Source organism: Dermacentor variabilis, chromosome 5, assembly GCF_050947875.1.
Source record: "Dermacentor variabilis isolate Ectoservices chromosome 5, ASM5094787v1, whole genome shotgun sequence".
Taxonomy (NCBI): Eukaryota; Metazoa; Arthropoda; class Arachnida; order Ixodida; family Ixodidae; genus Dermacentor; species Dermacentor variabilis.
Genome location: NC_134572.1, coordinates 175,475,846 through 175,546,721, shown reverse-complemented (window position 1 = coordinate 175,546,721; position 70,876 = coordinate 175,475,846). Strand labels below are relative to the sequence as shown.

The 70,876-nt window shown below is 48.6% G+C and overlaps 3 protein-coding genes across 4 annotated transcripts; 2 read left to right on the top strand and 1 right to left on the bottom strand.

The window, feature by feature from the left end:
• Nucleotides 1-15,469: 15,469 nt before the first annotated feature.
• LOC142583350 (uncharacterized) lies at nt 15,470-21,174 on the bottom strand. Its single transcript, XM_075693775.1, has 3 exons — nt 21,028-21,174; nt 20,106-20,581; nt 15,470-16,594 (listed from the first exon to the last, which is right to left on the bottom strand). The coding sequence occupies exons 1-3, from the start codon at nt 21,172-21,174 to the stop codon at nt 16,171-16,173; spliced, it is 1,047 nt and encodes a 348-aa protein (XP_075549890.1). The 3' UTR covers nt 15,470-16,170.
• An 83-nt stretch (nt 21,175-21,257) lies between these two features.
• LOC142583351 (protein NCBP2AS2 homolog) lies at nt 21,258-23,699 on the top strand. Of its 2 annotated transcripts, none has more exons than XM_075693776.1 (5): nt 21,258-21,387; nt 21,934-21,967; nt 22,071-22,143; nt 23,295-23,413; nt 23,562-23,699. In XM_075693776.1, exons 1-5 carry the CDS (start codon nt 21,302-21,304, stop codon nt 23,598-23,600), a joined length of 351 nt encoding a protein of 116 aa, XP_075549891.1. In that variant the 5' UTR covers nt 21,258-21,301; the 3' UTR covers nt 23,601-23,699. The 2 variants fall into 2 exon arrangements, with proteins under 2 accessions (XP_075549891.1, XP_075549892.1); XM_075693777.1 differs by lacking the exon at nt 21,258-21,387 and adding an exon at nt 21,637-21,771.
• Nucleotides 23,700-24,287: 588 nt separating this feature from the next.
• LOC142583353 (centaurin-gamma-1A-like) lies at nt 24,288-52,746 on the top strand. Its single transcript, XM_075693778.1, has 2 exons — nt 24,288-24,696; nt 52,494-52,746. Exons 1-2 carry the CDS (start codon nt 24,528-24,530, stop codon nt 52,514-52,516), a joined length of 192 nt encoding a protein of 63 aa, XP_075549893.1. The 5' UTR covers nt 24,288-24,527; the 3' UTR covers nt 52,517-52,746.
• Nucleotides 52,747-70,876: the final 18,130 nt, after the last annotated feature.

Here is a 70,876-nt window from a genome sequence, read left to right as displayed (position 1 = left end):
ATTTCTTAGTCACGCATACTTCTTCCTCATTCACGGTCATCCTGCTGAATGACCGTGGACCGTCACATGTACGTAAAGTTAGTGCATATGCAGCATTGTTCATCGATACTTTAATCATTATAATGCTGGCAGAGGTGAGTTGCTATATAAAAATTATGCAGACCCCATACAGTGTAAGAGTCGGTCAAGCAAAGCTTTTGCATCCACTCCCATATTGAGACCACACTGAAGCTTGTGTCCACTCAGAAAACCATTCCCCACACAGTTAAGTCATGCACTGCAAACGTTAATGCAGTGTTAAACCCGCAAGACGCTTCAAAGATTCGCTTGAATGAATGCATTCATGGAGCATTTCTTATGTGTCAATATGGCTTTCGGAATATTTGGTGCATAGCAGCAGAAACAGTAGCAATCGCAACGAGTCATCATGCTGTGTGTGTTTTGGAGCAGCACGGTGCATTTCTCCAAGACGGGGCACATGGCCTGCGCTCCCTGTCTTGGAGGTAATCTGTGGCGGCTGCAAAAGTTGAGCAAGCTGAGATGGCCGTGGCTTCATGGGCATTGCAGGTCATGTAATCTCGATTTTCAGAGATGCAGTGAAGCAAGGCAGACGAAGCATTTGCTCTGCTTTTTAACTCTTTGATAGCATCATCCCACTGCTGGCGACCTATCAGTCGCCGGGGCGGAGTGGACGCAAAAGCTTCACAGGCTTCGCTTCACACTGCTGATGTGAAAACATCGTCGATACAACACAAAACTGTATCTTTGTTCACTCACTGTCAACTTCAGCAAAATCAACTTTTCTCATTGAAATTTATTTTCTCTGATTGCCAGATAATTCAGAAAATTTTACTACCTTTATTGCATGAAAAAAAAAATCCGCGGGCGACCGCACTTATTTGCATAAAAGTTCGAATTTCAATAGTTAAACCTAGACATAACAGAGGTAGAAAAGTCGGCACTTTACTTCGTTATATCGAAATTTCATTATATTTAAATTTGACCGTTTATGAAAATGAGTACTGTTGCCGATGGATTTTATCATGCAGAAAGGGCCTTAAAATGTTTCGAAATATCGGGCAATCAGAAAAAGAAAATTCGAATTTTGATAACGAATTTAGATAGGGTCGCCAGTTACTTCCGCGACTGATGCTTTCGCGTGACGTAGTACAAGGCGCATTGGATTGTTCTAGCGGCTTTGCTCAACCAGCTAATCAATGTGTACTGAAAGCAACATCTTTGAAAGTGACCGCCCGAGAAAAGTTTGAAGAGCGCAGGCAGAGGACAGCGAACACTTTGTCTGCCTCTCTCTCCAACGTATCTCTGAAACTCAATATTGCGTGGCCTCCAGTGCTGAACGAGGGGAGAGACACTGCACATGAAGGCACGGCCATCTCGGATCGCCCATATACTATGTACCCAATGCGATAGAGCATCCTACAGTAGCTACTTTGCTTTTAAGAGTGGAACGTAATAGCATTCAAAAATCCCCGATTGCTTCTCGCACCTCCCGGCAACTGCATCGTATGTAACCTTAATATTTACCGGGAAATGTTTGCGGCGAACGCTATGCACAAAAGGTGGGCTTTCTGGTAGAAACGCGGCCTCTGGCGTGGACCGCGATGCAGCGGAGGCAAGCACCATCTGGAAGTGTTTCAAGGAAACGGGCACGCACCTCCGTAGCCTCCGAGATATTCACGCGCCGGCATGCGCAAATGGCGGACGCCGTACGTGGCTGGTCTATGGATGGTAGAAACGCTGGATAAGGGGTCTGTGTGAGTTTTTGCGTAACAGAATTATGTTTTTTTCGTATATTCAAATTACAGTCCGACGCTATCATATCTGTAGGTTGTGTGTAAGTTATACTTTTCTATTTTTCTCCGTATTTTAGCTCGAGAAATTCAATTAGTTCAGTAACTTCCCTACACCACATGGACGGCTTGGGTATGGTTGGTTCGAAAATCTTTTTGCCGAAAGAACATCTGACACTGGATGCCAAAGCGAGATTTTCTGCAACACAGGGCCGTTAACTCTATCGCGTTAATACGTGACATGAAGAGCGCATGCAGAAGGCAGCGAACACTTCGTCTGCCTCTCTCTTGAACGCCTCTCTGAAACTCAATATTGCGCGGCCTCCAGCACTAAATGAGGAGAGAGACAATGCACATGATGGCACAGCCATCTCGGATCACCCGAACTTTGCACCCAATGCCATAGAGCCTCCTACAATAGCTGCACATTACCTACGTAATGTGCATGTACCGCTTTGACAGACATGCAAACTGTCCAACAATAAGCTGGCAGCACAGCCAAGGCTACGAGCCTGAGGACTCCTTTCGCGTCGGTGCGCTAAAACGTATAGTTCCGTTCAGTGGCGTAGCAACAGGGGGGGCCGGGGGGCCGGATGCCCCGGGTGCAAGGGGCCAGTGGGGGGGGGGGGGAGGTGTCATATACGCCTGAAGACACCCCTCTTTCCGCCGGCTTGACTGGGCGCAAATGGCAAAGAATGCTCCGGTATCCAGTAGCCCGAGCTCATGCACACGATGCGTTGCGCCGCAGAATTGTCGGCTGCAGCTCTATCAACACCCCGCGAAATAATTGCACGAATGTGCGGGCTAAATAAATTTAATTCGCGAAATGGTCGCTATAAAACTACTCGCCATAGCGGCACGTTTCATGTGGGGTGCGCTCGTACAGTGCGTTCATGCTGGGGGCAGGCGTCGCTAAACGTACAGTCAGGTGTTATAAGGCGTTGAGGCTCTTGGGTCCCTCTTCCGTTTAGAACGCGCAGCGAACAAAGAGAGCAGCATGAGGGCGTTCAACCAGCGCGCCCGGCGCTCGCGTTTACGGCGAAGCGTTCGCTGAGAGCGACGTTGCATAAATGCAGCCGTCAAAAGTCGCGAATGGGATCCTCTGGACCGTCTTCAGACTTGGTTCGGCCGAAGAGTTTGGCGGCGTATGACTCGACAGGCTGTAGTCGCGGGCCCGCCGCGATGTTCGGCTCGCTTTTACTTCCCCTCTCCCGCTCGCTCCGAGAAGCCGCTGCGAAACCTGCCGTTATGTTTCACGCTTTCCTTCTTACAACTGTTTTTGTTGCGTGACTTCATGTTACAAGTACAGTGTCTGTATCAGCTGCACAGAATTTTATAAAGAAAAAGATAAATTTTGTAAGGATATTTCCCGATCGAGATTCTATGAAGTTCTGTGTTTTTGTGATTACTAGGAACTATAGGTAGCGCGAAAAATATGGCAGATAAGTAATAACCATATCCTTAATAATCCCTTCATTAGTGCTTATAGAGGAAGCACTTCAATTCGAGAATTGAGGACTCAAAGTCATATTATTAACTCAACAAAAACTTCTTAAACGAAATCGTTTCGGGTGCAACAACCAACAGTACTGTGGCACTGCGGGCGGCGCCCAGTATATGGCAGCAGCGAAAGAAATATGAAATAGTGGACCAGTTACGTTGAATCCTTAATCCTCTCCATTGCGAGTGCAGACCAACAGTAGCGCAAGCTTTCGCTGGCACGGGCTCCATCGCGGTCTTTTTTTTTCTTTTTTTTTTTTAATGGCGACGCCAAGAATCACCGCGAAGCGTCACGGGCGAAGCGTGCTCTATTCTGTTCCCAATCTTTTGGTGGTGCCGCAGCTCGGATAATCACGTTTGTCCGTACAGCAACGAATAAAAACAAGGCTTTATTGACCACAATGAAGAGAACTCGTAATTGTCATAGCATTGGCGCCCGCGCAGTAGGGAGGCAGGTGGCGTTTTCCGTTTTTCTAATATGGTGGGGACATCAGCGTCACTGACACTCAATTTAATTTTCGTTTTCGTTCAGGGCTGCCCACAGCCAAAATACTGTTCGCCATGTAGTGCCTAAGAGGATTTTTGTGAAGCTGTTGTTGGGCAAGATATGAAGGTCGGCCTTCAATTTTGCAGATGCAATGTTGCCGCTAAAATTAGTAATTAAAACGTTAAAAATATATTTTTGTTACTTGTGACGTCAGCCGTATTTGCCACGATGCTGCATTTGTATTGGCTGCCAAGCCTGACAGTCTGACAGAAGATGTGCACATGCGCTTATCACAAGTTATCAGTGCAGCACCCAAACCCTTCTGAGTCACCCTGCGTTATTTGGCGCAGAAAAAAAAAAAAGAAAAACACCGTGTATACCTGCTGCATTCGCCATCTCTGGGAAAGAAAGCGAAGGAGAGGGGGACCCGGGGGACGTGCGCGGTATCCAAGGCGGTGAAACCCGGAAATTGTCGATATCCTCGCCTTCCTCGACTACACCCGGCGGGGTGGGGGGGTGACAGAAGATCTATGGGCCCCGGGTGCCAGACGACCTAGCTACGCCACTGGTTCCGTTGCCGTTGCGCATTGTGTGGCTGACTACTTCCCAACTGATGCTTGTATTTGCTCTAGCTTTGTGGCGTAATGCTTTAACAGCAAAGTATTCGTCACCATTTAGCGCTGTTTTAAAGATCAGTTCTCGACTCTTCAGCGCTTATAGGCTTAATGAAAACTGATGTACTAGATGTGCCCCGAGATGATGTGATGTGGGCAGCGACAGGCCATGGGCATTGCCGATCTCGGAGGCTACGGATTATAAATGTTTGCTTGTACTTTTTATGGAGTCTTGATTGCGCCATGTCACTGACTTTACCCACGAAAAGCACGCGGCACATAACGTATGCGCTTTGGATACAGCTGGATACAGCGTGTTGGACCGCTGGATACAGCAGCCGTGACAGTACTTTCGCACGATCGCTCTCCTGATTAGCTTATACCCACTGTAGCCACTACTACACTGGCAACATATTGCGAGACGTACCCCCCTCCCTGCTATAGGGGGTTGGGGGGAGAGGTTGAGGTGAAGAAGAGTTTACATTGGCAGCCCTACTGGGAGCATAACTCAGTTAATTGCATTATAAGGATTTCCAGCGAAAAAAAACACTAAGAAAGGAAGCAAGTGGACAGAAAGTGTCTGTGGGGAGAGGGAAGTAGGAAGATAGAGGAGGGAAGGGTTAGAGGGGGAAGATAGCGTCCCATGACGGGAGTGCCAGCAGACCCCTTGAGTCTGCTGAGCAGCGAGGTGTCCTCTAGGAAGTAGAGGACTGCCTTGAAGACATGGCTTTGGCGGCGGGTGAGAAAAATCAGGTCCGCGAAGGTGGAGAGTCAGCAGGGCCTCCCTGCCTCCAGCACCGTGGACCTGATAAGAAGACAGTGCGCATCAAGCCACCATTCTTTTCGGCTCACCCTTGCATCCACAGCATACGGCAATCTAATAGGATCGTATTGCGCAGTGCACGATTTGAGAGAAGCGTTCGCAAGCAGCCGCATGTAATTCAAACATTTGGCAATCTGAGTCCGCACCAGTTTCTATTTATTGCTTCAATATACCTTCGCGGGGGCAGTGAAATTTCGTTATATTAATATTGTGCATAATCACGCTTCATTATGTTAAAGTTCAAAAGACATGGTGTTTTCTGGACAAGATGTTATAAAATTTTATCGTTTGTTATATCGAGATTTTCATATTATTGAGGTTTAAATTACAACGAAATTTGGTTATACCGAAGTGCAGATTTTACTGACTTCTTTATACCGAGGTTTAACTGTTCGTACATGTGACTGGCAATCGGCAATATTTGTATGGGACTATATTGATGACTAGTACCCCCCTGACGTTATTTTTCTGCATGGAAGGCACACATTACAGCAGCTATATATTTAGGACATTAGAAAATATATAATATCGCATATGATCATACTAAACACCTATGTGCCTGTAATAGAATTGATGGCAAGGCAGAGAACTACATTTAAAAAAGAGTATACTATGCATTGCACGCAGATCAGGTGGTGGTGCCTAAACACACCTTGTAGTTTTCCCTGAACTGCAAGTTTCGAGACTGGTGTACAGGCTGGCTTTATACCGCTCTGAGAAAATTCAGCAAGGCGTTTCTGCGGACCAGTGTTAGTTTCAGTACCTAGGAAGGCGTATGAATTTGATGCAATGGCTCGCTCCGTTTCTCCAATTGCTATGACTGCCAGTCACATATGTTATTGCAGCCGTAAGAAATACGCACATCACTCTCTCTTTTTTTTTATCAGCGGCATCATTATAACAAGCCTTCAAGCTAACACATCAACAAATTTTGTTCTGCTCGGCATCATGAAGTGAAAAAAATGCCGATACAAGGCCGATGATTTTGAGAATCAAATATCTTAGTGTTTCCCAACCTTAGTACTTGGAAAGCGTCATTTCATGTGCAAGAAACAATTCTAAAATAATTGTCAGTACTCATTTAATGCAGTACAGGCGGAACAGAAAGTAACCATGCCTCGACGATGCGCAAGGGGCAAATGATAGTCTGGTCCTTCTCTAATGAAATGGACATGGAAATTCCACAGCACTACGCTGTGCTGGGGCTGCATCTTGCAATTCCTAACTCAAATAGCGTCCAACTTCTTTTAGTTGCTAGTACTACTTTATGTAAATATGCTAGAAAGAAATCTGTTCCGTCTGCTTTTAGAGCGCCGCGCTCGTTTCTGCGTCGGCGTCCCTTGTAACCTAGCGAACGAGAACAGCGACGGATGAAAGAGCGAACGCGGAGCGCAGCGGGTGATGAAAGACGGCGATAGCGAAGAGGGAGAGGAGGAAAGCGCAGGAGGAAGGTACAGCGGAACCGTGAGGTGGAAAGTGGAGGAGGGTATGGCGAAGACTTAAGAAAATTGTAGTTCCGCGCAAGACAGGCTCTACGGCGACGATGGCTACTAGATGGCGCCAGAGTAGCGCACGTCAGACATATGGAAACAAAGCGCTGCATGGGCAGAGGTCTGTCTAGGGCAGCTGCTGCGAATAACACCCACGCGCTGCCTCTTGTGATCTACCGATTAGTGAGGCAGTCACGCCACACTTCGTTCTATTTACAACGTTCTGCACGAGACAGCGTGTCCGTACCTGCCAACATATCGTGAAACGAAAACATGTGTAGAGCTGCGCTCAAATTTCGCATTAGGGAGTATCGTAATCGCTGTTGAAATTTTTCATGTCATTTCACTGCACCAAGGGGCCGATCACAGTAAAAATAGCACATGATTGCATGCCCATGTAAATGGCAATCACACCAAGTGGACAATTCTGGCAAAAACGGCAAGAAGCAATGCACTAGTAATGGAAGCTAAAAATAATGTATTGAACAAAAAATTACTACGAAGCCAGGAGCCACTTGCACTAACAATTTTACTCACAGGTAAGTTCTCCCACAATTAAATGACACTGCTCAAGCGACAGCAAGTTGCCAAGTGACACTCCAGCAAAACTGTTTATTTATTTTTTTTTATTTATTGATACTGTTGACCCTCGCTTGAGGGTCGTTACAGGGAGGGAATACAATGTACAACAATGTACAATTTTGTACAACATACAAAATTCATATATCATAATCATCAAGTTGGGTGCTCCTGACAAAAGATGTCGATAGAACGTTCGAACTTGTGCACGTCCGATTGCTCGACAACTTCAGCAGGCAAACCATTCCAAATTTCGATCACCTCAGGAAAAAAAGAAAAACGAAAAGCATCAACACGTGACTCGTAAGGCTTGATGGATCGTGTGTGGTTTGTTCTCGCGCTCCGTTTTCCCGGAGGCTGAATATATCTATTTGATTTAATCTTAAAGTGCCCTTGAATTATTTGAAATAAAAGCTTTAGTCTTGATTTTTTCCTTCGATTTTCAAGTGACTCGAGCCCACATGAGTTCAGCATTTCCGTCACTGAATCCCTTCTTCTGTATCTTGACGAAATAAAACGAGCGGCCATTCTTTGAATTCGTTCCAGTTTATCTTTTAGGACTTTTTGGTGCGGGCTCCAGACAACACAAGCGTACTCCAAGGATGGGCGGATGAATGTTTTGTAAGCTATCAGCTTGACTTCTTTTGTTGCATGTTCCAATTTCTTCCGCAGAAAGTAAAGTTTTTGGGAAGCTGTCGAGCACACATTATTAATATGTTTATGCCACTGCAGATTATGTGCAATTGTAACACCTAGATACTTGAAGGTATCAACTTTTTTTAGATTATTTTTTCCAATATTATAAGAAAATAGCTGCACAGTCTTCTTATTAGTTATATGCGTAAAAGTTGATTTTGTGTAATTAATTTCCATGTCCCATTTTTCGCACCAAAGATGCAAGGAATGAAGGACACGGTTTATTCTAATTTGGTCGGTAGCTTGTGTTATTCGAGAATAAATTAAACAGTCGTCTGCAAAAAGCTTCAATTCTACGGGAGATTCGGTAACCTCGTTAATATCATTAATATAAATTAGGAACAGTAATGGAGCTAAAACCGATCCTTGAGGAACGCCAGAAAGTACTTCTAGTGTAGAAGAAAAACAATCATCCACATGCACAACCTGCCTGCGATTGTTCAAATAGGCTTTAATCCACTTAAGAATGGTTTCGCTAATTCCTGCTCTGTATAACTTGAAAAGTAATTTACTGTGTGGAACCTTGTCAAATGCTTTTGCAAAATCTATGCAAATGACATCTATTTGTTCTTGGGCATCTATGGCTGAACTAAAATCATGTATCGTTTCTATGAGCTGTGTTATGGTAGATAGCCCTCTTCGGAATCCGTGCTGATACTGATAAAAGAACGCGTTATCCTCGAGGAAAGTTAGTATATGTTTACTTATGATATGTTCTAATAGTTTACAGCTGATACTTGTCAGGGAAATTGGGCGATAATTATTTGCGAGTAGTCGGTCGCCGTTTTTAAAAACAGGTGTTACGACTGCGCACCGCCAATCTTGTGGCAACGAGTTAGTGTGTAGGGACTTTGTAAAGATTATTGTCAAGAAAAATGATATCCACTCAGCGTATCGCTTTAAAAACTGGGTTGGAATCCCATCCGGCCCGCTAGCCTTTTTAGAATCCAAAAGTAACAATTGATTAAACACGCCGGCCTGAGTCACGACCAGGTCTTCCATCGAACATGAGAGGGAGGAAGGCGGGTACGCGTCAAGGTCGTCATTGCTTGGTTTAGAAAAAACAGACTGGAAAAAGTTATTGAAATGATCTGCTATTTTTGTTTTTTTCTGTTACTATGTTGTCACTAATTTGAATTCTATTTATTTCCTCTTTGTTGCCACTAAGGTAAAGCCAAAACTTCCGAGGTGCCGTTTTAACGAAGCTACATAGTTTTTTATTAAAAAATTGCTCTTTTGATTCCATCAGAGCCGTTTTTAAACTCTTTCGTAATTTCGATACCTCAGCTGAGCTGTCTTTTCTCCTGCGCAGCCTCTTTATCTTGCGCTTGATGTGTATAATAGGTCGATTAATCCAAGGGTTACGTGGTTTTATTTTCTTTTGTCGAGTTGGAATGAATCTGTCAACGCAATGTTTTATGATATTCTTGAAACGTAGCCATAGATCTTCAACTGGTTCACAATCGCAGGCAAGTTCGAATTCACTATATGACATTTCTAGAAAATCTTGAATGGATGTGTCGTCTGCCTGCCTATAATCCTTAAATTGTACAGGTACAAAGGGTTGGCCACGAGTGTTTGTTCTGACCGGAATGTGCACAGAAACCATTTTATGGTCAGATATCCCGTTTTTAACAGACACAGTATAGTCACCCACTCTGCCCGAGAGAAACACCAAGTCCAAAAGTGACCGGGATTCGAGTGTTACCCTCGTGTCTTCTTCCACGATTTGTTTAAGATTGTGCGAAAACATTATTTGCAGCAGTGCTTCGGAACTAGAAATTTCAACGTTCCCAGGTATCAGTCTGTCCCAGTTGATGCTTGGCAAATTAAAATCTCCGGTCATTATTAGTCTGGTGGTACGGTTCAAGTGAGTGCATAAGAACATATTAAGGTCATCCAAAAACTCTGGTGAAGTGGCAGGCGGCCTATACACTGCACCAACAAGGTAAGTAACACTCGCATAAGTAATTTTGCACCAAACTGTTTCAGGCAAAGTGCACTCGACCGTTACTGCATCTATAGATCTTTTGACAATGATTGCAACACCCCCACCACGAGTATCCCTGTCCCATCTGAACATCTGGTAATTTGGGGGTACCATACAGTGACTAGGCACACCGTTGTTTAGCCATGTTTCGCTTACGACGAGTACGTGTGGACTTTCTGTCAGTAATACATATTCTAATTCGGTTACTTTGTTAAAAAGGCTACGAGCATTCAAAGATAAGATTCGTAGCTATGACGGGGTGAGTTCAGGCATTGATTCGCTGGAATTATCCGAGATGTCAGAGCCATCATGAGAGTTGCCTGCTTTTCTAGTGCGTTGCTTGAACTTATCTCGGGAGTTCAGGAGCGAGCGTGCGTTCTTCTCGTTGTCCCATGTGTATAACTTGTCATTTATTTTGAGCTTGTCGTCGATCAAAAAGACTTTCTTGCCCTGCGCCCTTTCAGCAGAGGCACTTTCCCACAACTTCCTTCGCACCGCTACCGTTTCCTTTGCATAATCATTGCTTACACTAACCGATTGTCCTTTCAGTTTATTGCAGTTCTTTAGCACTTGTTGCTTTTCTCTGCTGTTATAAAATTTCATAATAATTGGCCTAGGTCGTTCTTTGTTCTTTTTCCCTATACGATGAATTTTTTCGACGGTTTTTACTTCAACTCCCAGCGTGTCGTGAAAAATTTTATCTATGACAGCTGCCTTTAACTCCGTCTCTGAATCGCCGATTTTTTCAGAAACACCAAAAACCAGCAGATTGTTACGACGACTATAGTTTTCATATTCAGTCAATTTCCTGGCCTGTTGCTGAACTGTTACCTCAAGATATTCAATTCTTTTGTTCAATTCTTGTATCACTGCCAAGGAATCAGTCAGTCTATCAGTCTTTTCATTAAGTTGACCAATATCCTTGCTGATATTAGTCAACCGGCAGTCAGACGCGGCTTGATTATCAATAATCGTCTGTAACAGTTCAGCTGTCTTAGGCCCGGGGTTTTCTTCTATGTCTCCCGACATCAACAGCATCAGCACGGACCAACAGTCAATAGCAATGCAATGAAGCCTACCAGGGCACGGCAGGACAACTAAAAATCTATTGTCACTATGGTAACAGCAGTCTGTGGATGGGGAACCAACCTGCACAAACAGCAGCAGCGGGTGAGCCATGCTGTCCGCAGGCCAGATGCCGTGCCCTCTGATCTGGTCGGTGTCGCGTCGTTCCTTAAGTAGATCGGCTGCTGGTGACGTCACACCTCGTGGTCGATATCCCTTGAATGTGCTGTTGCTTGTAACGTGGCCCGCGCAAAGCATCAATGGTTGTATCACGGTGATGTTGGTCGTTGATACCGGGGTGGGCGTTGCATGCAAAATCCACGGCAGAACCTGCACAAACAGCAGCAGCGGGTGAGCCATGCTGTCCGCAGGCCAGATGCCGTGCCCTCTGATCTGGTCGGTGTCGCGTCGTTCCTTAAGTAGATCGGCTGCTGGTGACGTCACACCTCGTGGTCGATATCCCTTGAATGTGCTGTTGCTTGTAACGTGGCCCGCGCAAAGCATCAATGGTTGTATCACGGTGATGTTGGTCGTTGATACCGGGGTGGGCGTTGCATGCAAAATCCACGGCAGAACCTGCACAAACAGCAGCAGCGGGTGAGCCATGCTGTCCGCAGGCCAGATGCCGTGCCCTCTGATCTGGTCGGTGTCGCGTCGTTCCTTAAGTAGATCGGCTGCTGGTGACGTCACACCTCGTGGTCGATATCCCTTGAATGTGCTGTTGCTTGTAACGTGGCCCGCGCAAAGCATCAATGGTTGTATCACGGTGATGTTGGTCGTTGATACCGGGGTGGGCGTTGCATGCAAAATCCACGGCAGAACCTGCACAAACAGCAGCAGCGGGTGAGCCATGCTGTCCGCAGGCCAGATGCCGTGCCCTCTGATGATGGGTATGTTTGTCACTTGGCGACCTTCTGTGCTGCAATTTATTGTCCTTTGTGTGAAGCTTTTGAACCATGGGTAAAAATCTAGTAAAAGAAACAATTCCTGTTAGGCACCTGCATCTGCCTTAAGGAGCTGTCATATGCAAAAGTGAAGTATGAAGTGCAAACACTTTGGCCTAATATATGCCTTGTGCTAAAACAGCAACTTCTAAGCAGGCATTTACACCCAATGCAACTGCTTCTAAGATGGTAGACTAAATTTTTGGTTGGCCCTTTCAGTGTAAAAAAAGCCACAGTGCTCAACCATGGTCCTAGAAGAGAATAAGGCACCATTGCAAATTTCTTAAAGGCATTGCGACGACATAGGAATGTCCCAAACACTGCTTGGTCTAAAACATGGTTGTGGCTACAGACATAAAGCTTTTCGAAAGCTTTCTCACACTACATTTTGCATTTCCGTTTACTCACTTGCTGTCAAACCTTGCTTTAATGAAATCGCAACCAACATGAACATACCTTTGCTCAATTGAAGTGCATATTCTTCCCGATTGTTAGCAAGAAACATTCCCAGGTTTACTTCATTATATCTGAAAATTTGTCTGTTAGCTATATCGAAGTTCAACTGCAACACAACACTTAAGGCAAGAAAATAAATTATGGCTAAAGCTGCCACACAATGAGAGTAAAACTTATTCACCAAATTTAAGGTGTTTTATAATTTGCTTGCACCAGCTGAACCAGGTCACGAGGTACTGCACCCTGACATTCGTGACAGCGGTGCAACAATGACACCCTCTGAACCATGCTAGTGATTGTTTTTCTGCACCCTGCCTGCTGACATTGCAGACTTCGTGCATGTGTGCAGCTGCAAAGCAGAAGTGCAGCAGACGACACAGCACGCGGGCGTAAGCGCTGCTGAAACCCTGCTTAGTGCGTTCGCTGTGTCCGTACGGTAATGTGACGTGTTTATGCCTCAGAAACTAACCATACTTGCAGTTCAGGACCTCAAACTGACATGGATGGTGCCACTTTTAGGCGGACAAAATATAATGCCTGCACCATGTCTGCACCCCAGCATTCATTTTGATGCCACATTGTTAAAATTATGGGGTTTAACGTGCTAAAAGCACTTTCTGATTATGAGGCACGCCGTAGTGGAGGACTCCGGAAATTTCGACCACCTGGGGTTCTTTAACGTGCACCTAAATCTAAGTACACGGGTATTTTCGCATTTCGCCCCCATCGAAATGCGGCCGCCGTGACCGGGATTCGATCCCGTGACCTCGTGCTCAGCAGCCTAACACCATAGCCACTGAGCAACCACGGCGGGTGACGCCACATTGTGCCTGCACCACTGAAGTTGAGCTTAAGTCTGATGCCCTGCTGTGAACTGGTTCACAGTCGTGCAGGTGAATCGAACGGACCTTTAGTATACCGCCAGCAGTGACACTGTTCACATTTGATAAGGGGTGTGCGAATATTCAAAACCTTAGAATATCAAATTAAAAACCGTATGTACTCGTGTGATGGCCGCACCCAGAACTTTGTGAAAAAAGTCCACAAAAAATATATTTAAAAATTACCTGTGTATAAGCCGCACCCTTGATTTTTGAGAAGGTTGGGAGTGTTAACTGTTGAGTGGTGCCGGAATTCCTAAGCTTTGTTTTTTTTTTTTAATCGGTGGCAAAGCAAGGCTGCCGTGCTGAGTTTTCGGCACTTCCAGGTAGCAAAAGCACAGACCGAGATTTAGCAGCTGCCTCCGAGACTCACTGGTCTGTAGTGCGTCACCATTCTTACCAGCTGGCATGTGACGTGCTACGAGAATAGCCAAGAATAGCCCGAGCCAGTGCGAGTACTGTAGTTCTAATAAAGGCAAGTACCACCAAAAATATTTGCGTAATTTTTTTTTCTACCAGTAATGCCCGCAGCCCTTAATTACACACCAATCTTGGAAAAAAACCTGCATTAACTATACGAGTGTATACAGTACTTATTCTCCTATTCAATTAAGTACTAATATTGAACAGTCGTTATTTGCATTGCAACTCTGAATATTTCCTGAATAGTTCTTGAAGTTCCAGTTGTGCACGATCGAGCATGAAACTGAAGCAAAAATGTAACAAATTTCATCCCTGTCACAGTGGACATAAACAAGGGGAAGTTACATAGAGCGTGCCACGTCCCTCAAGGAGCCAGACTTTTCCAGCCAACCACAATCGTTCAGACTCAAATTTTGTTCAGACATCACATTTAGCGATGGGTATTGTTTGGTATTATTTATAGACGCTGCAACTGTGTGTTCCCTAGGGGTTCAATCTAAAGACGCTCAATTGCAGCACTGTGTGGTATTATAGTGACACCATCTGCCACAACCATTCCAACTAGAGAAAACGTGGTTTCTTCTCTCTGCCATAGCTGGAGTCAAACGTGCATTCACGTTTTATTCTCAAAGGTATACAGATTCTAAAGGGCTGACAGGGCTGCCTTTTAGACCTTCCTTCCACTAATTCACTACCATGCCTGCTCCAAAGAGCCTCGCTTATTTGTTTTTAATGCTCCATTTGAGCTTTCAATTATGTGTGCTCTATAATGTGCAATGTAACGACAGAAACTTTCTAACATACCCGATACTAAGGATGTCAACAACATTAGGAAACATTATGGGAGGAAAGGCATTCATTATACCAAAACTATTTGATAATCGATTAGAGTTACTTTCACCAATATTCAATTCATATTCGATGCAGTCTCAACAGTTGCTATTTACGCACACCTAGATGTGATAAAACTGTAAGCCACAACATGAGTGTTTGTTATAATGCATTCCATTATAAAAATATAACAAATTCCATCTTGCACGCTGTTGCAGTTAAAAACTTATCCAAGAAGCCAGCCAATTGGAACCTCTGATGCAAGAGCACCACCCTTCGCCCTACACTTCCGTTTCCTCACGTAGCAGGCAATGGTACAAAGGCTAAAGAGACTGCTTGCATTTGCTTCATATAAATTAATATAACATTGTATCATACTTATCTGTCACAAAATATGATACATCAGCTGGAAGACCTCGCTGATCTGAACCCTCTTACCACCAAATGAGCGCAATGACATGTTTCTGTGACCAGTAGTCACAGCTCACTGCTTGCGCTCATGACCAACAACGGTATGACGCTCCATCGACCAGCTGCCGCTGTTAATCGCCGCTGCGCACAATGAAGGTAGACGGCTAGCATCAGCCAGCCGCCCACAACCGGTGACCTCTGGACGTGATTCGCTGCTCATCCCCTTCCTTGGTGGCCATTGCGAGCATCTGCTACAAACATAACCTGATGTTCGCAACCTATCACAATAAGTACACACTTACTCCGTATAAACTGTTGCAGGTCAAGAACGACTGCACTGTGAAATGAATGCAGTGAGACTTCTATGACTGCATTATTTGCATAGCTTCCACAGCTTTGCCTGTTAATTTGACAGAGTACATGGCGACTGCAGAAAGCTGTGTCGACTCAGTTGCTGCATACAGTCACCTCCAGAGAAACACAAGAAGCTTTATGTGAATGCTCAGTGCATTTATGAACAAGCATGCAGGTGTCAACAGGTGTTTGAACATGACCAGCTTGCTAACGCTTCGAACAAAAGAATATGTCACCACCTTTCAGGCATATTTTAAGACAAAGAAAAACTAAGATTAGGCCAGCATGGAGACACACGCATCAAACAGTTCACCCTTGTGTAGCAGTGTTATGCTAAAGCATCTTTAACAGTAGCAAACATTCTTATCAATGCCCTTGGCCTAGTTGCATCCAGATTAGCCCACACACCAATCGTACAGTTGGTGCACAAACATGGCTGGAAGCGCTGATTCTTAGACGTGCTCTCACGGTTCAGTTCACTACAGTGCAGAAACTGCTTCACAAACGTGTGGTAGTGTCGCTGTTCGATTTTTCTCACAGCACCATTAAATGCATCAAATTTTGCCACTTCACACACACACAGTTCCAGTGGCTCGCCTTTTAAGGTTGTTTTAACAACCATACGTAGTGGATTTGAAGCACAGGATGTCCAACCAAACGTTGCTCACTTCAAAGTTCACTGGACTTGATTGCCTTTCCACACTATAGTCCTTGCACACAGCAATGTTTGATCACTGACCCCCACATCAGAATTACAAGTGGCCTAATATGGAGATTCCAAAAGAAATAACTGGTGCTGCTGGGGCTGTCGGTGGCTACCGTCCTGGCAGTGGAGTGGCCCGTGTTCCTCCTTCTTGATCGGCAGTTGTCTGCCCCGGTGACTGGGGGTAGTGCTGTCCGTACAGACCAACACAGAACAATCCAGATATGCCGACGAGCACCACAGTCGACGAAGTGTTGAACAGCTCACGGTACTGGAAGTGGAGCACCCACATGATGCCCAGTGTGGCTGCAAACAGCGGCCACATGAGAGCGCCAAGGTTGAGGTCGCCTTCGCTGTTGGAATTTGCCGACGAAGTATCACTTTGCACAATGGGTGCTGTTGAGATATGCACATGTACGACACAGCCATCACTAAGCCCACAGGATGAAAGACGTGCATTGTCATCGCGAAGCTGCCCTCCATTGTAGATGAGACGCACCAGCCGTTGGTCCGCCAATTCTGCAGAAAAATGGCGCCTGCAAAACCCATGAGACTGAGCATGAATTTCAGTAGAACTAAGGTGCTAGGCAAGTTGGATTCCATTCACTGTGGTTAAACAGTGCAGCAAACAACAGACTTGGTGCTCATATTGTACACCCTTTGTCTGTCGCATTTGTTAACCACAATGATTCAGCGTATTTCACATTAGTTGCAGTATCTTTCCGTGTACTATAATGGGCAAAAAGAACACTGAACACTATAGAGCACCTTTTGCAACTAACAACTCAAAAATTCAGTTTTGCATCACCACTTACAAGCTAAGCAAACAGGCTAAAATCATGTCAGCATTGCAGGAAGTGGCGAAAATAAAAAAGACAGAATGCATCTTTGTTAGCCCTACTTTCTTTTCATAATATTTGTCTATGATAACGTAGTAAAATCAAAAGCTTCCAAGCCCCTTGCGAGTGTCAGAATCGTTCACCAGGCCCTGTTGAAGGGCTCCTGTTAAAATGCATAGCACTCCAAATGACAGATGAGAGTCCTGAAACTTTGAACCTACAGGACTCTAGAGTGAGTGAGTGAGTGAGTGAGTGAGTGAGTGAGTGAGTGAGTGAGTGAGTGAGTGAGTGAGTGAGTGAGTGAGTGAGTGAGTGAAACAAGTTTATTTGGTCCACAATAGATTCAAGCAAACAGGACATTTTGGGAAACTTTTGCAATGCTGCTGCGACAAGAATGTGGTATGGGGACGCACACAGCATCGAACGTGCAAGTGGGCATTTATTTTCCTGAGAGTAGCAGCATACACACCCTACACCAGGAAAGCCAAACAGAAGGAAATAGCAAAGCAAAAGCATGAAATTAAATTTGCAAACTTGCCACTTGTGTCCGGGAAAGGAATTTGCGTTCTTCCCTTGTCAAAGCACAAGAGGCTATGCTGACACATGTGTCAATGCACAGAAATTTCTTGTACTTTAATAACTTGTCATAAGCCTTTGTTCTTCATTAACTAATACAGAAAGTTGGAAGAAAAGCAGATTGCACCATGACAATGTGTACCGAGGTGTTCACTGAGAACATTTATGACATATCTGTGCACTAGACAACAACTTATTGAGACGTTCATTAGTTTGACACCACTATGAACCCCAATGACAGGTTAAATCATGTGCTGTGGCTTTGATAACTAGGGAAAATGCTGCACATTTCACCACATTCTAACTTACTGCTCCAGCTGCTTTTGAAGCACGAGAGTAGCAGCTAGAGGCTCTCGTGGTATAGCATGGCATCTAAAGCAATACAGGAATACCCACATGATTGTAATGGTTTCGAATAAACTGCAGAGTCAAGCAATTAAGTGCGAAATTCTAAATCCCCCATTGCTGGTAGAGAAGTAACATTTATCTGGTTTGTTCACTGAAGTCTCGACTAGTGACTGGACGAGTCCATCTATCACAACCAAGAGGTGTAGTGCTGACAAGTCACTTAATCATGGAGAACAAGTGACTCTAGCCAATTCAACATCTAACAACCATTTAGCTTTAATAAGCTACTGACAGAAACAGAGAGAACACTTCAGAAGAATCAAGTGTTGGGAGAGTCAGTACATATGGAGAAATTCGTAACAGCACACTAAAGGTGTCATCGTGCACTTTCATCCTTGCTGTCCTGTTACTAGTTTTCTTTTGAGAGATCTCAGGAATTCAAATGATATGAACCACATCATACTTATGTTAAGAAAACCCAAAAATGCATTAACAGTGCACCTCTAGCATTGCTTGCATTCAGTATGTATGTACAGAAGTTTAACAGCATCAAGCAAAGGAAGCTGCAATCAAATTTTCATTAGTGTGGTCTTTTTTTTTAATTCAACTACATTGAAAAGTCATGAAATGTTCAAGTTTACTCATCAACGATGTCAGTTTTACAAAGAATTGTATACAAAATTAGTAATACACAGGGAGCCCTAAAGTTAGAAACTGTCAGGGGGACTCCCATACATGAACAAAATGAAAAAAAAAGAGCTATAGATCAAGCATTGGTTACGGTGACTTTACAGAAAATTCGAAATGATGAGGAACCAGTGTAAGAAACAAGAAAATATAAAGCTGTTTAGTAAGCTGTCAACACTTGTTAAATTGTGAGGTTTTATGTGTGACAACTACGACACGATTATCAGGCACACCATAGTGGGGGACTGCAGATTAAGTTTAAGAACCTGGGGTTCTTAAAAAGTGCATAGAATACACGGTACCTGGGTGGTGTCACATTTTGTGCACATCGAAGTATGACCACCATGGCTGGGACTTGATCCCGTACCGCCAGGCTTAGCAGCACAGCGTGTATCAATGCTTGTTGAGCATCTCAGCATGTGCATATTTACAGTGGCAAGGAATTGCGGCACCATCTTTCATACATTAGGTGAATTATGGCTATTTATGTTTGAAATTTCAGTGCATACCTTTATTTTCTTTTTTTTTTTTTTTTTTGCCTTTCAACTTTACATGTCCTGCAAGGATGAATTAACCCAAATGCACAGCCTTTGTAAAGAGAAACAAAGCCACTTGGAGAATGAGTGTTTGGTGGGCCCTTGACAGGTCTTGTCGCACCCATAATGCCCCTGGTGCTTCTTGCCTCCCTCTCCAGAGCTTCCGTGTGTCGACTTTGTTTCTTTTGACAGAGGACTGTAGGCAGTTGACATGTTAAAACCATCAGTTGGGTTGTGATATTTCTGACAGTCAGCACTGTTGAGGGCATTCCAGCAATACTTCAAAGGTGGCGTAAGACAGGTACTAAGCATTATTTCTAGCATAAACAGGTCCCACTGGTTATAAGGATGCCAGGATGGCACTATTACATCCACTTGTTTCATAATTACAGTTTTAAAACCGAGTAAGGTTGCAGATTTGGCTAGATGGTAATTCATTCTTGCTGCAGCAAGTTCATACCATGAAGTTCGTACCACTGTGTAGCATAGAGCGGAGACAAAAACAAAAGAAAAGCGTACGAGCAGTCAGTTTCAGTTTCTGTCATGTCTGTCTTTTGTCTCCACTTCAAGCTACACACCTTTGCAACAAGAATGTTTAAAGCTAACTAGCGTAACCTTAGTAGCGCTGCAAGAGTGCTCTGAAATGACCGTTTAAGCATGCCACAGCAAACACATAGTCAGAACAGTGCTTTGACACGCTAAGCAGTGCAATTGCCAGTGAGGTAAAAAGATTTGTGCAATGTACTGGGAATGCACAAATAACAGAAACATCATGCAGTGATGAACAATGGGCAAGCAAGGGCTTCGCGCTGGATTCAGCATTTTGGCACGGTCTTCAGCGAGGCAACAACCTGTTTTTGTTGCAAAGGTGTGTGGCATAACATGGAGCGGCAATGGTGTCCAGCTGAAAACAAGTCCCCTTGCGAAAACATTGGCTCCAAACTCGGGCATCTTTTGCTTGCCCACCACTCATCACTTGTTCTCGCCTTCTTTTGAACAATTCATTGCTTTGTTGTTTCGTTTAGAAGCATCATAGAAATAAGTAGGACACAAGTGCTTACCTCTTGAACGATCCTACGGTCTCATCTGGCCTGCCTCTAACGCAGCGCTCGGTGTCATTCAAGTACTTGAGACGAATGGCAAAACCCTCTTCCTCCTCTTCTGGTGCTGCTGCCGCTGGTTCGTCACCGGCACTGTCATTGGCCTGGGCCGAGTCTTCGGAGTCCGGCTCCACCGCATCCACGCCGCTTATGCTCTCGATACGACAGTTCCTTTCTATGAACTCGAGTCTCCGCTGACGAACAACGTCGGGGCTCACCGGTACCTGGGCAGCTTCAGGACCGCGTTCTTCGCAATCGTGCTGTGGCTGGGTGTTGTCACCTCGACCCGAACTAGCGGAATCGTTTGAAGCCGGTTCCACCGCTTCACTGACGCCGCTGGCGACCTCCGTCTGTCTGGGCGACGCGTGGTCCCCGGATGCCGCGGGCACAACACGAGTGCTGCCATTCTGCGCAGAGTTGACGTCCCGCCTCGTACGCTGTTGGGGACAGTGTAAACAGTCGATGTCAGTGTGACATGCGCGCCGTCGTGTAAGGAACACGGTTCAAATGACGAAGTCATCCAGAGCAAGTCGACACGAAAATCATCGGATGGTACGAACTCTCTCATCCCACATAGCGCGCGTGAGAAAACGCAAGACAAATGATAAGCACAGGACAAACATGGGTCCTCTAATTACTGCACGTCAGTGGTTAGTATCTGCGCTACTACCAGACAAAGCCCTCACCACCATTTTTACAGTAGCATCACGAGCAAATGGTTGTCCGAGACAAATACTGTATACATCGCGGGCATAGGAAGCACGGGAAGCATATCTGAAGCACTCGAAGTCAGCCTAAAGCAAAAAATTCATCTGCATGCACGATCAGCTGCCACAGTGGCATCATGAAACTTGCGCCGATGAAGTAATGAAGCAAAACTCGCCTGATTCTGCGATCCGCTGCGTGGCCGAAAGCTCGACTGGATGTAGAACGCCACAAGCAACCCGGCGACTAGCGTCAAGGAGACGGAGGCAAACAGCAGCACCTCGTCACCAATTCCTTCGATCACCGTGGCACCGACTTCGGACATCTTAACTGCATAACAGTACACGAACGTGTTGTGTGCATAGCACGCGCGGTTACGGCGCACCCATAAAGCACGTTAGGGCGTTACGCCTGTAAAACTTGTTCACGGGGCAGATTCATTTTTTTTGCTTATGCTCCGCTTAACCATAGGCAATGAAGGGACGTGGCCGTGCAAGCAAGCCAGTCGTCAAAATTCTTTAAGAAAACGCCGATACACGTACGTGTGTGTACTCACGGGATTGTCTAAACTAATAGAGTGCTCTTGTGGAGCATTGCTGCGAAGGGTAGACGAAGAGTGCCAGCTGACAAGCAACTGTTCAAAACGCTGCGGCTGCAAAGTTAGCGATTGTATTAATTAAATGGGACTACGTTACGATCAAGAGCAATAAACGAAGATTGTCGGCACTGTGGGAGTGTCGGGTTTGAGGGTTTGTGCCCACTCGCCGTGTCCGTGTACGAACGCTACCCTCGACGGAAGGGTTTGAAATGCGTCGGTAAAGATGGCTGCGCGCATGGTTAGCAAAAACCGAACGTAAGCTGCTGTGCAACAAGTTAAATTGCCTGATCACACGTTCAAAATGGTTTTACGTGTGCTCTTACGGTAAGGCTGGCTATCAGATAGCATGCAGTGTTTGTGTTGTTGCTTGTCGTTGTAGCAGTAGCTGTTAGTGACAGAAGAAAACACGCATGTTGTTGGGTTCATTGATTTGCAGAGCTCTTGAAGGGTGAAGTGCTTCTCTTGCTAATCGCTCTCTTTTTGCAGATACCTCCTTCATAATGAGCAGCTCATACAAAGGGTGAGCTCGGTTTTGTCATTTCTTGGTGCCTCTAGTTGACGCTCGTGAAATAACCGCGATCTCATTGCTGTTCATTGCTTTCGTTTTTGCGTGTTCCTTCCAGCTAGCAGATTCGTACCCCTTCAGGCGTGCAGCACAGATCACTGCTCACGTAATGCTGCGTGGAAAAGCCCTCGGTGAGCGGCTGTAGCCTTGCAGTGGAGCGAGCGCGATTACGTCATACTTGCTCCGCCAAGTGCTTGAGATAGTGCACTGGGTTGCATGTCAATGCACTAAAGCCACACATGAACAGTACCTTTGTCGAATGCTTCAGGTTGACGATTCTTAATTGCTATGGACTGTCCTCACTAGTGCCATTGTCAATGAACTTCGCCAGTGAACTGCGTATCGCATGCTGTGTTGAGGGAATGTATGGTTGCGGGGGGGTGGGGGGTGGCTTGCAGTAGAATGCACTGACGTTATCGATACCGTTACAACACAGAAAAGCCTATGGAGACACCTACGTGACCTAACTATAACGCTTCACAGTCAGAATCACGTTGGCCAGAATGGTGAAGAGCGGCGTGTTATCTCGCGCAGTGCTTTGGGAGATACGTGACGTCAGTAGGTAACGCGCCCAACTCGCTATAATGGCCTACTTCGGGCGCAGCCAAAGTATGCGCTAAAAATTTTTTAACCGAGGCACACAACGTTAAACTTTACTGTCTCGCATATTTCGGGGATACCCTTGGTGTTTTTGACTGCTAGTACACTAAAGTCAGTTTTTGCAGAAACTGCTCATTTAATTAATACAGCTTTTGCAGAAACTGACAATTCATGTCAGTTGTTTCCGAAAGTGCCCAGGATGCACGCCTTAGTATTAACGCACATAAAACAAAACAGAAAACCTGAAAGAATGCAGTGGTACAAGATGCAACAAAAAATTGAATTGCATCAAATACAGAAGTCAGATCAAGAGCGAATACACGAGCTGCAAATATATAGATGGTAACGCAAGGTATTTTGTTGTGTTTCAAGACCTGTTATAGCGTTACAGGTACACGCTGAATTCACATAAAAAATTCTGTAATTATGCAGAATAAATTAATGCTTAAGAAAACTGCTCCTAAAGGTTGATACAATTCTTGCTAACAAACCTGCTACAAGCCTTACAAAACGTAAGTGATTTTGGTACATGTACTGACATTGTAGTCAGGCGCGCGCGCGCGCGCATGCACACACACACGCACGCACGCACGCACGCACACACGCACTCAATTTTTCTTCAAGCGTATATCTTGCATGCATGTGTAGCGCCTCATCTGCGTATCACTGCCTTATTTCACAGGACAGGAAAGCCTTGAACTCATGTCAACTTCTAACCTCCTGAGAACGCTGATTGAAAGGATTGGTCGAACAACCGAGAAGGCAAGGGATATGTCGACAGATAAGGTGAAAAAGTTGGAGGTACGATAACGCTTCTATATCTCGTGACCACTATACCTGCAGTAAACAAATATAAACTTTTTTCTGTTACCCACTTGGCTGTGTCAACATACGTGTCAGCTCACGCCCATTACATTTTCTCTCACTCGCTGTGTCTTTGACTTTTCAGGAGGCCATAAAAGAACTAAAGAAGAAACGAGGACTCTAGGAAATATGCGTAACGAATGGTCGGATTCGAAGTTTTGCACGTTATTTTGTACATAGTAGTCGAAGGTGCTTTCTGAAAATAAAGAAAATACATACATTGTTCCATATGTTTGGCATTGCAGATATCAACGTCACTATACTAGTAGTAAACGTTGAGCAAGCAAAAAATTTATTAGGTAAAGGCGTACGCTAGTGCAGTACAAGAAGGCAGCTTCTCTTCAAGTACGTTTCCCTTTACCATCTGATTCGAGGCCAATACCGAACTGGGTATGTGCCAGACAGGTTGTTTCGAGACAGCAAGAACAAGTCGGCAGGTATTTAGCAGTTTATTCATAGAAAGAAATGGTTTATGAATGAGTGGGGCCGAGCACAACTTTTGTTATTTATTTTACCCTGTAGATTTATTTGCAAATATTCATTGCGAATTATTATTTTTACATCGAGTGTTTATTTGTTCTGTGCTGCTCGAAAGCGACTTTAATCTGTCTGATCACCTATAAAAAAAATGTTCAGGTTTAGAGAAGGTCGAAGCACCCGTCTGGCAACCAAAGCATGGCTTACGAATTATTGAGTGCTACTACTCCATAATTTGGTTAAGTTGTAGGTGGCGCTGCAGGCGCTCAAAAGCCCTCACGCGGCGCATATGTGCATTTCTCCAAACGGCTAGGTGGGATCGGAGTGGGGGCACTGTATGCTGCTCGCGCGTTGTTGCGCTTGCGTCGCGTCTGTCTGCGTCCGTGTGCTTGCAGCGCGCCCGCTTTTGCCGTCTTCACGGGACTGCTTCTAGCGTTGCTAGCTGACAGTGTGTGTGTGTCTCAGCTGCCGTGTTTTGTGAAGATGGTGCGAGAATTTCGGTGCATGTAGGGTGGTGGGGTCAGTGGGTGCTGCGATGGAGTGTTTTGTTGTGGCCTTATGATCAGCACAAGCGATGAACAACCGAACGCAGCCGTACTACAACAACTCTCTGGCCATTCGGCAGGAGATCCAGCGCTTTGAAAGCGTTCACCCGAGCATTTATGCCATCTACGATCTTCTAGAAGTCATTCCGGATCCGTTGCTGGCTCAACAGATCCGTGAGCACGTCGTTTGCATTGAAGGTGAGTCGTGCGTTTGGCGGCGAGCAGACGAGCTCTCCAACCGCGAGCGAGGCCTAGAGGCGCTGCCGTTTCGGGCCCGGTCCGACCAAAAAGGGCTTCGGCGGAAGCTGCATTCCCGGCCTTCGCCGCTGTGCTCGGCGATTTATTTTTCGCGCACGCATCTCTACGACTACGAACGCCCACCAGACGCGCCGATGACTAACGTCGCCAAAGACCGGGATGCAATCTGCCCAGCGCACCTCGTCGTAGCTCGTGCGGAGTAAACTGTCATTTGGCTTGCGAATTCAACCAGGCGCAACGTTGCAAGCTACATTGTAGTTTTGGAAGCACAGTGTAGCACGGCCTGAGCAATCCAATTCAACATGCGTTAGCTGGTCGATCGACAGTTGCTTCGTTATTACCCGCGGCGTCGCGGTACTTTCAATTCGGTTCGTATTGTCTGCCAAACCCGTAGTACCGCAAAACGCTTGCACGCTACACATTCAAATGAAAGAAAGTGAAGTGTGGCCTGAATGGGCTTTGCAACGCAACGCTGTGTTGCCGGAAAGAAAGCGTTTCGCCAACTGCACACGACAACACATGCGTGAGACCCCTCCCCCTTGCCTGGCGTAGCGCTGCCGGAGATTATTTTCGTCGTGTTTGCTTGGCGCGGCAGTGCTTCGGCTATTTTCTTTTGGTGCCTAGGGAGGGGAGATTCCTCGCCGCTCCGTCGAATCGTCCGTAGGCCCGCGAAAGAACCGGTTTCTATGGCCAGGGCACGGATCAGCTGTAATCTGTGTTCACAGTTGTATATGGCTAGCGTACTGTGGCTGCGAAATACCAGGGGGGCGGAGGAACGTACGGCATGCCGGTGTTTATGTCCCGCCGTGGTCGGTGCACGTCGTCTGATGCGCTTCGTATCTAGGTCGCCATGCTCAAAGTGCTTTAGAAGCGGTGTTTTAACGATACGTTTTGGACGCAGTTCGTGGGAACGTGCACAGTGGCCAGGCTACATAGCTGATCGCAGGTATTGAATCCAGTTGCCTTTTATTTTTTACATTGAATGTGGGAACACTCGGCGTAGACACATCTGCATGTAGCTGTTCCACATGTGTTATCAGTAGTAAAACACCCGCAGAAGTACCGTCTCTTTGCTTTTGCTCTGCGGTTCAGTTAATCGACGAGACAGTCATCGTCTTCGCGATTGGTGCATTCCTGAAATTTTCAGCCATATCACCTGAACGTGCAGATTAGTCGCGACAGTAGCTTTAGTTTGACGGTGGGTCTTAACTCTGCACGTGGCCACTGAGAACACAGTATTCGGCAGAGTGGTAAACATAATTTCCAATGCACACGTAACCAAAGGTAAACACGTGGTATAAATGTAGTTTTAGTTTGAAAACGTGTAATTATCGCAAATTGTTTAATTACCTTTGTTGATGGCTGCTGGAATACCTGTCGGCATAATAACTGAACGTGATTTGCCGAAGGGCAGGAGGATAATGCTTCAGTTGAGTTCGACGTTCGTGGCGACGTATATGTGAATTGAAATGTTCCATAATGCTCTATAACTCTTTATTTGTTTGTCACCTAAATTACGGCTGCCTGGTTTGGGGCACAACATCTGCCACTAACATTAATCGTATCTTTCGTCTACAAAAAAGAGCCATTCGTGTTGTGTGCAAAGTGCCATTTGACTTTCCAACTAATTCATTATTTAAAGACTTAAAGATACTTAAAGCTCCTGATCTCTTGAATTTTTGCTTAGCGTTAACATATGGTAAGGAATGCCAGAAAAACATTAACCACGTCAGGTCTATAGCCAACTTGACACGAAATAGAAGCTATTATGCTACAAGATTTCCGGAATATTGGTTTGTGCCATACCCACGTACCAACTATGCGAAACAAAAGCTCTCATATACTTTACCGCATTTATTAAATAAGTTAATGAACGATGGTATTGATGTCTTTTCTCGCAGTAAAAACAAGTTAATAAATTACTTTGGTGCCTATTAGCCTTTAATGTCTGTATAAGTAGGCTTCTTTTTATTGAGTTATGTATTTTTTCTATTGCTATCTGCTGTATGTACACTTGTATGAGAACGTTTACTGTTTTTTTTTTTTCTCCATGTGTTTGTTTACTGCTGCTGCTGTCACGAGAAGGATTAAGGACTAGTCAAGTTGCTCTTTTGTAACTTTTTTCCTTATATCCTCCATAAACTTGCATATTTATGGAAATAAATTCATTCATTCATTCATTCATACCGGTACCTACAATTCACAGATTAAAAGGATGGCTGTCTGTCATCTTGAGCAGGTATTACGGCATTCAAACTTCATATTCCCACGCCATGCCACATTCTTTCTGCATTTCTTGGTATTTTGAATGTCAGCTTGCTTGTTGGAATGTTGACTCGTTGAGTACAATTTATTTCTTTATCGGCATGGGTTTTAGTAATGTAAATGAACTGAACGTTCGCTGCCGCTCATGTCCACAAGAAAAAAAGCTGCACGAGGCGGAGTGTTCTGCGTAACCATGTAGGTGCGCAGCGGGCTGTTCCTTCGGCAGAACACGCGTTGGAATCCTGCGGGGGTCATTCATAAGTAAACCACGACGCTACCTTGTATGCATGTGCACAAGCGGCGTGCTGTCCAGCAATGCTGGTCGCACGTTAACACCTCCTTTTGTCATTGTCGCTTGTAGTTGCTTTTCAAAAGGTCGACGAGTAATTTGTACGTGTTTAAGAGGGAAGAAATTGTTAATGAAAAATTTACAAAAGGCTACAAGAAATTTTCCTTAGTGTTACTTTCGCAGCAGAATATTCAGAAATGCACTAGTTCGAAAGACGATGACTGTCTCGCCGATTAACTGAACCGCAGAGCAGAAGCCAAGAGACGGTACTTCTGCCGGCGTTTTACTACTGATAGCATGTGTAGAACAGCTGCATGCAGACGTGTCTACGCCGAGTGGTCTGGCATTCAGTGTAAAGAATAAAAAGCAACTGTATTCAGTATCTGCGATCAACTTATGCAGCCTCGTCACTATGCGCGTTCCGATGAACTGCACCCGAAACGAATCGTTAAAACACCGCTTCGAAGGCACTTTGAGCATGGCGACCTGGGTATGAAGCACATCAGACGACGTGCACTGATCCGCAGCTGTTTTCTTGTGGGCATGAGCGGCAGTGAACGTTCTGTTCATTCATATTACTAAAACCCACGCCGATTAAAAAAAAAAAAAATGTGCTCAACGAGTGAACATTGCGACAACCAAGCTGACATTCAAAATATCAAGAAAAAGAACTGTGTGGGACCATGAACTTTGAATGCCGTCCCGATCGCGGGCGCGATGGACGGCCGGGATTTGGTCTTCACAAAAACGCGACTTCGCCCGAGCGAGACCCGCTCTTCCTTGATGAACTTCGGGCCCAACGATCCGCACTCTTACGTGGGACAAAGTATAGCGCGTCGCATTGGGGGACTCCGGGTTCGTTAACGTTCTTTCGTCTAAGTACAGGGGTGTTTTCGCATTTCGTTCCCATCGAAATGCGGCCGCCGTAGCCGAGATTCGATCCCGCGACTTCGTGCTTAGCAGCCCAACACCACAGCCACTAAGCAACCACGGCGGGTAGCACTTCACGATTAAACACATTGACACCGGTAAGCTTTCCATTGCACTAAAAGGAAATAAAAGAAATGGGTACAGTGAAAATTGGTTGTTACTCCCTTTAATTAAAAACGTGCGGCAATCAATGACGGTGATTTTGTTTCATCAGGAAATAAACGTACGTAATATCTATACGAAAGTAACACTAAGGGAAATTTCTTCTAGCCTTTTGTGTAACCTTTTATTCACAACTCCTCCCATCTTAAACACGTACAAAATCAGGTCGTGGTTTTGGCACGTAAAACCACGAGACTTAATCATGAAGTAATAACGCGGAAAACTCCGTGGAACATTTTCTTATCAGAATTTTTCGATCTGCAGTGAGGATGTAGTCGTGCACCAGAAGCATGCTGGAAACGGCGATAGGTGAGCGCGATAGTGATTATACGCCGGCATTAGTGGCAGGCAGACGACAACTGTGGCCGTGCTGTAACAAAGCATAATTTTGTTTATCAAGTCGATGTTCCTGGGATCGATGTTTTTCGAATTGTTAAATTATTTCTGCGATAATAGCTACGTGTTTTCGTGGTTTGCTGCTCAACTGCTTTGGTGTTTAGGCAGTCAAAACGAAACCAATTAGATGAAAAATTTAACGGCACCTTTACACGCGATACGGAGTCCAGCGTGTTGTAGCCACGCGTGCGTGTTTGATTGCCGAACTATAGAAGAATGCGCGTGTGCCTAACAATATAGCAACTGCAATTTTAAGCAATAATTATGATGTGCTTGCGGTAATCTTGTAGAATACACCCGAACTACCGAGATTTCAGCACCAGGTCTCGCCATTTACTGGTTTTTTATACTTTCTCTGCTAATTTAAGATCGTAATTCCTATTTAAATCGCGAACAGCATTATGGACTCCATCACTATAAATCGTGGTCATTTAATTTCCATCAACGTGTCACAACACATTCTGGCCACTTGTCAGTCCCTTTAAGACTACAGACAACTGTATACTTATATAGGCTCCTGAAATTTGTAAATTTCACGAACGCTGGTGTGACTTGACATGGCTTCGCGATGTTCGCTCACAACGTAATGCGGACGTTACCGCACTCCCGTGGGCGCCGCCACCACGTTTGGTCACACGCTGAGTGAGTGAGTGAGTGAGTAAGCTTTAATTGGGTCCAGCGAAACGCGATAAAACGCACACCCGTGGCTGATCATTCCACGACGAGACCGACAGGTCTGGCCTGCCGTCCCGATCGCGGGCGCGCTTTGCTTGGTGAACTTGGGGCCCAACGATCCGCACTGTGGGACAAAGTAGCAGCCTCACCACAGGCCGCGCAAGAACAATTCGGGTAAATGTCAGGATTCACCATTTGGACAATGGTGCAGGATGCGGGCTACAAGTTGTTCACCAAGACGCAGTATAGTATACGCACTTTCAGTCTATTTATTAAATCGATAAACTAAATGCACAGGCTGTCGTGCTCTTGGTTCAGTATCGTGTTTCTTTTTTTTTTTTTTTGAAAGGTCATTTCATTGTTTATTTTCTATACGTGATCAACGTGAATGTGTCCATTGCGCTAGATCTCTTTATGCCGCGGTCCGAGTACAAAACATCCCATGTTTCGAAGCTTTGTAGTAGCATGCAGAAAATGCGTGTTATCGTTTGCGTTGAAGCTCGTGACCAAACGTTTATCTTCGAACATCCTTACTTAACATATATGTAAACCACTTATTGGCGACATACCGTCTAGCGAATGCGCGCTCACATCTACTACGTGACTGTGAGGCTCAGCGAGTTTCTTAGAACGGGGCCGAACGTTAATGGAGGCCAGAAAATGAGTATTTACGAGCGTGAACGAGTGTTTAGTAAATTTGCGGTGCTATCTGTCCATCGAATATATTCTGGAGAGCTCTACCTTAATCGCGAAATTGTTTTGCCACAACAGAACGTTAGTTAGACTACGATAACGGTTCGACATTTTATACCGTGGTTGTGGAGCAAAGACGAAGGGCGAGGAAAACCAAAGAAGACGGCGGCTGCGCACAGAGTCAGCAGAACGCCCGACCAACTTTTAGCACGCATGACGGCGCGCCCGCTGGGTTCGAGATTGCGAGCCCAGGTATACGAGCGCGGCCGCACAAATGCGCAGACTTGTCGCTTTTCGTATGAGTGGCGACGTGTGTGCGATTGACCAGCGCCTCCCTTTTTGCCGGAGCTGGCCGCTTGCACGCTCCACGAGGCCGTGAACGAATGCGTACGCGCAGACCTGCATGAATGCGGGATCAAAAAAACAAAAATCGTGGGCCATTCTTGGCAGCATCGGATACCCAGGCCAACACAATGGATCTGGTCAACTGCGACACCGCAGTCATTGCAACGGGAAAAATCCACTGAACTGGGTGCCTTTAAAGAGGAATACTTAATCGGTTCAAACTTACTACGTATTCCTTAAAGAAGTCAATTTTCGTTAATTTCACGGTTATACGGAATGATTATTAAAAGAGAAAATGTCCCAAGTTTCATATATTACATTTCGTGCAGAAACCCAGCCCCGGTATACGTCAGTATGACGTCATGGATTTGGAAGTAATTTGGACCGTCGTGAGTGAGGTCTTGGGAGCTTCCTAAGTTCAGTCTTTAGCTCCTTTAGAATAAGAGGTGGTCCGTTACCGACAAAGATGAACCGTGCACGAGCAGACGCTGTCAAAACCTGTGACGTCACTGCGAGCGGTTTTGTGCGACACTGCGTGTCTATATATCTTCAAGGCAGCGGGCGCTCCACCTCGACCCCCCCCCCCCCCCCCCGTCGTTCTTCTGAAGTGGTTGTGCTGGGCTTCAAACATCCACTGCCGACCTTCAAAGCTACGGGAAACTGCCGACCCTTTTCCGTAAATCGAACAGAGGAGCCCGGGGGCAACGAGCGCCACGACGAAACCACTGACAGCCTTCCAAGTTCCACCAACTGCTGACCCCTTTTCCGTGGAGACCGGTGGTAGGCAGCGTGGACTGCGACGGAAGAGGAAGGCGACGCGGTTGACGGCAGCACTCGCCTCGTTCCTGCCGGCGATGGGTCGCCAGAGGGATTTAAGGCAGAGCCAGGCCCTCGGTTAGGAGTCGCCACCAGACGCACCGTCGCTCTGGTGCGCACTTCGGCGCCAATACTTGCATGCTATTATTACCTGCTATTTGCGCATATTGCATAAAGCTTTTCGTCTCCTCTTCGTGTGCTCCAAGAGACCGTCTCTCGTCGTGCTCGACCCCGAGTCGCAATAGCGGGCACGGGAACGTGACGTCGTCGCCGCCCGACTTTGGTTCTTTTCTCGCTCGCCGAGCCTCTCGTGGCGGTGGCATTCTTGTCATTGTTGTAGCAGGGTCACTTGCAGCGCAAGTTATTTTTCTCTTTAGTGTCCCTTTAAAGGGACACTAAAGGCAAATACTAAATCGACGTGGATCGTTTAAATACCATTCCAGAAACCTCGCAACGCTTGTGTCGTGCCAAGAAAATACTCAGTTTACCAGAAAATTGCATCTAAAGGGCCCGTATACCTTTACCGCAATTCAAATCTCCCGCCACCCAACCTTGCACAGTTTGTGCGAGTTTCGCGAGCCAGCAAAACCAGTGCAGCACTACGCGATAACGAAAATATTGAAACGCGAAAGCGTGGGCGGGGCTGAGTCGAGCGAAAAAGAAACCTTTCGACCGCCCACGTCGTTGTATAAGGTAATTTCAGTTAGTTCTTTTTTCTAAAGATGAAATAGAACTGGACAAGCTAGCATTTTATTTCGTCTTACAATACAAGTATGTTTTTTGCAACGAGTGGTTGAGTACTAGTGACAGAATTTAACTGCGAAGTACTTTCGTCATCGGGAGAGTCTCTAATCATGTCCTGCATTTACCTCATTTTCTCGATTATTAAGGCTATGTTCGCGATAATATTCACGCCTTAGAGATTCTCCAGCACTAATCTATCACTTTAGCTTGAGTTAATATTTGCCTTTCGTGTCCCTTTAAGAGGAAGCTTTAGCTCGTCCGCTCCTATCTAAATACATGTAAACGAAGAATTCCTTTTTCTCGGCAACCACTGCACCAAATTTCACAAGGTTTGTTGCATTTAAAAGAAAAACTTAAAATATAGTGACTGTTCATTCCGAATTTTTGAATTAGGTCGTCAATTTTTTATTAAAATTGGCAAAAGTCGCAAATTTTTAGAAAACGAAACTATCAAGTTTACAACTCCGTAAATCAGCAGTGAAAAATTATAACACAATTATGTGAGTCGCGTCGAATAGTACATGTAAAGCGGACAAAATTGCTATGTCACATATGAATCTAAAAGAAAATTAGTAATATGGAAACACAGCTTCTGCAGAACACTTGTAGACAACGTAACATAATAACGTAAGATGCAAATTGACATATCGAATTTGTCTGCTTTGAATGATCTAATGGATGCCGTTTATGGAACCCCGATATCTGTTCTTGATGCAGAGGTATTAATGTGTAAACTTCGTGCTTCTATTTTTCTCTAACGTTCTAAATTTTGAAAAATATTTAAGCAGAATTGAGGCCCAAAATCGTAATTCCGCTTCGAACAGTCGTTAGAATCTAACTTTCTCTCTTAAATGCAACAAATTTAATTAAAATCGGTCCAGTGGTTATCTCAGAAAAACGTTTTTGCGTTTTACACGTATTTGAATAGGCCGCGTCGGAGTTGGACCCGAGCTAAAGCTTCCTCTTAACAGCTGTTGGTGTGTCGTTGCACTTAGTGAGACACAAGTTCACGGGAAAACTGAGGCTCTAAGTCATGGGAAGTGGCCGAGCGAGGCATGTGTCTCTGGCTGCCAGCGACGTTTCGACAAGAACACCTGTCTTCGTCAGGAAGTTGTGGTTCTGACGAAGAGGGTAGTCTCCTCGTCGATACGTTGCCTGCATCCCACGAAGGAACTCGTAGTAAGCGAAGTCCCCGTGAACCCATTTCCTTCGCTTTATTTTTCTCTCGGAATGTCGGCCTAACACGCGACCTCTGAGGCGCAGCGAGAATGTTTGGTTCCCGCTATAGTTTTTAATCTATGCACGCTTGTTGGGCCTTCCTGCCCTGACCCTATAGCTCTGCGCGCAGAGCGCGTGCGCTGAAACCTACCGCGCGCTCTCACGCCACGATGAAGTGTTGGGCCGACTCGTTTGGCTTCGACCGCATTGCGCAGTGCTCCGTCCTGTAGTTCTCGCCACGCGGCAACCTTAGGCACGCCTTTGGTGGACCGTGTTAAATCACGTGCAGGTAGCTGTTACAAGATCGATAGAACGTAGTGGCATGGCTTCATGAAAACACTGGGCGCAGTTCGCGTTTTCGTGACGCGACGAGCGCGATGTGTAAACTATTCCCCTGTTATTCTCGTTCACTTATTCCGAGTTGCGCTAAATGTCTACAAAGCGTCGTGAAAAGACTTGATTCGCCCATACCTGCACCCTCGTGAGCGTGTTTTTGTTGCAGATTCATTGTCGTGGCATTCGTATTGTGACCGGGCTTGTTCCAGACGACATGTCCCGTCCGCAGGCAGTCGGTGTCTACCTGTACGCTCGAAGAGTCTCTCTCTCTCTCTCTCTCTCTCTCTATATATATATATATATATATATATATATCCCCACCTCGTGCCGAGCCACCACGTGTTGTGGCAGCTGTGCAGTCCTTTCGAGGCGTGCAATATATAGGACTCCATTAGCTTCCGGGCGTCCTGAGACCTGCGTGGCGTGTTTTTTTTTTTCGTGGGCCGACGCCTCGGGTGGAACGATATAGAGCTTCTGTGGTGGAGCAGCGCGTTGCAGTGAAATTGCTGGTGCGAACTGCGCTCCCTCCACTGGCCCGCCACTGGCCGATGCGTGGCAGAAGCTCCGGCGGACGTCTTCGGAGCACCGGCGGCGGCTGTGCAGTGTCGGAAGTGATTACAGGGCACCCGTTGCGGCAGCCACCGGACGCTGTGATTCCACCGCGTGACCGACACGATGGAACGTTCCTTGTCCTGTGACCGACTCTGTGGAAGGATGTCCATGCGCCGGCTAAGGTCTCTGCCTTTCATTGAAGGGTTCTCTCTCTCACTCTGTAGAACGCAGATATTATATTAACCGTATATGCTCTTTTTTTATGCGCTTCTTGACAATTTATGGTGCAACTTTCATGCTTCTTCTCCTTATTGTGTGCGTGCATGTGTGTGTGTGTGCGTGTGCGTGCGTGCGCGCGTGCGCGCGCGCCATATCGCGTCTTTTGCGCGGTCGCAGGACTGCTCAGGTGGTGACGGCGGTGCACGGCTTGGTTGGGGAGCGAGGCGTTCGGTGCCTGAGCATCGCTGAGATTTTATTGGCACTGATAACAAGCAGAAGCAGCTCGCGATCACGCGAAAGGCTGCTAGAAGCCACTACGGCAGGCTGTCGGCGCCACACCCGAAGTTGACTCCTGGCTATGCGTGCGAGCTCACGTTATATACCAGTGCGGCTTCCGTTTCCAGCACAGCTTTCGGCGGAAGGCGTCGCACGTGTTTTCATTGCGGTGCGTGTCGTTTCGTAGCCCGCGAGGTTCCGCTGCTTTGTCCTCGCTCCTTTCTCGAGCGCCACACAGACGACATCTGTTAGCAGCGACATGTCTACAGCGGCCGAAAACATGCGACAAAGCGCGCAACCTGCACTAGATTAGCACGCTAACCATGCCTGGGTCGCCGCTTATAGGCAATCCACTTCTTTTTTTTTTTTCGCTCTTGCGTGCGCGCACGTGCATATAATTATATTTAGTCGGATCGGCGCGCGCGTTGCTGCATGCGCACACTTGCCGGCGCAGCTGTCGCGGTGCGATTCCCGGTTCCCGTCCGTCGCCATTCGTGCGGCGCGGCGGACCGGGTGGCGTTTCGTGTTTTGCGAGCCGCTGCCGACGACGCGCCGAGCCAGCGACGGTCGGCTCGCGCGAAGGGCTCCGTCCCGTTTGTGCTTTGGACGGACAGTCTACGCTGCAGCCGCCTTTTATATACGCGACGATGGGGGAACCGACTCTTTACGCCGGCGCGGCCGATTCGTTTGACTGTGAAGGGCGGTCGCTGTTGCGAGAGCGTTTTGGGACGAAAAGAAGGCAGGGGCATCGTCGTAACTGTCTCGCGTTGACATGGAGACGAACACGAACGACAAGGCCAACTAACTCCCGCTTTTGCATTCAGAAACCCACCGATGCTCACTCCTGAATGGGGTTTTTCCAAAATGCGCGTCCTCGTTGGTTCGTTCGTACGTTTGCGTCTGTGCGTGAGAGAGAAAAAGAGGGAGAAACGCACACTTTAATATATTCTCAGCAGGCACTTCTTCGTGTTTGGCGAGTTCTCTTTTGGGCTTGGAAAACATATGTAGCACGCACTGAGCAACAGAAAGCAGAATCGGCAATATTTTCGCGATGGTCCCCAAATTCCTCGTCGACACTTATTTTTGCTCCCATGCTTGCACTGCAGAGTATTGGGAGACAGCTCTTGCCGTACCGCGTTCCTCCAGCGAAAGCGCATGCCCGTTGGTTTCGACAGCGCAACAGCAACCGCCGTTACACGTCGCTTGGAACCCGCGAGACGCAGCTGCTGCTGCTGCGCGCCACGCACGCGGGGTGAACGTTCCCGTGGCGCTTCCGTCGAGCCCCGTCGCGTCGTTCCTGCACGCCTTGCGACGGTGCCAGCGACGTCTCGCGCCGAGCCAACACCACCTACAGGTAGCACAAGGCCCTTTCACGCCGATCCATGACGTGATCTTACCTCGCCCGACTGCCATAAGAATCTTATGGGCTTCCTCCCAAGTATAGGCAACGGGGATTTTGACGTCACCGCGTTCACCCCGCCAGCCTTGTCAGTGGAAATTTCGGGCCAGGCAGCGCGATGTCATGGATCCGAGTGAAAAGGCCTTGTGCTATCTATCTATGGGTGCTTTTGGCTTAGCGTGCTGTCGAATGGACAGAGTCGCCGATTACTGGGAAATCATGTTCCCGTCGATATATATGCTGGTGTTAACTGTACATAACAATGCTTCGCTCAACGTTTGCATTTAATCGCAGCATAAATTATGTGCGAGCGGAGTTGGGTGAAATGATTAACGGCTTGCTCGTCTACTGAGAGTGAGAACACCGCGCTATAGTCTTCCTACAGTTTCAAGTTGTGCCACGAATGCCTGTTAATTATGCCAGCCACTTTTTTTTTTTCCTGACAGACCAGCAGAAATGGTAACGTTTCCTTTTTTTTTTTCGTTAGGTGAATTACGCTTCTAGAATGACAATAATCATAAGGTCACTCACACTGCGAATCGAGTCTTGGTGATTGAGCCAGGAAAAAAAAAAGATCCAAACAACGGAAGATGGGTGGCGATGCTACCATAAAGTTCTTGCGCCGACTGTTTATCGTGACGTGATGGGTTTTGACAGCGCCTGCTCACAAACTATTTAGTCTTCCTTTCATATTTGTTTTTCTTGTTGTTCGGGAGCACCGAATTCCAAACCAAAGACCGAAACGCAGCAAGTCCTGCGAACATACCGAGCGGAAGAACTGCCCGAATACGAAGAAAGGCTCCGAAACGCATAACATACCACACGCGACGTATACGCACCGGTGATGTGCATGGTTTGGGTGCGAAATCCTCTGAAAGGAAGTTTCGCCTTCGTACTCTCTACATTTCATAATTTACTTCTTTTTGTTTTCAATTACATTGCTCGAAATAGGCCTCTCAAAACTTGGTTACCGGTGTGCGATTTAGTTGAAAGGCGCAGCAGGGCGCTACATGCCATTTACTGCGCACGTAGCGATAGCTCTTCGGGAAGGTGAAAAAGAAACGCTTCAGGTTGTGGTGCTCTCGCTCTCTCTCTTGCTGTTTAGTTTTGGAATCTGGAAGCTTATGTCGTAGCTCGCGGTACGTTCCATATGGGAGGAAGCGGCCGGGCCGAAGGCGCAAGTATTGTGGCTACGAAGAAATGCTTCGTTAGCTTTGCAGGCGCTGGTGTAACTATAGCTGGTAAATATGTAACGTGCATTTGGCAAACCGGCCATAAATGAGCCACGGGGCACGTTTCGTAATCGCTTCGGGTGGACTGTCCCTTCTTCGGAAGAGAAGTCTCGCGTGCGGCCTTTTCTCTCTTCGCTCGCATGTACTCCCGTGTTTTCGATCGTTCAGCCGTAAAGCATTTACGACAGCGTCGCGCTGGTTGCAGTGTCGCATTCCTATCGCAATTCTGCAGCGGCGCAATGCGACCGGCAGCTTGTTTTCGTGCGCGGTATCCGCCGTCTTTCCAACGGGGCGTTTTTTTTTTTTTCTTTTCGTCCGTCTCGCCGCTTTTCGACCATTTTTAGCTGGCGACGGAGCGGTTCGCTGCGCCCATCTGCGTCACGCGCCGGCGTCGTCTGTCGCGGGGGTGGGCGTGTGGGCTGCGGCCGTGGTCGCCCACCCTTTCCTCTCGACGTCGCTGCTGTCGGAGAGATGGCGCGCGCGGCGACCGTTGTACAGCGATGAGGCGGCGGACTGGCCTCACTTTGATGGCGGATAATTCGATATGCCTTCTAACTCGAGCGTCTTTAAGAATCCACGCGGGTGCGCATCGTTTTACGGCGTGAGCCATATATGTATAGGAAGGTTGTCAGGATGGGGGGCTCAATCCCATCGCTCGTGATCCGTTGTCAAGATTGGAGTCCGGCATGAATTCGAAGGTAGCTGGCCCATGCCGTCGTCCAACTTATCCACGCTGAGGACGTTGATGAAGGGAAGGACTGCTTCTCATCGAGAACGAGGAATATGGGTTTATTTACAGTATTTATATCAGTCTAACATGACTGCTTGAGAGAGAGTCTCAGTCCAACATGACTGCTTAAGAAAAGTGTGTCGAGCATCCGCACAACAGCAGTTTTTAAACACTCGGTCCTCCCGCGATACAAGTTGACGCGAACGTTCGTTTAGTCATCGCAAACTAGCCGCCTCACCGCAGGACGGTTTACACACACACATGCACACACACACGTGTTCACGGTCCGAAACCGACACCACACGAATTTCATAGAACTCGGAGCCGCTCCGGGTAGCGCGTTGTCTTGCGTCTTGGTCGGTGCGTGGGAAGGAGCCTCCGTCGGCGTTCCCGCGGCAGCTTCCCCGCCCGTAGGAGATCAGGTCTGCGTTGTCGTGAAGCCCACAAAGCCTGCTTCGTCGAACTCCTTCAGTCACAACGCATCCTAGCTGAAGCGACGGAGAACGCGTGGAGGATGCGCGTATTGATACCGACACAAAGTCCACTTAGCCACGCCGTGGCTAGAGGTTGGCGGCGGCATTCCAAGATGAGGTTGCCACCGCTGGAGTAGCTGGCTGGCAAACTTGCACTGCAGCTGGCCGTTCTTAACAAGGTCTTTTTCGAAATTTTATTCGTTAAACAATTTGGAGCTTGAACAGCGCACTGCCCGCAATGATTCAATGGTTGGGAATATCAATCAATCAATCAATCAATCAATCAATCAATCAATCAATCAATCAATCAATCAAATCAATCAATCGAATATTTATAAGTTGTATTTATTGATGCGCGAAATAGAGTATTTACCATCGATTCACGGCCTGAAGGCGGAAAGCGAAAGCGCCTGCTTACTTATAGTGTATAGGTTGCACATTAAAGAAGAACCCCAGGTTGTATCAATTATTCCGGAGGCCCTCTATATTGTATGGCGCCTCCCGCATAACCCGCGTCTTCTTGCTTTGTGGCGCCATATAAAACCGGTCACTCAGTTCGACAAGGGCGGAATCGACCAGTCGGGTGACTTCGTAGGCATCACGACTTGCGCGAACGTGAAAGCAAGCTTTGCGCGAACGCCAACCAAAGCGGTATGTAGGCAGAAATCACTTCAACATGTGCACTGAACGAAAGAAACGGAAAAACGCATAAGCCGTTCCGAGTCGGTCGCTTGCAGCGGGGATATAACTTTCTGCAATGGTGACATATACCGCGTAAGAATGTTGTTCGTTGTCTTCAAAACCGCAACAATCCTCCGAGGAATGGCCCCTCGTTATCGTACACCTCTTCTGCATATACCGCGATGAATGGCGCGCTCGTGTGGGAGGAGGACTTTCGAGCGGCCCTCTATATGGATGCCGTGTTCGCGTTTCTTATTCTTTTTTTTCTCGTCACGCATCGCTTGTGCGCGACGCCCTTGGAGCCTGAACGGGATCGCCGGCCCACATCTGTGTGTTTGTGTGTATATAGCTACGCACACACACTCACACATAGGCGAGCAGCGCCTTTCCAGAAGCGAGAGGGAGAGATGCGCGCACTCGTCGATCGTTGTGTACGAACGACGGCCGGCACCGATCCCCCTCGAGATGCCCTTTAGCTGCGCACGTGCCCCGGATGATACACTGGCGCGCCGGGGATTATGAGCGCGCAATGTGGAATGTCTGGCTCACTTGGGGCAAAGCGTATATACACTGAATTGCCCAACAAGACGTGGGATTAGCCGAGACGTATACACACCGCGTCCGAATTCTGGCAAACGGCTTATATGCGCTTTTTTACAATGCCTTCGCTTTTTAAGGACTATTATGCGAACACCTTCGGTGTTCTTGCTCACAAGTATCGCGAGCTACGTGAAATGTATACGCGTTACCTCTGCTAGTACATATTAACGATGTTATTCTCGTGTGAACTGGTATACTTCGCCCGTTCTTTTACTTGCTTTGCTTCTGTCGTATTATTTTCTTTTCTTTCTTTTCTTTCTTTCCCCGGTGTTTCACCTGGTTTTCACGCAGTTGGCACTAGCTGCCTGTAGAGGCAACAGGGATCCCGTCAACCTAGCATATGACCAGCTTTTTATCCCTCTTTCCCGCATTCCTCGGAATCCGCAAAGAAATGCTGATAAACACGCAAACGTAACTTAGCAGTAGTCAGTAGAAAAGTATATGACGCTGCAGTGTCTCGTCCTCCGTACACGTTTCTCGCGCGTGCGCTGTTTGTCCTTCGTTCTTAGCCCCGTATTCACAAACAAACCTTATCTTAACGCTATAAGACGCCCCTTTATAAGGCTAACGAAAGCGTAAGGTCGACAAAAGGCCGACGTGTCTTTCAGAAACCTGCTTTATTGCGTGAAGAAAATGCGGCCTTATCAAAGGCGTCGTTGTCGTCCTAAGAGCATGGTAGCGAGGCCATGTATTTTTGTTCGCTTCAGTCGTTGGTTTGTTTAAACGAAAGCACTTGCTTGCTGCTTAAAACAACAAATGTAAAAAGCTGCATGCAGGTTTGCGAGCTTTAGAAGCTGCGCCGTCTCTCGTCTGGCAACACGTTTCGCTTTTTTCTTTGTTTCGCTGTCTCTTCGTGTTGCTGCAGTATGGTTAGTTCTGCTGCAGCTGACAAGCGCGAATTAAAGGGACAGGTTGTTTTAGACTGATAAAGTTCCCTTTCGAAACTGCGTTCTCGTTAATTTCGCGGTAATAGTTCGAGTGTAGGCTAGCAAAAAATAAAATAAATTAAGGCAATACTTATTCATTTGCTCTCTCTCTCTCTCTCTCTCTCTCTGTGTCTCTCTTCCTTTTTTATTTTATTTTCTACCGAAATCCCGGCACCTATACGTCAGTACAACACACTGGTCGATGCAGAGATGAAGAGCGGATGACACAATGGGGGGACTACTGTATTAAAACCGAGCAAAGAGTTCCAAGCAACTCAACCCCAAAGAAATGAAAAAAAAAAAAAAGAACCTGACCGTATAATTTCGGCTCACAGGTATCTCAACATTACAGCGGTCTCTTTATGGAATAGCGCATTGTAGTTCACGGATTGATGCACTTGATTTTCTTTGATTTAGCCATTCGGTATGTGCCAGTGGAAGTACGTGTGCCCATTCTTGGCCAGTCCTACAGAATTGGTATGTGCCACTGTGACTCAAGAGCTGCACACGTAATCGCTAAATGTTGCGAGATGTGTGTCGTGCTCCACGCGTGTACACACACACACACACACCTGCCATGGCGGTTCTTATTCCCTCGACAAGCGCCGTCCTGACATTGCTGCACGTCTCGCGCACGTGCAGTCGCCATGAGTGTCGTGCTATTTCGGCTTAGCCTGTGAGCGGCGTAGTGCCTAAGCATAAAAAAAAAAACACCGTGAGACGAAAGTAAACATTGTCCGAGGTTTGCATACAACGAAAGTATTCAACTAATTTCTGGGGTTTTACGCTCCAAAACCGCGATCTTGCTATGAGGCACGCCGTAGTGGGGTGCACCGGATTAACCTTGACCAGCTGGGTACCTTTAACGTGCACCCAATGCACGGCACACGTGCGTTTTTGCATTTCGACCTGCGGCTGGTCAATGAATGTAAACACACTTGTTAGTTGCATTTGATTTAGTACACGGCGTTTCACTGAAGCTTCGCATGGATTCGAACGTGTGCCTTGGAGTTGCATAATATTTTTTTTATGTGATTAGCATTCTTTGCCTACTTCAGGCGTTTTTTAGCCTCTCCATCCGTCCGTCCCTCCGTCCGTCCGTCCGTGCGTTTACGCCGACCCCACGGCCCAAGCTGTCTTCCAGCTTGAGCCTAGCTTCTGGTCGTGATGCCGGGATAGTCGGTCGGTCCATCGCCGTCATTCCACATTCGTCATCTGACTCTCCGCATGGCGTCGTTGTTACGCCCCCTACGACGACTCAGTGGTCCAAGTTGTCTAATAGTTCTTGCCACTATAAGTATGTGCTCGTGGTCGTTGCACCGTCGTCATTCAGTCTGTCATCAGACTCTCGTTATGCGGTCGTCGTCACCCCTTCGTCGTTTCACGTACGGTTGTCATGTATTAGTTATCATACCGACGTCGTTCCATCGTTGTCACTTCAGGTTTGTCATTCCACTCTTTTCATGCCGTCGTCGGCACTGCAGAAACTTCATACTATCCTCGTCGTGCCGCCGTCCTCATACTGCATCCGTCATACCATCGACGCCATTCCTCATTTGCCATTCCATCGTAGTTATACTGTCGTCATTCAATCCTTATATTCGGCCGCCGTCGTCAACGTACCGTCGTCATTGTGTTCTCGTCCTGCCGCCGTGGTTCTGCCATCGCCACCACTCCACCTTCGTTATCCGTCTCTCGTCATACCGTTGTCGTCGCACCATCGTCGCAATACCGTCATCGTTGCCGTCATTTTAACATCTCCCTCCGGCACTCTCCTTTCCGACGTCGTTAGGCCATCGTCGTCAAGCAGGTTTTCATACTATTGTTCTCATGCCGTCATGGTCACACAGTCGTTTTACCATCGTCATCAGTTCAGTAATATCATATCTTAGTCGTCATTCCGCTGTCGTCTTACAGCCTTCGTCGTTGCGTAGACGTCATTCGATTTTCGTCAATCTATGGTAATCATGCTATCATCCTTCAATCGTGGTCATGCTACCATTGTAATGGGATTGTCGTCATTACGTCGTCATCAAATAAATAGTCGCTGTCGTGTATCCGTTCTCATACCGTCGTCTTCGTGCCGTCGTGCTCGCGTCAGTCCAGCTTCGTCATCGGGTTGCCACCATACCGTCGTCGTCACGACGTTGTCGTTTACCAGCGTCATCATTTCAGAAACGTCATCTCATTATTGTCGTGCCTTCATCGTCGTTCCGCCTTTGTCGTTCCATCGATGTCATTTCTTCATCCGCATTCCATCGTGGTCTTGCAGTCGTCGCCATGCCGTCATGCTCACGAGTGACCTTCGGAAGCCAGCGCCATATGGCAAAGTGGCGCGATACCGGAGGCTGTGTATGTCAGCTGAAAGAATGGTAGCCTCAGAAGAACCACTATACAGATTGAAAATAATATGACTTCAGCAACAGTGTGTGTCGCTTCATTGCTTCAATGCTAATCGCTTTACCGTCGACAGTCATCGTCGGTTGGGTTCTGGCGTAAATTTTTCGAGTGAGCGCGTTTAATGAAACTGATCGCGAGATATGCGCCTCGCGTCCACGTGACTTGCAGTCGTTTCATCGCATCGTCGCTCGTTCATGCGTGCGCTATAGAGTGTCGACTTTCAGGACCAGCAGCGTATACGTCGCGTCTTCGTTTGTCCGAGCGTAAAGGGAAGCGGGGATTTGCATACTCCAACATAATTTTGGCGGCGCCTGTAACCAATGGCGTGCTTTCGACGCTGTCGCGGTGTGGCGTTCGCTCAGGGCGGCGCCGCGCGTGGGCCTGAATGACGTCTTCGCCCTAAGCGTGGGGATCGATGCGGCGGGACTTCTGGTAACAACGACACTGTGCGTGCACGCCTTTTCCGAGTTGTTGAACCGCGCGGGGCTCGGGACTGGTTTGCATTTTTGGAGTGCGCATGGCTCATTCGGCAACTCTAACTGCGACCGTCGAGGCTGACGACGTAGGCGCGCACGTTCACGTGTTGCGAAACCAATTGTGCTCGAGCAAAATAAAGTGCATCTACACCGTCGTCGCTGACCCAGCCTGGAGAGAGAGAGAGAGAGAGAGAGAGAGAGAGAGAGAGAGAGAGAGAGAGAGAGAGAGAGATCTACAGAAAGGCAGAGAAGTCGACCTGAGCTATAACTTGACCTGGCCTGCTACTCTACACTGGGGAAAAGGGACGGGGAGGAAAACGGCTGGTAAATGATGATGATTATCATATGAGGAGGAGGTGCGTATATAGGCAATAATATTATACTGTTAGGTGGTTTTCACTTGGCCGGCATTAATTGGCCGACACTTTCATAAGGACAGATGGAGGTTTCGAGTTGGGTGACCAGCTTTTGGAGCTAGCTTTCTCTTTAGGCCTAACTCAGGCAGGGACAGATTATACAAGATTCTGTGAGACGAAGTCATCAATATTCGATTTAATTTTTCTGTCAAATTCTCTAATACCATATCTGAAAATATGTAAAATTGGGGATGGTCGTTCGGACTATAAAATGGTGCAAGTATTTCTAAGCTTAGGACCTCAACCACATCCATGTGCCCTTCATAAAACATTTTTCAAATTTTCCTCTGCTAATGATGTTGGTGTGTTACACTTTTTAGAGCGTTCATTCGACCATTTTGTTCATCTCTTTGAGTCGATTGCTAGTACAGATGATTTATGGGACTACTATGTTGCAACGGTCATGGATTGTATTAAAAATTACACACCAAAGTGCTATAAAAGAATTAAAAGGAAAAATCCTTGGATTAGATCCAACCCCCGATAAGAAGATCTCAGTTCAACGCATGAGCCAAGACCTGAAATGCCTTATGAAAGAATGTAAAGACAAGTTTTATAATGTGACACTTAAGAAGTTCCTTGAAGAAGCGTCGCAGAAGTTGTGGCGTTATATCAACCCATCCACAACGCCGTTATCCTCAGAATCCAGCAGTATACTGCTGCAATGCGAGCTGATAATTTGAATGCTTGCTTTACATCCGTTTTTACTAAAGGTAATGGTCACACATCTCATGTAGCCAACACACCTGCTGGACCACCTATTGCAGACATTGAAATCAAGGAACAAGGTGTTTTAAATCTCTTGCTGAATATTGATGTTAAGAAGAGCCCTGGTCCTGACGGCATTCCAAATGAGTTTTTGCGTAGATATGCAGAATGGAACGCTAAATACCTAACTAAAAATTTTCAGTCCTCTGTTGTTGGTGGTGGCTCCTTGATGCAAGCGTTAGGTCAAGACAACTGCTGTAGGTCGTACCACGAATAAATGTAGGTGATCCATCATTGAGCGCATTTAGTCCCTGACTACACGTGAAGTCGGCCAAATGTTTGCCACGAGAATTCAACAAAGTGCTACCCCACAGGGGATGGGGTGCGTTAAAGTCACTAATCAGAGACATCAGGGGCGAGTAGTCGATCCTCGCTCTTGGGTGGATGTATCATCCGATCACTGTGAACGTGCGCCATCTGTGTGTTATGGTAAGGCATACGTAATCATTAGTAGTATGCGTTGGGACGTCATGTCTGAAGTGCACCAGATCGTGGCGTATACAAACTAATACTTTGCTTGAGGTTTGGTCGTTACGAAACCATGTCTGGACATATCGGGAAATACGGAAAGAAGAATCCATACCATGTCCACAGATAACGATAACAGGAAATTGGTACTTAAATACCCGCTGTCGGAAATCCGAGAAACGACCACGTAGACCTCGGGCATTCCATTGCATAACCAGCGATTGGCGCATCCGTTCTTCAAACATCATCGCCATACTTGCTTACTGAAGAACCACTAGAAGTGGTTCCAGCACTTCGAGTAGCTTCACGGCAGCCTTGGCAGCCGGGGTATTTATGCCGAAAATAATCCTGTGCATGGAGCCCATCAAATTTTTGAACATACTCTTGACATCAACATTATCCGTCTTTTCATTCTCTTCCGTACGTGTAGAAGCGGTGCATAAGGGTGTTCCCGCAGGCCTTGGCGGTAACGAGGGCCACTGAGTCTCCGATGTTTTTTGGGCCGATGAAGAGTGGCCTCGCACTTACGTAGAATACAAAGGCTTTGAGGCACGTGTTTCTTCATTCCTCAGACGAGAAAGGGGCGGAAGCTGCACTTGAGCCGTTGATCTTTCTATGCGAGGAGGGCTGCGGTCGCGTTGACGTGGGTGTCGTGAAAGGCGTCTGCGCTGGCGGATAGCCCTTGTCCTGTGTGTGGAATGAGCTCTAGCCATCGTCTTCAGGATATCAATTTCATTCCTGATCTTTGGGAACTCTTTTGACGTTGCGTCGTGGGCACCAGAAAAATTTGGGCAGTTTGCAGCAGCGTTGCAATTGCTGTCTCCATGAGGTTCACCACATCGTTTGCACGTTACTGCATCCTTGCAAACTGCGATATTCAACCTTGACGCATGTTGGCAAAGTTTCCGACTCAAACACTAGTTTCACACATCGGGATCGTCCAAAACGGTGAAAGCTGAGAGAGCTGGAGCCGATGATGATAGTAATTGCGAGGTCAGTATCTGTAATTTCAATGTCCACGTCGTAGATGACGCCTGTCGTCGCTTCCTTGCCGTATGTGGAGAATGCGCGAACAGGGATGCTTCCCAACTGAGTGATGTTTTTCAGTGTTTCCAGTATTGTCGGTTGTTGCGTTTCGCCTGCGACACGCGGTTTTGCCGGCGCGACTGCGGCGGGGCGGCAGACATTTTGGCCCGTTCGGCGTCGCCGCAACGCTCCCCGCCAGGCGTTTCCAGGCGTTTCCAGGCGCGACTGCGGCGGGGCGGCAGACATTTTGGCCCGTTCGGCGACTGCCGCCCCGCCGCAGTCGCGCCGGCAAAACCGCGTGTCGCAGGCGAAACGCAACAGACCGCCCCGCCGGGGGAAGGAGATCCCGATGGACAGGGGACTGCATCCGCTGTCCGGAGGGATGTCGCTCGATGATGCTCATAACCGAAGTCGGGCGTCCCTCGACGTTTCTTGAGCGCAGCGCACAGAGAAGGCCTCGTTCTCTCGTTCAGGTTCGCACGGGACACTGCAAAGTGACTTCGGGAGAGTTCACACTTTTGTTCTCGTTCCCGGCAAGCGTTAGAACTACGCTGAAACTCAACCGCTCAGTCAGCAAGCACGGCACAACCCTCACTAAGCCCTGCCAGGCTCTTTCCCCTTTTTATACCACTGCCTAGTTCCTTACAGTAGTCTAGCATCACTCAGAACGCGTCCACAAATTGGAAAATTGCACTAGAAAGCATATCATCACTTTGAAACACTAAACAAAAGCAATATGTTAAAAAAAATCCTGCCTCAGGAAGAAAAACATCAGTAACCAACAATTTTGAGGCTGATTCCTACGTTAGGGGCTTCGACTTAAGCCATCGGCGTTACCGTTGAGACTCCCCTTTTTGTAACGCACCTCAAAGGAATATTGTTGTAAAGCGAGGCTCCAGCGCAGGAGGCGGCCATTTTTGGGAGAGATGGTCTGCAGCCATTGGAGAGGGCAGTGATCCGTCTCAATGATAAACCTCGAGCCGGCTAGATAGCATGACAATTTCTGAACGGCCCACACGAGACATGCACACTCTTTCTCGGTGGCGCTATACGCCTGCTCACGACTGGTCAGCTTACGACTAGCATACAGGACGGGGTGTTCTACTTCTCCCTTTTCCCGTTGGCACAGTACAACGCCCATGCCTCGCTCACTAGCATCGCACTGAACAATGAACCCTTTTGTATAGTCTGGCGATCGTAGCACAGGCTGGTTTGTTAGGGCACTCTTTAGGGCGCTAAAAGCTCTTTCCTTTGTCTCGTCCCAGACGACTGTTTGAGGCTCTGACTTTCTTAGAGCATCCGTCAGGGGAGCCGCGATATCAGAGTACCTGGGGATGTACCTCTGATAGTAGCCGGCGACACCTAAGAACGACTGAATATCGGTCTTTGTGCGCGGTTGCGGAAAGTCTCGCACAGCGGCCACTTTTATTTCAGAGGGGCGGCGACGACCCTGACCAATCACGTGACCGAGGTAGACAACCTCGGCCTGTGCTAACTGGCACTTAGGAGCCTTTACTGTCAAGCCCGCTTCGCGCAGGCGGGTTAGCACTGCCCGCAAGTGTGCCATATGCTCAGACCAGGATGCGGAGAATATCGCTACGTCGTCTAGATACGGTAAAGCGAATTCTTGCTGTCCCCGCAACACTTTATCCATGAGGCTTGAAAAACAGTATGGCGCGTTCTTCAAACCAAAACTCAACACTTTAGGACGGAATGTTCCCATTGGTGAAATGAACGCCGCATACCTACTAGCCTCTTCTGTAAGTGGAACCTGCCAATAACCCCTGACAAGATCTAGGGTGGAAATAAACTGAGCGCTACTAACTTTCTCAAGGCGCTCCTCGATGTTAGGGATCGGATAAATTTGATCCTTAGTGATGGAATTAAGCCTGCGGTAGTCGACGCAAGGACGAGGTTCCTTGCCCGGTACCTCAACTAAAATCAAAGGGGAGGTATAATCACTCTCACCTGCCTCAATAACACCGAGCTGTAGCATTTTCTTTACCTCAGCCTCCATAATATCGCTCTGGCGGGGTGACACCCGATACGCCTTGGATCGTACTGGCTCTGGGGAGGTAAGTTCTATATCATGAGTAAGTACAGAAGTCCTACCAGGCCTCTCAGAGAACAGACCTTGAAACTCTTGTAATAGCTGGTGTAGTTCGGTTTTCTGCTCGGGCGACAGCGGTGCTTTACTGATAAGGTCACTAATGACTTGACCGGTGTCTTCCCTGTTCGTCACTGAGCCTAGTCCCGGAAGCTCGACCGGAAGCTCTTCAGGAACGTTTACCATCATGCACACCACTGCTTCCCTTTGTCTATAAGGTTTGAGCAGATTACAGTGGTAAACTTGCTGTGCTTTCCGCTTTCCTGGCAGACTTACCACGTAGTTAACGTCCGACAGTTTCTGAACAATTCGTGCTGGGCCCTCCCACTGCACGTCTAGTTTGTTGTTTAGCGATGTGCGCAATATCATGACCTCATCGCCCACCTCAAAACGACGGGCCCTGGCTGTCCGATCATAATAAACCTTGGCCCTCTGCTGGGCCTTTGTCATTGCTTCACCTGACAACTCCTGTGCCCTTCTTAAGCGTTCGAGGAGCTTAAGTACGTACTCCACCACGACTGGGTCGTCGCCCCTGCCTTCCCACGATTCTCGAAGCATGCGAAGCGGAGACCGAAGCGAGCGACCGTACACCAGTTCAGCTGGCGAAAACCCCGTAGCTGCATGCGGCGCGGTCCTTAATGCAAACATCACCCCAGGCAGACACAGCTCCCAGTCAGTTCGATGTTCAAAACACAACGCTCTCAACACGCGCTTCATGACGGAGTGGAGCTTCTCAACGGAATTCGACTGTGGGTGGTACACTGAGCTGTGTAGCAGCTTTACCCCACACCTTTCGAGAAAAGTTGTCGTCAAAGCGCTAGTAAACACTGTGCCCTGATCTGATTGGATTTCCGCAGGAAAACCAACTCGCGCAAATATGGACAGTAGTGCATTGACTATCTCAACTGAGCTGAGTTCTTTAAGCGGCACTGCTTCAGGGAACTTTGTCGCTGGGCAGATCACAGTCAAAATGTGTCTGTACCCCGTGGCTGTTACCGGCAGAGGTCCCACTGTATCAATAACGAGCCGTCTAAAAGGCTCCGTAATGATAGGTACCAATTTCAACGGCGCCCTCGATTTGTCCCCTGGTTTGCCCACCCGCTGACAGGTGTCACATGACCTCACGAAGTGGTCTGCGTCCCGAAAACACCCTGGCCAATAGTACTCTTGCAAGAGACGGTCCTTAGTTTTCTTAACTCCTAGGTGTCCGGACCACGAACCCCCGTGTGACAAGCGCAACAGATCCTGACGATAGCATTGAGGCACGATCAGCTGATCGAACTCCACTCTTCGGCGGTCTAGATACTTCCGGTACAGGACTCCACCTCTTTCCACAAAACGCGCAGTTTTCCTGGCGATACCTTCTTTGACATTGCAGCGCACGTTTTCCAGGCTGCCATCCTTTTTTTGCTCGGCTATCAAAGCCGACCGGCTGACTTTTAGCAACCTATTAAGTCCGTCTGACGTAGGCGCGATGAGCAAATCTGTAGATAGCTCTTCTAACTTTCCCTTATCGGGCATTTCCTCTCCAGTATCTGGCGCCTTCAACGCTACAGACTCAATTTTATTCAGTTCGGGCGTGCTCTGAATATCAGCTTGCTGCGCCTCTGACCCTTTTTCGTTGTTTGATAACGTCGGCCCCGCAACTACCGCCTTTGCAGCGAGCTCCCGAACCTTCGATCTGGTTAAGGCCTGAACACTAGCTTCACCAAACAAAAGCCCCTTCTCGCGCAGGAGGTGATCGGACCTGTTTGAAAATAGGTACGGGTACTGGGGTGGCAGCATAGATGACACTGCCGCCTCCGTCTCAAGCGCTCCGAAAGGTCCTTCAATAAGCACCTTTGCTACTGGCAGACACACGCTATGAGCTTCCACGGCTTGCTTGATCCATGCGCACTCGCCCGTGAACATATGGGGTTCTACGTAAGACGGGTGAACTACATCCATCGTAGCTGCGGAATCGCGAAGCACTCGGCACTCTTTCCCGTTCACGAGGAGGTCTCGCATGTAAGGCTCGAGAAGCTTCATGTTCTCGTCAGTGCTGCCTATTGAAAAAAACACAACTTTTGGTGTTGTTTCCGGACACTGCGCCGAAAAGTGACCCGGCTTCTGGCACGTATAACAAACGCGCGCTTGCCTCATCTCGAACCGCTTTCTGCGTTCGGCTTCGGCTGCCGCCGTCTCCTTAGGTTCGGTCGCACTGCTTCCACTCGCATCCGCACTACGCGTGTTCCCCTTTGCTCTCATGGGTGTGAACTTCGGCCTCTCAAACTTCAAGCCAAATTCACCCTTTTGACCGTCCTTAGCTCCGCGAGCCCGACGCGTCACAAACTCCTCGGCTAGCTCAGCGGCTTTAGCCACCGTACAAACGTCTGGCCTATCCAAGACCCAGTATCGCACGTTCTCCGGTAACCGACTATAAAACTGTTCTAGCCCGAAGCACTGCAGAACTTTATCGTGGTCACCAAACGCTTTCTCTTCTTTGAGCCACTCCTGCATGTTCGACATAAGCCTATACGCAAACTCTGTATATGACTCACTTTTGCCTTTCTCATTTTCCCGAAACTTCCGACGGAACGCCTCCGCAGACAGCCGGTACTTTTTTAGAAGACTCGATTTCACTGTGTCGAAATCCTTTGCCTCCTCTCTATCCAAGCGAGCGACTACGTCGGCCGCCTCGCCGGGTAACAAAGTGAGCAAGCGCTGTGGCCACGTTTCCCGAGAGAACCCCTGCTTCTCGCACGTTCGCTCAAAGTTAACCAGGAACAAAGCAATGTCCTCTCCAAGCTTAAACGGCCGCATCAGGTCAGTCATTTTGAACAATACGCGTTCTCCTGCACCGTGTGCCTGACTTCCATTACGAGCGCGTTCCATCTCTACCTCAAGACGCTTCATTTCCAAAGCGTGTTGACGGTCACGCTCTTGTTGCTCTCGCTCTTTCTGTTCTTTACGTTCACGCTCTTCTTTTTCTTTCTGTTCTTTACGTTCACGCTCTTCTTTTTCTTTTTGCTCTTTAAGTTCGCGCTCCTGTCTTTTTGCATTCTCCCTCTCCTCAATGGTCTCAAGGCATTCCGACAGCTCGTCATCCTCAGCCTCTAACTCAAGAATAGCCTTTAGCAGTTCAGGTTTTCTTAGTTTGTCTGAGACATCCAGACCCAACTCTCTTGCAAGCTCCAACAATTTCGGTTTGCGCAACGACTTCAAATCCATGGCTGCTCTGAATGCTGCTTTCTCTACTGCTTACTATTGTCTTGCCGCAAACTAACCCGGCAGCAACGACAACCACAATTACCAGCTCTGTTTCTGACACTAACAAAAGCCTGGCAAAGCTCAGAAGAAGAAAGTCCCGCACTCACCAAACCTCGCAGCCAAGAGTCCAGCGCAGTCGTTCCGCTGCAGGCAACCAGTCATCACACAGGGCTCGTTGCACTGCTCCCGGATCGTCGTTGAGCTGCTCAGCATACAGTCAACTGCATCTCTTCGCTGCTGGCCTCCGTTGTCGCGATCTCACCGCTGGCAGACAGTTGTTTGGATCCCACCGATGGCATCGGTTGTTGGGAACTCGGCGCTGACGCCCGTGGTTGTACCTGGGTCGCAAGCCCCAAGGGTAGCGTTGGCCTGGCGGCCTGGGGTACAACTGGAAGCATCCGAAGGTCCCGGCAAAGCATGAGTCGACTGGTAACAACAAAACAACTTGTTTTGTTGTTACCAGTCGACTCATGCTTTGTTTTGTTGTTACCAGTCGACTCATGCTTTGCCGGGACCTTCGGATGCTTCCAGTTGTACCCCAGGCCGCCAGGCCAACGCTACCCTTGGGGCTTGCGACCCAGGTACAACCACGGGCGTCAGCGCCGAGTTCCCAACAACCGATGCCATCGGTGGGATCCAAACACGGTGTATTGACTTCCACCGAGGGGATGTTCTTTCGAGCGTTTATACATATTGCTTCAACTTGACCATTGGCAGTTCGTTCGAAATATTCCGACAGGCTGTGCCTATTCAGTGAGGTTATCTGTTGTCGTTGTTGGTACGTATGCAGTAGTGTATGACTGCTTGCCACTTGCCTTTTTCGTCATCTGACGACTGGTCGGTGATGTGCTTCTTAATCTTTCTCTTCAGACGTCGGCTTGACACCAAGGTAAAATCGCTGTCCGAGCCCATATCTTCGGTGGAGGAGCCATCAGATGACTCAACCGGGACGCTGCTGCGGTCGAAGCGGTCACTCACGTCGGTGGCATAACGAACTGGCCGTTCAGAGAGCAGTTGCTGGGCGGCGTTTGGTTCACCGTTGCGGAGGACGACGTCCCCCAGTTTTCTTGTCATTGATTGCAGAAATCGCAGCAAATAAAATAGAAAATGCAGAGAACTCGAAGCTGCTCGCTTCAGCTTCAGAGAACACCGCCTAGCTTCAAGAAAACAGCGCAGACGCGATTGAACAGACGACCCGACGCTTTTCGTCTGCTCACCCGTTCGCGTCTTCTTCGCTGTTCTCAAGTATGGAACCTAGCCAAGTGTGGCCGAAGCCAACATCTTATACAGAGTTTTCGTTCTCCACATGCTCGTCGTACTTTACACCTATACATAGTATGCATGTGACGTCACATTCGCTGCTGTCGTCTGCTTTCGCTACCTTCCGCCATCTTGTGGTACCTTATCAACAGGCGCGCGCATAGGCCTATACGTTCCCCACCATGGCGCTGCCGTAAACCGGAAGTCGCGGAGTATCGTTGAATGACGTACGTGCATACTATGTATAGGACTTCGCACTCAGGTGTCTGTAATTAGTAGGAATGCTGCATGTGTCTTCCGGGCAGCCTGGCGGCTGTTCATAATTGAGCTCTCAGCTTGTGCTATTCGCGTTTGCTGCGTTGCGAAAGCCATTTCCTACATGATATCGTGCGTTCCCTGCTCTTCTAACGTTCGCGCGCTATCGTTGGGAGACCTCGCAGAAAAAAAAAAGGGGCTGAGGGCACCTTTGTGTGCGTGAAGAAGGCGAACCCCGGCCTTGAAATGCGCGCGCACAATATATATATATATATATATATATATATATATATATATATATAGTTGCGAAGCCATGCTTTGCAGTTGTTGCTCGTGGTAATTATCACACTAACAATGAGTTAAATAAAAGAACGAGTGTTTTTCATTTTATGCACTCTATATATATATATACAGCTGCGCTGGAAGGGCGCCTTATCGCGCGTCGCAGGATCTTGAGTCTCGCGTTACCTCTTTGCGCCGCCGGAGGGAAATACGCACCGGCTACGCGCATGCACGCACGCACACACGGAAGCCGTGGCGGACGGCGGCGCGTGCAGATTCTGCGACATCCGGGCGCTTACGTGCCCAGCTGCATGCGCCGGGCTTCTTCGAGCAGTGATGCAGTGTATCGTGTGCACGTAACGTATACATCTGCTGGCCCTGTCTGAGCCACTTTTTGCACGCGGCTGCGAATCCGCGGCGGCGGATTCGCCGCTGCAGGAAACACTGCATCATTCGATCGCTGGGGCACTTTGAGCTGCGCTGGAAAAGGAAAAAAAAAAAAAAAGAATGCTGCGGGAACTGTCGAAGGTGATCGCCAAAGTAAACGAATAGCTCGCGCGGATCACAGCTAAGTGAAACGGACGCTTTTGCAATAACTTCCGCAGTATACACTGCCGAAGTCGACATCGGTGTTTGCACGATGGCTTCCCGTGTGCATATCTTGGTACACGGCGCGACAGCGAGACCTGACGACGACGGAATGACGACGACTGAGGTGATGGCAGTCGCGACGGCGGCTGCAGCGTGCGCGGCGATGGCATGACAACTGCCGCGCACTCGCGCTATCTTCTCAGCTCGTTGACTCCGCGAAAACCGTACACCCCTAGATCATTCACTTTGAAATGGTGAAGATACCGAGCGCCGACTGTTGAGTGGGTCTAGCGAAGCTGTTGGTCTCCGAGCGGTTTTCCCATTAGCGCAGCAGTGTGTAACCTCTAGTCCGTAATAAAAGACGCACCGACGATGGCCGATGCTACGCTAGAAATGCGTCGACCGTACGTTCCATGTGTTTCCGATCAATGGGAGACGGTACGCATAAGAAATTGCGGCACCCTCGGTAGCCCCGTTGTGGATCGTATATCGAGGGTTGGTCGCGCGCGTCTTGGTCCCGTCTGCGCTGCCATCGTCGCGCGTATAGGATCTCAGCCACCGCGAGCAAGGAGCTCGGAGGCCTTCCGCGGACATCGGGCGTGTCATCCCCAGCTCTCGAGGAGGAGGCCCCAGAGGTTCCGCAGTGGGCCCCACACGAACGGCAGCCGAGCGCGACGGCGAAGGGAGGGGGGGACGTTACGTATCACCCCGAAACGAAACAGGCCGCGCTCGTGTTACGTCGTTCGGGCGCCAGTTAGCGGAGCTCGCTGACAGCGCTCTCCTCCGCCGGGGCGCGGACTCCGCGTCGTCTTTCATCTCTTCGCGGCTGTCCCATTGCTGCGGCCGAGTAATTGCCCTCTTCTGCGCTGGCCGCGCTTCTGCCGCGGCGCAGCCTTTTCTGCTCTCTCTCTTCCGCGACAGATGAGCAATGGCGCACGTCAACGCAACGGGCGTCGGGGGCCCGAGAAAAAAATGCGCCGCTCTGGGGGAGCGTCGCATTTCTCTCCGCCCCGACATCCCTCGCCTGTGCTCTTCGCCTTCTCCCTCCGCCCATTTGTTGGCGTGCTGGTTACTCGTGTGTCTGCTGTCGGGCTGTTTCCTACCGCGCACTCAGTTTGTGTCCTTCGTTATATAAGATCGACGGGCCACCGCGAGATTAAGCATCGCGTTTCGCCTGCTTTATGCGACTTAACTGATCCTCGTTGACACTCTTGTGGCCGAGCTTGGTGTGACGTACATGTTCGCTTTGGCGGTGTGTCGGGAACCATGACGAGGTCAAGTGGCTATTCTGCGACGTAAACCGTTTGCAGACAGTGCACGTGTATACACCTTCACGATGTGCCACGCAACAGTTCACACGGGAGCAGCAAAACAACGCGGCAGTGTTCCTCCTTGCAGCAACCGAAAGCGTGGACGTTGTGGTATAACTCTACGTCCCTTCTATTTGAGCTTACGGGAAAAATAAGAATTAACGGCTAATTATTATTTCGGCGGTCGCCCACCGGGAAAGCGATGGTCACAGCCGGTGTTCGATCACGCAACCTCGGGCGTAGCAGCGGCGTGTACACCGAGCCACCGCTGCGGATAGAGAGAATGAAGCAGCCCAGTTAGCCTGGAAGAGCAAGGTTGGACATATATGTGTGGAGTGTGACGAGTTGAGAGAGATGCACTGGACAGACGGCGTGTCTGGCGTGAGGAGCCATGTCTGTACTGCATATGGATCGGTATACTCACTCGCACCTGACTCGGTACGCGCTCATTTCTCAGCCGAGGTATAAAACGTTACCGGGTGACGAAGGGTGTTAGTATACGCGAGTACATGAACAACAGACCTGAGTGGTTGGGGAGGGGGGGGGGTATTCTGTTGGTGTCCACCTAGTGGACATGTCCGTTTCGTCTGCTGCTGCTGAAGTGCCGATTGGCTGGGCGCCTGTCTCCTTCTGGCGCATATCGTAGCGTAGACAATCCGAACTTCAGCAGCAGACTCAATGGACATGTCAACTAGGTGTACACTTGCATAGTAGCCCCGCTGGTTAATGTGTAAGTTCAAACGACGGTCTTGGGCGGTGATTCTGGGTGGACGTGAATGGGAGCGTCACTGACTGTCGGCGAGTGTGCCGGTCAGTGTGAATGGAAGCGGCTGTTGACGCGAGGGGCTGCTTGCGAGCATCAGTAAGTGCGACTGAAGGGACACGAGGGGGGGGGGGGGGAATGGCCGCGGCGATTGTGAGTACACACACCAGGGTGAGCGAGTACGCAGTACGTGTCGACAGGCTCCAGCAGGTTGAGCAGGTTTTATTTATACTTTTTATTTAATTATTATTATTATTGTTGTTGTTGTTGTTGTTGTTGTTGTTGATGGCGTGACCGTGCAGCAAAGGTCGGCTGAGTAGAGGATGTCATTAAGAGGAAGCTCTTTAGCTCGGGCCCAACTCCGACGTGGCCTATTCAGATACATGTAAAAACGCAAAAAGGTTTTTTCTGACATAGCCCCTGGACCGTTCTTAATGTTATTTGTTGAATTTGAGAGCGAAAGTTAAATTCTAGTGACTGTTCGAAGCGGAATTTCGATTTAGGGCCTGGATCTTGTTAAAAAGATTTTCAAACATTCGAAGGTTTGAAAAACATAGCACAAAGTTTACAGATTAATAGCTCTGCATCGAAAACAGATATCGCGATTCTGTAAACGGCATCCGCTAGATAATTCAAAGCCGAAAATTTTGATATGTCGTTTTATATCTTACGTGAATTTCTTACGTTGTGTAGAAGGGTTCTGAAAAAGCTGTATTTCCATATTAGTACATTTCTTGAGGGTTTATTTGTTACATGTCAATTTTGTGCGCTTTAGATGTACTATTAGATGCAATTCACAGAATTGCGATATCATTTTTCATTGCTGAGTTCAAGAGTTGTAAACTGGATAGCTTCGTTTTCTGAACATTTTCGATATCTACAAATATTTAATAAAAAATTGAAGACCTAGATAAAAAAATTTGAAGATTTTCACTAGATTCACTAGTGAAAATAAAAAAATCACTAGATTTTAAGTTTTTCTTTTAAATGCAACAAACCTCGCCAAATTTGGTGTAGCGGTTGCCGAGAAAAACTAATTCTCCTTTTACGTGTATATAGATAGGAGCGTCCGAGCTAAAGCTTCCTCTTTAGGCATGTCGATGCGCGCGCACTCTAAGGGTTGTTAAGAACGGCCTGCTGAGGTGCAAGTTTTGCCAGCCTGTTGCGACAGCGGCGTCAAACTTTTCCTGGAAGACCGCCGCAATCCTCTGGCCATGGCATCGCTAAGTCGACTGTGTCCGGAGGGCAATACGCCCGTCCTCGACTCTCCGTTGCACGAGCCAAGATGAGTTCGACGAAGCGGGCTTTGTGCCGGAACACGACACCGCCTACCCGGTCTGCCGCGAGCGGGGGAGTCCCCGAGGGAACGTAGTTCGAGGCCCCTTCCCACGCGCCGTTCAAGACGCAAGACAATGGGCAACCGGCGGACGCGCTGCGGGGGGTCAGCTCGGGGAATAAAAAGCACCTTTCCTGACGTAAGCCCCGAGTTCTACGAAGTCACAGGTTCACAGGACCGTGAACCTGTGCGGAAGTGTGTGTGTGTAATCCCTCGCGCAGAGAGGCGACTCGTTTACGATGACTGGTCGAACGTTTCCCTCACCTTGTAATCGAGGGAGTACCCAGTGTTTATAAACCGCTGTTGTGCGGCGGCTCAGTGCACTTTCTCTCGCAGTCATGCTAGACTGATGAACTGCAACGTACTGATGTAGATACTGTAATTAAACCCATATTCCGCGTTCTCGATGAGAAGCAGTCCTTCCCTTCAACAACGTCCTCAGCATGGATAAGTTGGACGACGGCATGGGCCAGCTACCTTCTAATTCATGCCCGACTCCAATCTTGACAACTGATTACGAGCGATGGGTTTGACCCCCCAATCCTCACAACTGGATGCCAGCGCCGGGATCGTCCTCAAACTCTAACAACTGGCTGGCAACGGTGATTCTTCAAAAACTATTCGAAAAGTATTACATTCGATTGGCTTGTGGCGCTATATTAGAGTCTTATTCGAATCGGCCTAAAAAAAATCGCTTTTCACACGTCCCTAACTGTTTGCTAACGCCGCCGCCTGTGGCCTTTGAAGTACGAACAGTGTGCCAGAGGCATACAGCTCAAATCCCCCGTCGCACGGTCTCACGCGACCGCGTTGCGTAAACATGCGCTGTCGGCTATATCGTGGACATTAACGATTCGCTTGCCACCGTGGGCGAGGAGGGTGAAGTGCGTGCGTTCACAAGACGCGCCGCGATAACTCTGTGCCACGCATCGACGCCTCGGTGCAAACGAAGCCCGGCGACGGCGGGGACTGATTGCCAGAGCGCGCGCGACGCCGGCTGCTGATAAAACCGCGAGCCATTTTTAGTGTACGAGAACCGCGAGCGAGCGTGAACGCGTGGTGTGGCTCCATGTGCGACGCGCGCGGATCCACGCTTGAGTGAACAGCCGGGGTTTGTCGCCACAGATATGCCTGTAACCCGCCCATCCGTCAGCGCTGCACCGGAAATAGGCCGCGCCATTGATTGATTGATTGATTGATTGATTGATTGATTGATTGATTGATTGATTGATCGCGTTGCGAGCGAGGGCGCAGCGCCGGGCCCTCGCTGTACCCTTGCCGAGTTGGTGTGTGCTCATCGTGTGCCGAAGTTTCAGCTCGCCGCGATCCGCGCATTCTTCCCCCGTCGGAATGTGCCCGCCACGGCCGGCTGGGACGGAACCGACAACCGCATATGTGCGTGCGCAGTTGCATCTCGCCGGCGGCGCCGTAGTTTTCCCCTGTGGCACGGCAGGTGCTGCGAAATGCATCCCGGACCCGCTCCCCGTTATGTGCGGCGTGCCTCCATTTCTCTCCTTCTCTCTTTCCTCGTCGCCGTCGTGCCTCCCGCATTGCGGAGTTTCCGGCGGGGCCAGTTATCCGCTCTCGCTTTCTGTCCGCGGCACGATTCCGCATGAGGACGGCAGCGCGCACTGCTGCTGTGGCGCAGTCCGCGTGCAGAGAGCGAGACGCTGACGCGATGCCACCGCGTCGGTGCACGCGCGTGCGCGGCCACTTTGTCAACTGCGGGCGAGTTGGCAGCCCGCTATAGCTTCCTGGGCGACTGTCTCGCGAGCTCCCGCTTTCCCCCCTTCGCTGTACGGAGCTCTGCGACAGCGTGCGATCCAGGGATCCGTGCACCGGCGCATGCAAGCAGTCTTGCGGCGTGCCGTCAAGCATCGTCGTCGAGGCTGCGCCGGAACACCCCAGTCGTCGCGCGTGTCCGTCGGGGCCGTACGGCTGTCTCCCGCGAGGAAGTGCACCGTTGATTCTGGGCAGTGCACTGTGCTCTTTGGTGCGCGCTGGCAGATATAGGTCGCGTGTAGTCTCGGTCGTGTCCTGGCGAGCAGTGGTGTGTATACACGCCCCCCTCCGCCTACCGACCCCCCCCCCCATATCTAATACACATGCACACGCACCTTTCTCCTGCGCAGGAGGTACTGCCAAACGCCGGGTGGGCGGGAGAACGGACAAAACGATTTGGCAGACTCAACTGTAGGTAACGTGTACGTAATGTGAAGCACAGGAAAATGCAATGGTTGTGAAGCGTACGATTATGGAAATATTATTTACCTTAGTAGGAGGGTGTGTCCACTTCCACATAAGGAACTGACCAAAGTTCAGGCAATCACCCTCAGATTTTCGCAGACGGGGATATACCCCAGCCCATTTTTATTACACTCGATCTATCCAGCACGTATGCTAGCAATACCTGCCCTCAGTGCGGCGATTCAGCTAACTTAAAACATATGCTCTGGCGATGCCCCTCGTTAGGAGGCACAGATCACAGCAGACCAGTCAAGACGGAATGCCTCAATGCGAAGCTCCGACCATACGGAGACCAAATCTGGGTCGTCCAGAGAGCCCACGATGCGGCGACCAGGCTCGGCCTGCCCGTCCCAACGTGGCAGCGGCCCGCTGCGCGATTATCGCGTATCTCAGGACTCGCAATAAACATTTTCCGTCCATCAATCCATGTGCTGTGGTACTTATATTAATACTAATAACTAAAGAATCATGTTTCTAACGACAATAGCCCCGCTCCGATCCCAGCGGGAGACTCCGCGCTGGTTTAGCAACCGAATAAGACTAAGCGGCGTGTTAAAGGCGCCTCGCATTGTCCTTCCCTTCTATAAAATATCAACTGCATCGCACGGTTCTAGGAAGACAATGCAAAGAGAGAGAGAGGGACAGACACGAAGGGGTTTCAGTGGTTGCACCGATTGCTTTCGGCTTTCTAGTCAGATTTCCGTTAGTGTACCACGTGCGACGCAAATTGTCTAAGTCCTTTTACGTGATATCAATTCGTACGCTGCTATCTTGAATACAAAGAGCGCACGGGATCAATACGTGTATTCTTTGTTCGAAAATGGCGCGTGCAATAATGTTTATCTCAGAATGTATTCTGTAATTCACATTTTCTTTGTTGTTTTTTTAAACTAAGGTACCCGTAATGCGTTAAGATCGTTTTATAGCCTGCACGATATAGCTCCCGGAGACACATGCTCTTTTCTTTCCTCTACATTCACTGTGCTCTTGTCGCGATGATCGTTAGGCTTTTTTCACTAAGGACGGCTCATTGGTCTCAACTGCTGTCGCTATTTGCCTTCGTACACTTGCAAACTGTATGCAACGTTCTTTGTAGGAGGCGCAACAAATCGTTGTAGCTGAACTTACGAGCCTGAACGCGGATGAAACCCGCCGTGGTTGCTCAGTGGCTATGGTGTTGGGCTGCAGAGCACGAGGTCGCGGGATCGTATCCCGGCCACGGCGGCCGCATTTCGATGGGGGCGAAATGCGAGAACACCCGTGTACTTAGATTTAGGTGCACGTTAAAGAACCCCAGGTGGTCGAAATTTCCGAAGCCCTCCACTATGGCGTGCCTCATAATCAGAAAGTGGTTTTGGCACGTAAAACCCCATAATTAAATTAATTAACTGAACGCGGATGCGTTAAGGACGGGTGACAGGTCGTCGAGTCGTGCTGTCTCATTCTCCATTTTCGTGTGCTTTTCGTACTCGACTCAATAAGAACGCCAAGGTAGGCTGTTTTATTAAGTTACGCTTCTGCAACGCCAAAGTAGCGCAGTCTTGCAGTGGGTGAAGGTTCGGCGAGCCTGAAAAGGCGGGAGAACGTAAGACTCGCGGCCACGCCGCCTTCATGCATCACCACAGGCTTCTGTCGGCGACATATACCGTGGATTCTGGCGGCGCGTCGACTCGGAAACCGAAGACGCATTACAGCGAGTCGGGAGAACGTTTTCTGCTTCGTAGCGGCTAAACTATGAGAAAGCAAAGAAAAAAAAAAACACTTTCAAATCCGTGACGTCAAACTGACTTATCGGCGCTGATGTTACGGCGCGAAATTAAAAAGAAAGAAATAAAAAAGAAAGAAAATTGGAGGAAGTATGGTGTTTCAGATTTAGATTCAGAACTTGCAAATTTGGATGGGTGTTGCATATAAGACGAGGTGCCGTAGTATAGGACACTGTACGGGGACTTCCTTCTGTATGTGAGCGTTTTCTCTCACTCTTTGGACAAATTAAAATAGCATTTTAAATAGGATTTCTGTCCAGTCTAAACTGATGTAGTATTTTATTTTAGCGTCTCTTTAATGAGCATGCACGTGTTACGCTGGGCCGCCAGCGAAGCGGGCACCCACCAGGCCTCGGAGCCCCGACTCGGGACGCATAATATTGTGGCGTATACAACAGCAGGCCCAACTTTGGTCCATGTAGTCTATAGCGTCGGTGCTTGTTTGTACTTGTCGCGCCTGTCATCCGTTGGCGTCCGCTGTCACGGGACGCCGTGCGCGATGCCATGCGCCGCTCAGGCAGCCTCTCTCGGCGCGCATGCTCTGCACCCTCCTCCTCCTCCCTCCTCCTCCCTGTTTGACGGGAGGAGGCCGAACCCGTCCGCCCGGTCGATCTATCCGCGCACTCGCGCACAACAGCCGCAGTCACGACGGGAACTGCTCGGGCACCGCTGTCACCGCGGCCGTGACGAGTGAACGACGCCTGCGGCTTCGGTTGCCGCGAGGGGCGAGACACGGGGACCTGGGCTGCCGCTTTCTTTTCTTTCTTTTCTTTGTCCCATTTGGGGCCAATGCGGCGTCTGAGGTCGACGCGCCCGATCGCGCTGGCTCTGGATCGAACGTCGTCTTCGGCTTGCGGCCCCATCGGGAGGCTTGTCGAGGGAAGGTCTACGCGTGTAATTTCCTACAGAAATCACTAGGCGGAACTCTGGCGCCAGTGGGAGCTCCGAGAACCGTTACAGAAGCCCTTGTGTAAATTTAAATATTGTGTTTGCCTTCTGTCTGTTGAGCTACAATCTAATAACCGCGCACTCTTATTATCGTTATTTTTTTCTTCTCAGGGAGTGGAGTTCGCCCAGTACGGGAACGATGAGTATACAGGACACATATTTGCCTCAGCTTAGTGGTTCTGGCTCCACAAGGCCTTGTGAGGACTTTGCAAATTGATGATTCATTTACAAAAAGTTACCTTATAAATGCAACTGTTGGCAATAATTGTGCATGTGCGCGCAAACTTACTCATGCATGCGGCCAGCGTGCAACTTAGCACGTTCAATAAACATCGCGTGATTGCGCTGTCCCTCGTATACTGTCGTCCACGGGCTAAGTATACTGCTGGCCGCTGTAAGAGTTTGAGGACGATCCCAGCGCTGACATCCAGTTGTGAGGATTGGGGGGTCAATCCCATCGCTCGTAATCAATTGTCAAGATTGGAGTCGGGCATGAATTAGATGGTAGCTAGCCCATGCCGTCGTCCAACTTATCCACGCTGAGGACGTTGTTGAAGGGAACGACTGCTTCTCATCGAGAACGCGGAATATGGGTTTAATTACAGTATCTACATCAGTACGTTGCAGTTCATCAGTCTAGCATGACTGCGAGAGAAAGTACACTGAGCAGCCGCACAACAGCGGTTTATAAACACTCGGTCCTCCCTCGATCCCAAGGCGAGGGAAACGTTCGACCAGGCACCGTAGACGAGCCGCCTCTTTGCGCGAGGGATTACACACACACACACACACACACACGCACAGGTTCACGGTCCCCAACCGAAGTCAGACAGTCTTCGCAGAACTCGGGGCTGACGTCTGGAACGGTGCGTGGGAAGGAGCCTCGAACTACGTTCCCTCGGGGACTCCCTTGTTCACCGCAGACCGGGTCGGCGGGGTCGTGTTCAGGCACAAAGCCTGCTTCGTCGAATTCATCTCGGCAATCCCGCGACGCAGAGTGGCGGACGTGGCGCATTGTAATGCGGACACAGTAGACTTAGCGACGCCGTGGCTGGAGGGTTGCGGTGGCGTTCCAGGAAATGTTGACGCCGCTGTCGCAACTGGCTGGCAAAACTTTCACCTCAGCGGGCCGTTCTTAACACCGCACTCGCCGAAATTTAGAACGTAACTGCTGCATAGACGCTTAGCCGCACACACTTATGGCGGCCCGGTGTCCCGACTTTTTAGGAAAAGTGCAGAGTCCCAGCTTTTGCTCATTTTCTACTGAATAACAATTACTAAACCAGATTTGCTATTCACAATGCCTGACAGCTAGCTCGGTCGCCCAATTTTCTCTTGTTTCGTCCTTGTCGTGCTTCTGGTTTCATTGATTGTGGGCCCTAACCGCGTTCACAGTACCTCTCTCTGCTCTGGTAGCCGTGTTATAGCCAGGCAATTAATGCAGTTTTCTTCATGTAAATCGCGACATAGTAGGCCAAAAAAAAAAAGTATTGCGACTTTGTTCAATATACAGACTGGGTAACCAGGCTGCCGGCTCTGGCAAGATCATTCGTCGCCAGCCGCAGATAAATCCCGCAGAAGGGGGCTTTTCTTCGTCAGGACAGCTACTTAATTTCCTTGTGTTCTCTCTCTCTCTGCCTCCCTCGTTGTCGTTTCCTCGCGGATGAGGGTCGTCTTGGCTTCGTCGTAGCCGCTATTCGCAATAGAGTATAGGGCGTTCTTTCTTGCTGTTCGTGTTCGTACGCCTATTCACTACTTCATGTTTCTTTCGAAGATGGCTAAGGAGAAAGAATGGTGGGAGAGGGTATAAAGAAAGTCACCGTTGTTAGCAATTGATTTCTCTTCGGAATTCGAAAAGAAAAAGCCTTCACATAACTGTGACATCACGTGACTCACGCGCCGATCAGTAAACTATGACGGACAGCTGCAAGCTTCTGATTTGCAACCGAGTCACAGGGAGAACAGCGATTTGGGTAATATCGGTTCTGGCAGTACAGAGATATCCATGTTCCTGGTGTCCAACGAAAAATTCGCTAACTTGTGCTCATTTGCCTGTATGTTTTGAAACTGCGAAATGATAAAGCAGGATGTGTCTCATGCTGAATTCCAATGGCGGAGTCGGAGCAAGTTTTTCTGCTCGTTTCGGAGCAAGTTTGTTCCAATGGCAGAGTGAGGGCGGGAGTAAGGTGTTCCAATGAGAGAGTCGGAGGGGATTCAGAGCGGGAGTCAGTCCGTGGAGCAGAAAAAGATGCTCCGCCAAAATCGGCGGAGTAGACCGGAACTCTGCGTGACGTATTTCCTTTATCACGTTTGTCTGCTAGGAGGCGCCACCGGTCACGACTCGCGAGGAAGCAAAAGCTGCTGCACGCTTGGCGAGATATCCATTCCGCACTTTTTAAAGAACAACAGGTGAACGGCGCTGAAGAGACAAGTGACCGGTGCAGCGGTGCTGGGAGCAAACAGCGGAGTGAAATGATAATACGCAAGATATCCTGGGTAACTCGGTGATGGAACTACCGCTTCCGCCTTGCTCCGGCGGCGCAGGTTGTGTTCCACTCGCGGATCTGGAGGCGTTGCTCTGCGCCAGAGTCGAGTGCTCGCTCGCGGAGTCCGTCGGCTGCTCCGACTCCGCCATTGGAATTCAACATCAGTTGTGTGCAGAAATAAAGAGCTTCATTTTCCTGTTTTCCTTTCTTGGTGACGTTGTTTCGTATTTGGTCGCTACATGTGACAAGACTAGCAAGGTTCGCTGTTATCGCTTCGGCTGCTTCGGCCAACCGATTTGTCGGGAATCTGGGGCCAGTTGCGGATCTTGCAGTCCATGGCACGGTCTGACGCGTGCACGCAAGATTGGGCCCGCTCGCGACGTTGGGTCCCGTCTTGTCGTTCCGGTCTTTCCTCTACGGCGGGTCCCTCGTGCGGCGGCGCTCCTAATTACGCCCGCAGGCTCTCGCGTAATAACGGAAGCGGGCCCCGGCCTCCAAAACACGGCGCCGAGGTCGCTGCGGGTCTCGCTTCATCGAGCCCCTGCAGCGCCTTGGAGGTCATGCGCTCCCCCGTCTGCCCGTCTCTGCGCGTTGGATTGTATTTTCGTTCGTTTTTTTTTTTTTTATTATTGCGTGTCCGACGTTAATGCCCGCATGCTGCAAACCGTCATCGCGAGCGTGCAGGTTTGGAAACGAAGCAGCCCGCTGTTTTACGCAACGCTCATGCGGGAGGCGTTAGGAGACCAACAATACATTAGTATGAAGGTCGCCTGCACGTTGCCTGCGATTTTCTTTCGAAAGAAAAAAAAAGTGTGGGCACTTTGTACTAGTGCTGCAAGGCAGGGTCACAGCGGAGCTTGTTCCGGCTTTTGCTAAGTATTTGCCTTTGCTAAATATTTTGCTAAGGTTTTGCGCGGTTAAGCATGGCTTAAGTTGGCTAGACTAAGTGTTGCTAGGTTTTGCTAAGTTTTGCTAAGTTTTGCGATGTTATGCATGGCTTGGCTAGGCTCATACCAAGCGTATGAAAAAGCAAGTCTCACGACGTTATATGCCAAGATTTGCTAAGTTTCGCCAAGTTCTTGCGAGGTCATACACGGCCAGGCCGGTAAGCCACACAAGCCCCGGCAAAGCACACGCATACAAGCCATGCACAGTACGTCCATCACAATTAATTATGCGCAGTGCTTCAGTACCAGTCGCCATCATCGTCGATCCGGTCCTCGACGTCCGACCGTCGTCGCCGTCGGTGGCGTCGGGGAAGGCTTCGCGAAGCACTTGCAATGCAGAGCTCTTCTGTGTAAAGCTCCGCACCGAGCTCACCGTGGAGAGATTCACGTCGAACCAGAGCCGGTCACAGACGCGGCAGCTGTACCCGAACTCTGTGCCGAGAATTCGCGCTGGAAGCGGCCGTTCGCACCCCCCGTGTCTGGGCGGGCTTGACGCTGGAGGTTTTGGAGCAGTCGCAGGCCGGGATCGCTTTCTGGGCGACGTGGAGACTTCAGGCTCCGACTCTCGCGTTCCCTGGACTGAAACTTGGAATCCTCGACTCGGCGTGGATTCTTTTCTGCCGCAGCTATCGCTTCTCTCTTGGCAGTACGGCGCTCTTCCTGGTGAGGCGCCTCTTCTTCGAGATTCCGGACTTTCTTCGGTCTTCCCATGGCAGCAGCACTTACTACGCGTGCTGCCGGTAGAGGAGGCGAGAGGTGTGTCGCCGCGCCGGCTGTATATGCTGCCGCATATACAGGAACACTAGCTGTTCCGAGCTTTTACGTTCGTCTGTGACGTCATGACTCCACCCTGCGCGCGTCGGATGGCACGAGATTACGTGGCTCGGTGCTCTCGCAGGTGGTTGCTGGGCGACGCGAGGCGGCGCACAGGTGGGCCGAGTTTTCTGGTAACGCTCCACGGAAGAACGAAAGGTTAAACAACTCCGCTGTTAAAAACCATTGCAGGAAGTGGGGCGGATCGGAATCAGCTCTGTAATTGTGGATTGTTGAATTTGCCGATTCTGATGTAAGCGAACTTGTCTCATTTTTCTCCCTTTATTAAGAGAATGATCCGGGTCTTACCTGCGTAAGTACGGTCATGCGCCACTGTCGCCTTTGCACTGTGCTGCCTACGTTGGCCGCTTACGTTGTGCGCCAATCGCGTGGTCGCAGTGTACAGCTCGGCGTTGTATACAACATATGCTGACAGCGTGCACATTTCTTTAAAAGAATGGGATCGCGCCTACAAGTTTATTGTTATTATTATTTGTTTTACGCAGGTACGAATAAATGGTGTAACAGTGTATAGCTTCAGTTTTGCTAGCGACGACCACAGCTGCGGTACAGCTCTGTAGTTGTCTAGCTAGCGGCGCCAGCTGACGCCTCAAACAAGGACCCTGCAACCCTTGTACGATGCCGAATAGGTGCACTCTTACTGAAAGAGGAGGCAGTTGCCGTAAGGCTAGAAAAAGGAGGAACGAGGGGCGCGTGGCGACGCCGGCTTGACGTTTCCGCACAATCTCGCCGTGACGTCATTAGATTCTGACGGCGTCAGTTCTTGGTCGCTGTTAGGATGGACGGACTACGTTGCATCCTTAACGAGCCGCACGCCGAGGAATGCGCCACAGCTTCCCAAATATGAGAGAAAAAAAGATACTTTGCCGTTACGTCACAGCTGACGCGCCGGTGATAGAGTGCTCAAGTAAATTTATTCTTTCTTTTCACGGCCACAAAAAATAACACAGTTTCGCCATAACGGCGAAGCAATTAATGCTATGGCAACATGTTAGAATATTACACGTGGTGTGAGACTCTTAACTCGTAGTTGCAGTATGAATTGAAGTAAGCGCAGGCTGACTGAGTAAAAAAAGAAGAGCTGTTGTGCTAGGGGTCCTCCGTTTGAATCCTGCCTTCGGGCATTTCAGGTATGTTTTTTAATTATACCCGACGGCTTTCTTAGTAACTGTATCACCGCTTTTTCGTATAGGGTATGTCTCAAACCTCTTTCTCCGGCCGATCCCGGAAGATGTGCACAGCCGCGCCAATAAAATTACGTCATTTTGAGGTTTGTGCTCTGTTATTGTAACGCACTTTTAACATTTAGGTCTGAGTATATTTAAAATAAAAGCCACGTGCTGTCGGTCTTCTGTGTCATGACGTTTGTTGGTGGGCTGCCATTCCCGAACTTCTGAGGAATAATCTTGACAAGGATGTATAAAACCTTGTATGAGCAACTTTAGGGATAGAATGCTGTGAAAATAAATATAACTCGCATATACCGCATCTCATATAGCATAGATATAGCTAAATATATACGGAAACTCACGGCGACGCCGACGGTAAGAATTCGCTTGGACTGCGCCCATATAATAGTTATCGCAACAAAAATACATTCAAAAACAGTCTGTCGACCTATAGCCGGAGCTACTAGGGCGTCAAGTACATGAAAGCTCTGTTATAGTGAAAGTAAGAAAACCTGTTTTACAAGGCAGATCGGCACAATAAAGAATCGAAATTACAAGTAATAGATATATAGAGTTTTAATGCGATTATCATTCCTTGGGAGCTTCGCTCAGTGTGCGGGGCGTGTGTGTGTCCGTCCGTCCGTCCGTCCGAGCCCGCGCTTAGCCGTTTTGCCGCCAACATGAGCGACTGGGTGTAGTCCATGATCAAATGGGTACAAACTGCGGGTCGCTGTATTGAGAGAGCCTCGTTCAAAACCTACCGTACTGCCATCCTTGGGTTACAGGGTTGGTGTCAGAGGCTAGGTGCCGCATTTCATAACAATGATTACATGAAACGTATCGTGAGCCCACACGACGTAAGTTGCATCAAAGCCGCCAGCTCGAAAGTATGAATGCGCCGCCAGTTTTTTAAAGAGCGGTTTATATCAGCCTATGTGTAAACTGATCTGTAGAGCCTCGCAACGTACCGCTTGCTCGGTGTCGCGAGCGCAGAGACTCGGGCGCCGCTCGTCGAGCAGCCTCCCTCCCCGATGCCCGGCTAATCTGGCGGGAAGCATCCCCGCGGTGAAAGTGGCCGTAGCGGTAGCTCGTCCGCGGTTCCGCGCGTGGCCGTGTCACGGTCGCGACTGCCGCGGCCGCGCTTGTACGTGCGCGCCGCTTTACCGCCGCCGTCCACGCGCTGACCTGTCGTGTCGAGCTTGTCACCCGCGCTTTCGTTACGTGCCCGCCTTTCCTCCTCCGTGCTCGCTTTTAACGCCTGGACTCTCGATCTTCGTGAGGACGAGAGTCACGTGTTGTCCTCGTGCGAGTCTCCCGAGTGAGCCTCGCCGGCGGAGCAGTGTATGTCCTTATGGCGCGGATGCGAAATTTATTAACAAAGTTTCCGTAACGTTGGAGGTTTACTTAACGTGCAGAAGTAGGTGTCAGTCAGACTACACCGGCAGAGAAAAAACGTCTGTTGAAATTAGGTCGGGTGGAAGGACCTCCTATAACATTGGAGCTGTGTTCATGGTCAGTGATTTCCCTTGTTTCAGCACTAAATAAATATAACCGCATTGTCCCCGTAATACTGCGCCAGAAAGGCCTTGCGATATATCGCGAGGCCTATGGGCTACTTTCAGTGGTCAGGCGTCACAGCGATCGGCTCCACCGTCAGCGCCACCGTGAATTCCGCGAAACACCGAGGCGGCCATTGGAGGCATGCTTTTGCGCCGCTCGCTTCAAACGTGTCGGTCGTTCTAAATTGCCATTTTAAGGCAATCGAAGACATCGAGGCCCCGTATGGACCACCGACGCTTGAGAAAGGACGTCAGATTTACCACTACAACCATGTAGATCGTGTCAAAGAAGTGAACAGCACGGACATCGCAGCGAGGTGCTTAAAGAGACACTAAAGCGAAACAATAAATCAGTTTAAACTAATGAAGCATTGCTTGAGAACCCTGCAGGCAGTCATTTAAAAAAAAAATAGTTTGATTATTAGATGAAAAAATGAAGGTCCAACTATCAGTATTTGAATCTCGCGCCGAAACCCCAGCGCCGGTACGTCAGCGTGACGTCAGAGATTCCTAAGTATGTTTTCGTATTTAGGCCGCGTTGGCTGAATAAAGGTTCCCGAAACTTGCCATGTTTAATATTTGGTTCCTTTAGAACACAATGTAGTCAATCTGTACCGCTATATATATGTAATTAGTAGGCCCTGGAAGATGCAATCAAAATCCAAGACGTCACAGCCCCCACGTGCGGGAACTTAAGTAGGCGTCGCCACCCGTATTTTGTTCTTGCGCTTTTTCTGGCTTACCACACTACTTATCGTTGTAAGGGTGGTGTTTTTGGTGTTGTAGAACGGTAATTTACTGATGCAGAAGAAATCATTTTTCACTTTAGTGTACCTTTAAACCATGAAGTTTTAGGTGCCAGAAGCACGACCTCATTATGAGGCACGCCGTAGTGGGTGACTACGGAATAATTTCAACCACTTGGGGTTCTTTAACGTGGACCTGAATCTAAGTACACGGGTGTTTTCGCATTTGGCCTCCATCGAAATGCGGCCGTCGGGCCGGCATCTGATCCCGCGACCTCGTGCTCAGCTACCCAGCACCATAGCCACTGAACAACCACGGCGGGTGCCTCGAGCATATTCTGGTATTGTCGTTGAGGCTCGAATGCGAGAGGCCATCACCGCTGAAACGTAATAGAGAGCAATCAGCTGACACTAAACAACGTGAAAACTGAACCAATGTACGCTAGCGTGCGCGAAAGAAAGGCTAATTTGCGAATACTCGACGAATGCTGCGCTGGACTCTAACCTTAGTTCTGTTGTTCTAAGCGCGAGAGAACATCGACATGAGTGAGCCCGGTTCTAGCAGTCGCGTCTTGATCTTGGCGCAGACACGAGCTGCACGTTGGCTTTTTAATGCACAACAAAAAGCACAGCACGTGGAACGCTCAGCACGGAGTGCTTACGAACCTAGATTTGACACGTACTAACAACCACTGCACGTTTGTTTTGGAGCGAGACGAGCTAAACTATCTAAACCAATTTACAACAACGGGAA

What these genes read in the sequence shown, in the direction of transcription:
- LOC142583350 (XM_075693775.1), bottom strand. Translation starts at nt 21,174, where the DNA reads ATGTCCGAAGTCGGTGCCACGGTGATCGAAGGAATTGGTGACGAGGTG. An exon ending in GCAGCGGATCGCAGAATCAG is followed by an intron (nt 20,582 to 21,027) that starts GCGAGTTTTGCT and finishes TGTCCCCAACAG; the next exon opens with CGTACGAGGCGGGACGTCAA. An exon ending in ACCGTAGGATCGTTCAAGAG is followed by an intron (nt 16,595 to 20,105) that starts GTAAGCACTTGT and finishes TGGGTTTTGCAG; the next exon opens with GCGCCATTTTTCTGCAGAAT.
- LOC142583351 (XM_075693776.1), top strand. Translation starts at nt 21,302, where the DNA reads ATGCTCCGCTTAACCATAGGCAATGAAGGGACGTGGCCGTGCAAGCAA. An exon ending in TTAAGAAAACGCCGATACAC is followed by an intron (nt 21,388 to 21,933) that starts GTACGTGTGTGT and finishes CTCTTTTTGCAG; the next exon opens with ATACCTCCTTCATAATGAGC. An exon ending in ATAAGGTGAAAAAGTTGGAG is followed by an intron (nt 23,414 to 23,561) that starts GTACGATAACGC and finishes TTGACTTTTCAG; the next exon opens with GAGGCCATAAAAGAACTAAA.
- LOC142583353 (XM_075693778.1), top strand. Translation starts at nt 24,528, where the DNA reads ATGAACAACCGAACGCAGCCGTACTACAACAACTCTCTGGCCATTCGG. An exon ending in GCACGTCGTTTGCATTGAAG is followed by an intron (nt 24,697 to 52,493) that starts GTGAGTCGTGCG and finishes CTTTCTCTTCAG; the next exon opens with ACGTCGGCTTGACACCAAGG.